The sequence below is a fragment of the Anticarsia gemmatalis genome, chromosome 5 (assembly GCF_050436995.1).
Source record: "Anticarsia gemmatalis isolate Benzon Research Colony breed Stoneville strain chromosome 5, ilAntGemm2 primary, whole genome shotgun sequence".
Taxonomy (NCBI): Eukaryota; Metazoa; Arthropoda; class Insecta; order Lepidoptera; family Erebidae; genus Anticarsia; species Anticarsia gemmatalis.
Genome location: NC_134749.1, coordinates 1,779 through 72,629, shown reverse-complemented (window position 1 = coordinate 72,629; position 70,851 = coordinate 1,779). Strand labels below are relative to the sequence as shown.

The window sequence follows — 70,851 nt, the reverse complement described above, 5'->3', positions numbered from 1 at the left end:
GTAAATATCATGAAACTACTAACATTTTCCTTAAAGATTTCCAAATTGTAGTCCTTACTGTGGCTCGTGCTATATGAAATAATCGTTAGTGGTTCATAACCTAGTTGCTTATTAGCATAACAGTAAGTTATGTGTTTGTGAATCAAATGTAATATTATAATGATAACGTAATCGTACACACTACACACAGTGATACAGCGAGCCCTCAGCAACGACACCGGCACCGGCGCCGCGCACCTCGTGCTTATAAATGCGCTAATTATTAACATACTGTGTGACACTGCCTCGCTGCCACGGTCAATGTCAAATTAAGAATTTGGCATATCATAGGTACGTACATATATGTCTACACCTATAGCTCGATTCTCCACTACTAAGGACTACCGACAACCAGCTAGCTATCGATAATTTTTACACAAAAATCTGTTTAACGCCTCTACCGGGCTTCGTAAGAACTATTTTGGCAGCACTATTTAAATGTCAAACTCTCGATATTGTACTGTACGACAGTACAGGCTATACAGAATTGCGCTACTATAGTTAATTTCTGTTAAAACATTAATAATGATAACTTTTGTCGTACAAACACACCGATCACAAAATAAGTTTTCAGTCAGATCAGATTACAAAGTGAGAAGTCTTATTATAGTCATTCACCAGTTGTATTACCGGGTTCCTACTGTTGTTACCGAACATAGCCTTATAGGAAAATGTAATATGAGTCAACATGACCTAGGAATCGAGAGTAATGACCAACAATCGCTCCACAGTGGCCTACAGCTGTGCAGCCCCGGCCACTGAGGAAATAAGTGTTACGAAATGCACATAACATGAATACTGTACTCGATACTTGACTCGCTTTTCAAGATCACTGGGGTTCACTTTTCTCTGCTTATGCCGTCGCGACGTAAGTGGCGTAATGCGAGCGTGGTGCTTTAATTAATCTGTGCATTAATATTGTATAAGATATAGTGCATTGAATTATATCAGCGATGAGAATTACTTACATTCTCAGTGAAAGTATTGTTCGCTGTTCTATATACATCATTATCTAGTGTACGATATTATAAGATTGGTGTAATATTCACATGGTTTCAGTTTCAATTGACAAGTTAAAAGTTATTTATAAGCTGTTGATAAATAAAGAAAACGAACGAGGTCATAATGCTGAATTTTTACTAAAAAAGTGACCATGAAATTACTTTACAATGTAAGAAACATTAATTGAAATACATCAACCTTCGTTTAAAGTTTAAATCACTTAAATAGCATGTCTTTCATGAAGTTATTGGTCAACTTTGTGAAAATACCGTCCGAACTTTTAACATAACAATAGTTACCAACTTGTAACCAATAGGTAGATGTCCTTATGAAGCATTTGAAAGTGCACAAATGTAATCAATATTTATAAATGGATACCAATCTCAATAATAGCCGCAGCAAAGATTACTTACCGTGTATATTTCTTTCTCATCAGTCAAACCACAGCACCTTTACAACGATTGTGCTAATTATGTAAGATAATAAAGTCGTTAATATAACATTTAGTGTATGACTGATCAATAGAGGTATAATACTGTTGTTTGTTTATGTTCAGGCCAGTTTGTTACAATGTTGCTAACTAGTTCACTTATGTAAGTGAATGCTATGACATGCCGTGGACGCGACGTCCGACGGCAAAAACTTCACAATGTGTTTTTAACAAGCCTTGTGGATATTATGTAAAATTACCCCAGGGTCTAAGTAAAAGTATGTCCTATATTTTATACATATTAAGTGCACTTAATTCCTTAATGGAAAGATAAAATGAATGCTGCGTACTTTTTTGTAATTTAATTTCGAAAATACAATTTTAAACTTATTTTGTTTTCAGTATGTTTTAGTTAATTCGGAGTTTTGAGCTTGTTTAACACGTTATTAAACGGTAATATAATTAAGAATTGTGTAGTAGAGTAGACTGGGTTAAGGAATAATTATTAAATTTGTACTCGTAAAAGTTTGAACTATAATGCCTAAATGTGTTATTTTTTTGTAAATGAGTAATGTTGAAATTGTAATTATTACGGACTGAAACATTTTATTAAGCACTCATTTGATACCAACGAAAGTACGAGTCTGTGACGTCACTTCTCCGTATTTCTCTAAGTACTAAAATTAGTTTTTTGGACATATCATAAAGAGCAGCAGTACTTCAATACAGACTAAATTCAATACATACTTACACAAAGTACCTGCGTATGACGGTTTTCCTCTTTGTGTATCTAAGTATGTATTAACAATAATAACATGAAAGAAAATGTAGAGTCATGTGCATCACCTGTATTGTCTATAAGAAATCGATTTCAGGCTTATAAGTCAAGTAGAAAGATTTCAGTACTTGTATAACTATGGTAATTTATTAATTTCTTTATTATTGTAGGAGAATAGGAAATTAAAACAGAAAGTATTAACTACCTCCAGCACAATCTAATAATATCGTTTCCTCTTTGTGACGTAGAAATCATATTATTTGACGAATTCTTGTGGATAAATGTAAAAAGACATGGTTAGATAGGCACGAAGGGGGGGAAATAATGATATTTTGGTGAGAGATTATGAGTTATACTAAATGGCAAAATATAACGTTTCTATAACGTGCTCAAGCACTTTTGTTCAAAACCCTTATTTAAACAATAGAGCTTAACCTGTAATGCAGTTAAGAACTAAGTGTATGTATTATTTCTTCAACTGGTTTATACTCTACAACCGGATCTGACACACAGAGTGACGCGGACACTCGTAATAAACAATACGTGTCTGTATGTTGTTTTCTAGTAGAGCAGGTGATGTGCGAATTACATGAGATTATTATATACGACCAGTGAAGCTACTGTGACAAATACTGGATATTATAAATATGGTATTACGCAGTTGTCATATCGCAGAACTACGAGCTCTGTCATATAATATACTGTAGTGAAAAAAGATACTGTAGTTAGACGTAGTGAGCCTAGTGTATGGTGCAGGTGCACTTGTCGTGTGCAGCGCCACCTAGCGGCCGCGCGGCGCACCGCCGCCGCACGCACACTGACGCACGCGCATCAATCCGTCCGCCCCACACTAGCGTGACACCCGTGACATCACTTAACTTTCAATGTATACGTACACTGGACAAGATCGACAGTAAACTGACCGCTCTACCTAGAGCTCCCCCGCCTCCCTCGCGCCGGGCGACAGCCTTCGCCGCGGAGGACGGCGGGCGGTGGCGCTCGGCTCAAGTTACATCGGCCGCGCGCACAATGAGCGGGCTCGAGTGCCGGCCGTGCAAGTGAGTGCCATTGTTTTTCATGCGGCGCGTTTTTTCCTCGCGTTTCGGCGGCAAACGGCGGCCAATAGCGAGCGCGCGCCGCGCTGATTGGCGCACGAGGCGGGGGCGGCGGCGGCGCGAGCGAGCGACGCCCGGCTGACACTACGATGTTTGTTTTTAGAATGTGGCTCGTTTTCAAAAATGTAATGGTGTTCCATTACACGCAACTAGTTTGTGCGACATCTCACCCACCCACTCAGCACCACCTACGTACCTGCGAGTCTCATGCACTAGGCGACACCACACACTCGCACACTCGACACGATGCACTACACCGTCACTGTCTGCTGTAATCAGTTTCACACTGATATGAAATCGGTGCGCCGCTGCTATAACTACCTTACTCGATAATATTTATGAAGTGTACCGTTCACGCACGTAGTCTAGTAATTACGGACGTAAATGCGATAATTAAATTATAAATACCTTCGTACTGGCTCTATTTATAAAAGGAATTATTTTCTCAGTACATAACCAACCAGTAATTGGTTTATTTATATGGATAACAGCAGCTGCGGGCGTGCAATAATGGAAAAAAACTGGAATTATTTCTGTAAAAACGTAAAAATAGAAATGAACCATCGTTTTACTGTCACAAACATATTCATAGCTCGTATTGTCTATGCATCAACACTCTCTGTCATACATTTTGGTTCTTCTATTACTCGTAAAGTCGTAAGTATAATTTATTTTCTTGCATCGGTGATTGAAACTGCTCATATTATAATCTATCTCTACGTAACGGACTCAAATTATGTCAGAACTATAATAGGATCATCGCTCTGGTATTTAATCCTTCTCAAAAATAATAGAGTTTTGTCTAAAGAAACGTTGAAATATCCACTTCTTTATAAGTAAAGCTATTCAATTAATATTATATTAAATGAATACTTTTTATAGCGAGAGAGAGAGAGAGAGCAACCAAGTAAAGAGCAGAAAACCTAATGAGAAAGCAGTTAATTTCAGTGTCTTTGTATAGCATTGCTCTTACACTTTATATATGATGATAAATAAATATTGTTTTGATAAAAAACTACAGATTTCCCCAAAATATTACGCTACGCACCAATACAACGGTCAGAAGCACCATATTGTAATATTATAAAAACTGACACGTTATGTAAATACACCAACAGTTTTTATTAACTTATTAAAATGTACAATAATGGTGAAATGTTCGCGCATTGACGTTCACTTAACATATTACAAGCCACTGCGACTTACTAGTAATCAACATTTAACGAGTAAGGCTGCACCTCCACCGCCAACATATGCAACGAATCATGTGTGAGACACCTCACGTTTATATAGCATGTCGCAAGAAACAGGGCCCAATCTAGTGAAGCGCTTTTTACACACTCTTTTTCTACTATTGTAGGACGAGTCTACAAGTAGCTCAAGGAAAATTCGATTGTCAAGGGAAGTAAAATATGCGGTGCTATATAAAAGCTCATTTACCATGTTATTTGTAAAGATACCTTACCCACATCAATTAATTTTGGTGTATTAAGGACATTGAACGGCTTGATTTTTCCCTCGCTCGCCATTTAGCTATCTCGGCCAGCCCGGTGGACAGACAGCCTTCGTCGAGTGTCGTAGGGTTGTTTGGCGCGAGGCGCGGGGGATGGAGTGACACAAACGAGACAATTACACGGCACAGGTGTCGAGTGGACGCGCATACGAATTGCAAACGAGCCGCGGTAATGAGCGCCATCTCATCCTCCCCCTGCCCCCCTCGACCCCGCACCCCCGCCTCGGAGACAGCTTCAGTAGTGAGGCTGAAGGAGGTCGAGGTGTACCGTCACACCGTGTAGAGCACTGTGGAGCACTGTGGAGCAGTGTAGGGTCGCCGGCGAGGCTGGAGGACGCTCGCTGCGATATTAAGTTTGTTTTGTGTCGCGAAGGGCGACGCTGATTTAAATGCAAAAGATTTGTACACTCAGGGCTATTACTTGCTCTTGCTATTTCAATTTTCTCGTCCACAGAAGACAATGGTCTGGTCAAATGGATCTGTGGCATGAATCTCCAGTCTGATTCTTTATCAACAACACATGGGCAGGTTACATCGTGTAGAGCAGGTAGAAATAAAGAACATACCTACAAGTAAAGATAGCTGTCACTAAGCAAAGTAAGCATGTTTAGGACACATGGAGACATAGTTGAGGAGTTCAGCAAACAAGCAGGATAACAATTTTCATAGAATAATTTATTTCAGGAGTGTGTCAACCCTGTATGTTAGTGGCGCGGTGTGCGGAGTGCAGCACTCAATCGCGAGGTGTTATTTTTATTTGCGCGAGTCGAGAGCCTCCCCCCCCTCGTCCTCGTTATGTTCAAACACAAGACCTCCCCCCCTCACTTCAGCAGTGTCCCGCTTCTGTTTGTTGACACAAGATGCTGTTGAAAGCCTCGTTATTGAACTTCAAATGTTGAACCCTCTCGAGTGGCTGAGTGACGCTACGGCGATGTGCCTAACGTTACATCTACGTGACAGATATTAAACTCTATACAATCTTCTAACAACCGTATTACTCAGTCATTATCAATTTTGGTGAATCCTGCACGATTCGCAGATGAGTGTGTAAGTTGGCTTGTAGTAAAGTTATGAAAGTGAGTGTCTATTACACTCACGGTGCATGGTGTCTGTAGTGTCAGTAGATGGTTGCCAGTGTTCCTGGGAACGTTCCCGCGTCGTGTCTAAGCGCCGGCGCACACTCACGACCGGCGCGGCGGCGGCCGCTTCACACGCGACTTATCTTTATTGCGTCGACGTGTTATCGCGACATGCGCGCTGTGCCGATACTCTTGTGTGGTCGACACGATGCGATACCACGCCACTGTCGCTGCCCAATGGGTGACAGACTGTACCAACGTTATCTACTGATTATTACACCTTTCACTGATAACTACAGATAACTGTTTATATTGGTCACAAACTCTATAAACACAAAATATAGAAAACGATATCGTTTTATGATTGGAGAAGATAGCAAATATATTAAGACACGAGCAAATTAAGTAGCTATCGCTCAGCGTTATTGATATGGGCACTGGAAAGTGCTTCTGTATTGAAGTAGCTGTCAAAGTAAGTACACACACTCGTTAGACGTTAGGGGATAGGCGAAACTATGTTCGGTTGCCGGTAGCTGATAGCAGATAAAATATCTCACAGTTTGATCACGGGCTGTTGCAAACTATTAGTCAGTCATTCGGCTAGGTTAAGTAATTACCCTTCAGTTGTTATAGCCAGGACGCCTGGTGTAGGTTTCGTTGCAGCAGAGTGTTAAGTACATCAAACTTGACTTTAGACGAATGCATTTTTGGCAAAAACAAACAATGAGACGACAACACTCGTCGCGTTCAATTGTCAATTAAAACAATCACGTTGAGCGTGTTTGTGATGCAAATCATTAGACGGCAGGTCTGTGCGAGCGCCCCCGACGTCGGCCGAAGTGTCCCGACGTCACCCGACGTCACTCGGCGTCACCCTGCGTCAAGTCGTGAACACTCTTACTGCCTGTCTCCTTCAAACATGTTTTTACATAATAATAGGCGCATTAATTGGACAACGTCGCGTCGCTTTCAACAAATCCGCTTTTCTGTTTCAATGACTTTCCTTTCACGTTAATTTGAATAAATAACGTCATTATTTTGAAATTTATTTGCAAATAATACTAAGTATGAAACTTGAGGCAAATACTCCCCTTTTACGAAAATAAAAACTAATCATTGACTCCCATTATTGTATGAGAACGTCTATAAACTTCTATACTTATAATACAAAACATATTTCTGCGATTCGATCAAAGATCCCAAAACAAAAGCCCCCCGCGGTGATTCAATAATTGCGCCAGAATGTAATAACAAAACGTTTATGCAAACTTTCTATAGAAATACTTCCAATAAACAATATTGTGTGAGGGGCGTCAATCAATCGGTATTGCGTAGCGGTCGCGTGTCGATCTAATGAATTGTACGTCAATACTGTGAACAAACACGGGGCTTTGTGCCGGACGCGACACCCCGCGACACCCCGCGACACCGCGCGACAGTGGGCGACACCGGGCGACGTCGAGCGACAATGCGCAACAAGCGGCGGTGGCTGCGCCGGCGAGCCGCGCTGCGGGGGCCGACCGACTGTGCGTGTAATAAGTAGAAGGGTTCACATAATGCCATTAAACCAATACTCTAATGATCCGTTATACGTCAATATTGGTAAACAAACACTATTGAGCAGATCTTTTGTCGTCATTCTTGTGCGAAACTCTGCTTTCCTTGCTTTGCGAGTCTTAAATTACTGGTCACACGCAGTGATGTTCATTAATACAGGTATTTATTCCATCTTCTTACAGATTAGGCCAGAATAAACCAGACTTATGAAATGCTACCAAAATTTAAATATTGTGTGTCCATGTATCATTCTTCGTTTTGTCTGTCATCTATACCTAACTCTTTATAAATAACTGCCCTGTGCATTGTTGGTATAATGGCGGGTGTCAGCGGTGACGCGAACAATCGTTTTAGTTTTTAATTTGTCCCGGGACAACGGTCGCCGGGCGGGAGTGCGGGACGCAAGGGTGCGGTAATCCCGGCCCGGGCAATAAGCCGGGATCAGCGGCCTAATGAAAACTGTCGCTAGCAAACAAGACCGATAGATGTCGTCGCTAAATTAAACTATTTCGCGAATACATTAGCAATAGACGGCGACCCGCCTCGCTCCCGTCCCGCGCTCGTCCCGCGCTCGTCCCGCACTCGTCCCTAACACGTCCCACGCACCATCTGATCAACGGTTCGGACATGCATCACTTTCTTAATTATACACAACTATTGCTTTTGACTCGATTTCAAACTTTCTTACTACTTACTTAATTACCTACACCAAGGAGTTGACAGTAATAAAGTTTAACACCTATTTTTAATGCCCCTTCAAATATTTTCGTAGTTGTCATCTTTCTGGCTAATATTGAACTCAACAATGTCATATGTTACATGGCCCGCGTTTTTTCGTAGCATAGGTAAAGTTCCAGCGCTATTAGTCAATATATAGTTTAAACATTCAACAATTAATATGTAATGTGTGATTGAATTTACATTCGCTACAACCGCCCCCGTGTTTAGTGCTCCAACGTGACTCTACATCTACATGACGACACATATTTACATAGCGCGCTACCGTTACTTGCAAATTAATTATGTATAGAGACAAAGCAGGAAATACGAGAAAAAAGATACCATGAATATTGTTTTAAGTAGCAAAAAATCTGCTCAATTTATTCCATTTCTTTTCTTAAGACTAACTTCACCGTTATTTTAAATGTGATCAAACTTTCAAGACAATCTTAACGGCTGCCTCAATAATGTTTTATTTATCTTCATGTGCCGTAGGACTTCAACTCAAATATCATAACTACCACTCATCTCAAGACTGTCCTCGTCAAAAGTTGCTTACCTTACAGCTCGCTTGTTACTCAGCTAGTTAGAGACTTTGTTGCAAGTATAACAATTTCTCGTGAATTTCTCATAAAAACTAGTCACAAGAGCAGAGCTACAAATCACTAGTGATTGATCGTGTCGTCCGCAGTGATTACATGATGAATGGCTTCATACCTAGAACACTAGAACACTATTTGCATACTGAATACTACACAAATCACTCTATGAATTATTCGCTTATTATCTTGTAACAAAAACGTGTACAATGTTTGACAAATATGAGACGCTCGGACTACAATCATGAGACATTAAGTGATGGGAGCGGTTTAGGAGATTAAATGCTCATAAAAAATAAAATCGGTCTATTAATGGTATCTGGGCTATTTTTACGTTAACTCATTAATTTGTTTTCACCGTTTCATAATAATTATTAATAACGGTGGCAGTCTGATGGAGCGGCGCGTGCACCCTTCGCGACTGAGAGCTGAATCAAGCTCTTGATAACAAAGGGATGATGGTCCAATCCTTCCGTCCGTCCTTATGTCCGTAATTAAAACGCCGCGGCGCGCGAACATCTCACCGAGTGCACCCCGCACGTCCTGGCTCCCGGCACACGACACTAGGCACACGGGACACTGGGCACGGCGGGCACGTCACTAACATACATACAAACAAACAAACACACGTGGCGGCACTCGGCACGTTATGATCGCGTCGCCGCCTCTCTTGTGCCGAGTTGTGCCGCACCCCAAACAACTCATTTAACACACATTAAACTTGCTAACATTCGTTAATATTATATCACCCTTTTACATCTTGGAACGGTTGTGCAAATTTTTTATTGATTGCGCTTCAATTTACAACTGAAATTTCAGGAATCTGCTACCAACCTATCAGTGTCCCAATTGTAAAACACAAGGATATGCTTAGTAGGACTATATGATTAAGTCTATGAGTGCATTGAATAAACGTTAAATCAGAACAAAAAATGCCTTCTATCCCTTCATGATCACCCTGCATTATTGAGATGGTTACTTTTGCAATGTTAGATACGTCTTAAGACAAATGATCTCTCTATAGACTGTTGTTTGATCAATCAAACTCGAAGATCCACATAATGTGCAATAACATAAGATTCACAAACATAAAATATATACCTAATATGTTTTATTTGCTTCCTGTCGTAAAGATCATAATCAAGTTTCATAATAAACGAACGGTTAGTGTGTTCGTAGAAAGTTATGTACTTAATCACGTATGCGATAAATCTGCGCAGGCACTCATGCTGCCCCCGAGCACACGAGCACCGCGGCACCGCGGCACCGCTAGCAGCAGCTCACACGTGTTAATGAACGATGCTAGGGAGAGATGTTATCGCGCTGTTTCACTGAACTCGCGCTCTATTGGGACGTGCACCTGCGCGTGTGCGCCGCGACCTCACGTCAACAGTAAATCATACCCGAACCGATCTCGAGGTAACTCTGACACTGCGAGGAACCCTTTCAGTGATTGGACACGGCCGCCGCCGCGCCGCTGGACACCGCCGACTACAATGCACCGCTCCTGACATTGTCTGCCAGAGATTTATGTGGGAGTCGCAGCTAATAGATAATGCATTTGTAAAGACGTGTTGGATATAAATCCGCGGTAATGAGTCGCACAACAGCTCGTCAGTATGTGAAGCACGCGAGCTATTCACACGACCTGGCGTGCATCCAGCTTCCTATTCTTATTAGCCTACCTACTTATGTAATTAGTAGGTAAGCAGTAGGAGCGCGTCGCCGGATGCCACGAGCTCTCAGTCGTGTCTTCACAACAGTTTTGCAAGTCAATCTGTGCATTAGAACATCACTCCGCGCCCTCGCATTGCATTAACACGGTACCGGCGAACAGGCGTGTCTGCAACCACTTACAAGTAATGTACCACAGAGTGCAGGTACATATAGATACCTGTTGACTTATCAAGTGCAGTATGTTTTGTGTTGCGCGTGCAGCTGTTGTTTGTCCCAATGTGTCAGTCGATGAATTATTGCATGATTCATAATGCGTGTAGTATGCATGTCGCACGGTGCGGTGCGGTACATCAGCGGTACGTCAGCGGTGCGACAGCGGTACATGAGCGGCGGTAGGTAACGGTGGCAGTGCGGAGTTTTCGAGAACTCATCAATATGTGATCTGCGCCATTTGCGTTGTAGATGCGCTGACGCCGCAGCCTCCGTCTCATTGTTATTCTTGTTTATCAAATCACTCGCTCCCACCTACGCAACACCGATAAACGTTCTTGTATCAATCTTTATTGTTGCTAACTAGTAACTACACTCTTCAAAAGACGACAAAAAGTACCTAAAAACAAACGATAAACCTTATATTTTTAAAAGACTCTTGTTGTAGTTGCAATGTCTGGATAGATTTAAGATCAAATAATCTTAGATAATTCATTGTGTTGCGTGTAACTAGTCTGGTTAACAGCTAGATAATCATTAACCATGTAAAAGACGCACATACATAATGAACTCTACCGCTATGCGAGCGACCACCACACCGACATACTAACATAGGTGTCAGCCATTAACAGATACCACACAGAATCCTGTGACGAAATCTCTGTGCGATGAAGAATATCGTTGATGACTCTACATGTTACATTAACGACTAATGTCCGGTTTCAGAAGTACATTTAGCTATACTTTATCTATTCAATCTGAAATTATATAGGTTGGCTTAAATGCTATTGAACAGATAAACTACGATAAATTTATTTTAGAAAATACTTCCATTTCCTAGATAATCATGATTTATATAAATAGTGTATATCATTTCAGTAAGTATGTATAATCTAATGATTATATTTATTCACACAAGACCTTTCATAATATTTTTATTTTGAGTCTGTTGTCCTCACGAAATAAACATATTTTCTCGTCCCTTGTGCCTATATTAGTTTATTTTTGTAGCGTTGTTGCTTTTTAATATTATAAACTTTATTTTCGTTTCTTCCCATGAATGCCTGTATGTATAAATGTGATTATTTAATCGAGCGAATAGAAGACATAATAGTGCGATCGTGTGATTATGCGATATTTATCAAATTTTTTTATTTTTATTTAATGGTAAAATACAAACGAAGGCATTTAGTACAGACCGGGTAGAGTAGAAATTGTCGTGTCTAATAATAACTTAGGACCGCGGTCTCAGGTCATTGAAAACTGATCAAGAACATCAACACATCATCTGATTTCGTTCGCATGAGATCTTTGATAACAATCAAGGAGCAGGATATTAATGAACTGTGTCCGACATATTATTATTGTCACAGTTTTAATCCGCACGTATCTATCGAACTACAAATCAAATACAAACGTGGTCATTGTTTAGTGTGACGGTGACACTACGAGCGTTGCTTCTAAGAAACGTGATTGTGTTGGTAGGGTGAGAAATTACTGTTATTACATAAACTAATGGGGATGTCATCGAGGACCAGCTCTTCGCCAATATTCGTGGAAGTGGCGACATTCACGCGAAGCGGAAAAAAACGCGAGCCCGCGCTACCTGCCGATACCTGCGCCTGCGCACCCCCAGCACCACACACCACCCCACACCACCCCTCACACACTACACGTGTACATCTGATAACGCACAGCCTCCTCATTGTTTTTTACATAGATACAGTTGGATCATTTTTTGTGAACATTTCACACGTGATTTAATTTAGTATTAATATGTAGCGGCTACGTGACCACTTCGACGTGAATGGTAACAGAATTAAACTGTTGTTTGACTCGAACACACAAAACATGCAATAAATCGTGTTTGAAGTTTTTGTTATACCTGTTATTAAATGGTTTAAACAATGTAGTTGATCCGAGGGTCGCGGCGGTATATCGGCGCTGTGTCGGCGCAGGCGCACGCACAAAGCACCGCGCACAATGCCTGACCCGACCTCGTCTCACGCTACCACACTCAAAAAATATACTCAACCAGCCATATTTTAGGAAATAATAATAGTTGTCACATATTATTTGGTGGCTGACAGCTACAATATGTTGGAGGAGTGTATAAAGGAGAGGTCGGTGATGTATGGGCGAGTGGGGCCGCGTCGGGCCGCGTCGTGCCTCGTGACGTGATTGATACACCGCGCACTACTGCACCAGGCTATCACACAGGTTGATTAAGTGACACTCGTAGCCGCTACTTTATTCTACGTCTCTCGTGTTTTATACATCTCTATTCATTGGTAGACTCTAGTAACACTGTCCTGTAAGAGATCTCAGACGCAATACTGACAAGCAATACATCATTGTTTAGAATATTTGAAAATGATTGTGTCGATAACGGATCAGTTACTATTCTACATTTTGTCGAAGAAGCATATTGACGATCGGTTCAAATGTTTACTCATTGAAGGACTTATCAGGTCAAAAGTTTTTCACTGACCATTGGTCACATGCAACGTTCTGTGCTCTACATTTTATACTGCACTGTGATTTGATCAGAAATCATCGTTAACTCTATCTAATAATCATATGAATTAGTTAAATGCACGAGAGCGACGCATAGTATGTATGTGTATGTATGTAGAGCGTACAGTAGTCGGTGGTGTTATGATTAAGTGCGGGGATACAGTAAATCAATGTTGTCTTACGTATTGCTCATCTCGATCTGTGATTACATTAGCGAACATACGAACATAGCAGCAACGAGCTGATGATACCTGCTTCACAATTATATTCAACTTTGAACAATTTCTGATGCATTTTGAACCTAAACTTAATAACTGACCTGGTGAAATCTGTCTTACTATAAGTCACACATGATTAAGGCAAGCGATAAGGGAAAATTGTTCCTTTTTGATACCACTAGTCCTCTCTTATAAGGTGCCGAAGATTTTTGAGCCGAAAAATAATGTGCTTGTGCATGTATCTAAACTGTCTTGGAACCTATGGCGATGAAAGTTGTATCATCTCTCACTGGTTCCATAGCATTAGTGGTGGTAGTTAGCCGCGCCACATCTGTCATGCGGTGCGGGGCGGTGCGGGGCTGGAGGAGGAGGAGGAGGGGGGCGGCAGTTAGTGCCTAACTAACTATAAATTACAAGGTCACCAATTAAGATAACGCCGCCACTTCCTGACTATGTACTGTACTTAGACCGGTACTAGCGCTACATGTATCTAACATGTACTGCACTCTGATTAGACAACTGCTTACATACCTGCTACTAATCACTTATTACTTTAAACATGGCCAGCATCAAAAAAGCAGCTAACAAAATTGCCTTTCTTTAAATAACAATCTTCTTGAAACCCATATCCATTAAACAGGTTCACTAAGACCTCTACCACATTCAGATCGCTGTTTGTGTGTCCAAGAATTACTTACACAGTCCATATCATAAATGGAGCTCGTATTAAAAGATATCGTTGTTTGGTAAGTATGGCAGCTTCTGTACAAACAATAAATGGTCAATTGTTTAGTGACTCCAGATATAAGAGCGCATCGATAGCGCGTGCTCGCGGTGCTCGGCTATGAGTGAACAATCGACAATACCCTCCGATTTAAAACAAGAACATGACTTATTGAGCCAAACGTTGCGGTGCGGAGCGGTGCGGTGCGGTGCGGTGCGGCGCAGGAGCCATAAGTTACATGCGTATGAGGCAGCGGCGAGGAGCGGCGAGTGGAAATAAAAGAGAGGCGGCGGCACGAACAATAGCGCGGTCAATACGGTAGCCGGGATTTGCATATCGCGCATCGACTCCTGCGCCGCGAGCCGCCACCGCGCCACACCGCGCCACTCCGCGCCGCAGGGCTACACCACACCACACACTGCACACACTGCACACCCATATCTCACCACTTACTCAACTGAAGAAAACGCTGAAATGTTCGATGTAGTTAATTATTTTCATAGCGACCAACAACTGGCCTCATTTTCTTATTAGAAATCTCTTTTGATTTAATCATTAACATGCTGTAGCTTTTGTTGTTTTCTGAGAATAAATTGCAACATTTATGCTAGCAATAACGACCAATCGTACTCCTAACACATAAGGGACATGACGGTAGAGAAAGAAAACATCGTCATCGATTACTGTAGTTGATACTTAATTAAACTGTATGTAGTATATAACTGCCTCTGTGGCGCGGTCGGTAGTATATGCGACTGCAGTGCGAGAGGTCTCGGGTTCGAATCCTGGGTCGGGCCAAAAAGTCTTTTCTGAGATTTTCTGTTAAGAATTTCTTAGAGATTGCCCGGAGTTAGGAAGTTAAGGTCGAAGACCTCCGTGCCTCGGAGAGCACGTAAAGCCGTCGGTCCTGCGCCTGACCTCTCACTGGTCGTGTCGGTTATCCGTCCCACCAAACTATGAGAGTGATGGAATAGAGAGTGTACCTGTGTATTGTGCACACACTTGGACACTATAAACAAAGTCCTGCACAGATGGCCAGTTTCAATGAAACTGACCGCCGTAGCCGTATATCGGCTAGGAGGACATTATTAAACTGTATGTGAAAAAAGAACGCTGAAATAAATTTAAAATTGTCTTGTTTTCAAAACATGTAAAGAATTGAGTGTGAAGTAAGTTAGTTAGTAAGTGAGCGTCAGTGAGCGGTGGAGAGCGACACCCCTGCGCGTGCGGCGGCGATGCAACAATTGTTGTTTATCGTAGCGCACACGTATTCTCACTAGCTTTTGTTCCACTACTTAAATTTGTACTGCGTTTTATTGCTTCTCATACACAACATAACTACACTTTATAATAATATAACTTTACACAGAATAATATATATATTTACTTCTATTGTTATATAATAATTGCAGTAGCGAATAGATAGGTACCTATATATAGGTAGTTGCTCTAATCTAGGTACTCACTACAGTCGTTTGATATAATCAACTAACAAAAGTCAAAGAGATCTCCCAAGTGCGATGGACTCTGTAGTTACACGTAGCTCATCGACTAATCGACATGCTACATCTAGTACCATAACAAATTAACTACACACCTTGATTTTGTGCAATAATTGTCCAAAAATAAAACTAAGTTGGTTAACTTAGTTTTATTTATTGACAATTATTGCACAAAATTGCGATTTGATGATTGCGAGCGAAAAAATACTTTATGAATATTCGAGGGCGAGTAGGACAGCTGCAATCTGAATTCACCTGAACCTTCAAGATGGTTTGACGCATTCATGATGTTGGAAGGCGATAGCGTGATGTGAGATGAACATTCAAAACGTGTTCACAAGGTGACCATCTTCAGCACTGAAATGAACAAGTGTTGAATATTTTGATGCATTCATTGCAAAGCCTACCTCATCTTTACTTTTATTGAGCTTTGAAGAATATCAATAACACATAAGTATCTGCTTGTCACAGTAGTGGTAGGTATTTAGTGGAAGGTGTTTATGAAGCCCGGTGAGTGTGGAGTGATCGGTGAGCGTCAGCGGTGGGTGAGTGTCACGTGGACACACGTGACACATTACCATGTATTTGAATTGAGTGACAGCTGACAGGCGGCCGGAGATTTTCCAGAATAATCGCATACGCATATCACTTATGACGGTCCTTCAAACACCCGCTACGTGCCCTATTTATAGGGTAGGTACCTCCAGCTCCGGCGACACCACGTGACACACACACACACACACATACACACAACTCAAACTATTTGAAAATTGAAACAGTCTGCAACAATGATAACGCACTTCGGCTTACCAACATGGCATGTATGAGGAACAGTTCTCTTAATATTAATTAGTGATATCTGTACATAGAAGGTAGGTACCTATACCGAAATTAAACCACAACTTACATTATTTTCTTTTTATAATTCTATAAAGATACCTATATTATTCTGATAATATTGTAGAGTCAAAGTACGGCACAGACATCAATCATCACGTCTTGTTCAACCAATACTCATCTGACGGATGCGACGTTAAGATACAGAATTTATAATAATTGGTTTAAAGAATGTTTTTTCTTTATTTTCTGTAAAAATAGAATCATGTGTGAAATTGATAGTCATTAATTCGAATTGTTTTATTTTACATCCAACACAATACATTAACATACATTAGAGCCAAAATGGTCAGAAAAGGTAAATACGAGACAAAAAATAAGCATACGTGAATAAATCTGAATAAAGCAACAAATATGGAGGAAAAACAAATACAAGATCAAAAATATTTATATTATAATGTTGCTGATATTATTCGATTGTCACTATCATTAGCCTTGCACAAATAAAGCAAAATTGGACATCCTTCTGCAAATTAGCTTTAAACAAATTAAATTAAGAATGCCTGAAGTTGAAAAAGGTGGATATAAATATGTGATAGCTACTCACATGTGATAACATCATACTGATTAGATAATCAGTGTTTAAAGATGTGCTTTATAATGTTCCTTTAAAAATAGTTGCATATAAAATGCTGTATTAAAATGCTGCATGTAGTTCGTAGAGTATCAGTGAGTGAGTATCAGTGAGTGTGGCAGAGTATCAGTAGTTGGGACTGTCGGGAGCCGCGGGAAGGTTTTTGTGGCGCGTGTCCCGAAGTAATTCCCAAAATGGCCCCCGCTCTAATGTATAATTCAATCGATTTCATTAGGAGGAGTTTTTCAGCGGCGGCCGGTCACCATAACAATACATACATATGTATGACGCTCTAATAAATTGGACGGAGCCGAGTTTTTAGCGACGCGACCTCCGCCTCCGCCCAGCCTCCGCTCCGCTACACGCGCTCTTGTGCTATTGTGTATCATTGTTTGCCGATATTTTGTATTTTAATCCCAACCAGTTTTGAACATGACTGTAATTTGTCATTAACACGATGTCAGTTTATTGCCTAGCTTTCATACAACTGTTTTTAGGCATTACATAAATTACATTACTCGCTAATTCTTTTAATTGTCCATTGGGTGCACTACCATTGAGTGTTCTGCTGAACAATATTCCAGAGGCTGGTAGAGTCTGGTAATACAAGCGGCATTAACAAATAGGCTCTGAAACTAAACATAAACGTAAGTTATTTATTAGTATTTATTCGGACAAAGACAACAATTACAACATTCTGCGACATTAGTTGCTACATTCTGCTTCATTTGTCATTGTAGCTCCGTCTATTACTGCACATTCTCATGACTTTTTTAATATAAAAAACTCCCATAATGCGAACATTAAGAGGTCCCCGAACGGAAAACAGCAATCCGAGTCACGCGACCGACGACGAATGATCCGGCGACTTTTTTACGACAACAAAACACTGCGGAAGTTATGTTTCAAGGACATTACGCACAGATCATTAAACGCCATTCTCCTCTCTCAGTGAAAGCGCAACTATATTTATTACTGCACGCTTTGACAACCCTGTCCGGTGGCGGCGGTGGCGACGCGACGCCCCCACGACCTCACCGACACGCGACTTGCGACCTTACGCGCGGGCAGTAAGGTCGCTCCTCGCTCCGCGCCGTCTGCGGCACTGAGATGCTCTCGCGGAGGGTTGTCGCGCGACAGTTACGTCGTGAAAAGTGATATTGTCATTATTTTATGACGTCTTCATCGAGCCCGCATTGGTCACGGCGCGCGCGCCAACGGTCGGGAAACTTGTAAATTCATAGCAGACTAGAGCTCAAAGAGGGCAGAACGCCGTTATTGTTTGTTCTGTCGTGACTCGTGCACTACTCCACCAATAAATATGGTTCACTGAACTTACATTTATATAAACATCATTTGTATCAGCTTGTTAGTATTTACGATTGCATTTTCTAACTATGTAAACTAACAGAAAATCTTAGAATTGTTCCTAAATAGATCATATCATTACTTAGTAATACTTGCATTATTATCATACGTTTAATGTTTCCAACAAACTTATAAGCAATTATTACATTCGTCCACTAGAACAAACTGATCATATTTTTGAAGCTCTATCTCAAGGAGACGTAATCTCACGATACGCGCAGTAGGTAAAGAATTTACTACAGTGCTGTGGGGCACAATAAAATATAACATACGAACATATTAACATTTGAGGCCAAATAAATCACCCTCCGTTACGTTACGCAGTCACGTAAAGATACAAATTGGTACAAACTCTACATAGTTTCTGATACCTTCTTAATACGCGTCATGCACAATGCACATTCATTCAATAATTATTTGTAATATCATACAAGTCGCTTATTTTGATCAGCCTGAAAGTCTGGTAAAAACTTACGCATAATATCCGGACTTTAGGAAAACATTGTTGACCCAGCATTTACGTACCTGTAAGAGGAGATGCGCATTGATGGGTCTACACTACACAGTAGTGGAGTTATTAATATGACCGAGTATAGCTGATCGAATTATCGTCTCAGTACTTTTTAGTGAAGAAACCGGACGTAGAGTTCATCGCAAAACAATAGAATGCAAAATGTTGTCTAAAAAAATGTGTACCCATCGCATTATACTACCAGTAGATATTATTAATGATAATGCTAAGTATTTTTGTAAATAATCCATACTTAATATTTTTATTATAAATGCGAAAGTAACTCTGTCTGTCTGTAACTCAATCACGCCTAAACTACTGAACCAATTTGCATGGGTATGGAGATATTTTGATACCTGAGAAAGGACTTAAGCTACTTTTTACCCCGGGAAAATGACGCAATCCCATGGGAAAATTCAGGTGGCGGACAAAGTCGCGGGTAAAAGCTGGCATTACTATACTTACAAATAAATTAAATACAAAAACAAATCCTAAACTAATTTAAAATATGTTAAAGTGCCATCTAGTGAATTCTATTGCAACTACATAGCATCAAGGGCTATTGAATACGTACTTCACTAACGCCATCTATTCGAAATATACTGAACTAACTGTGAATCATGCTAGTGAACGTATAAGAAGTTAACTGTTATGTAAATAACGCCATAGGTACCGCTAGTGACGCAATTTTATAACAATAATCGAGCCTGTGAGTGGGGCAGTTAGGTGACACTCTGATACCTAAATAATAATTTCCTATAACATACCTATCAGCTAACTGTAGCTCTACCTGCGACAGATATTACAGAGACTACACGTTAGTTTCTGTTCCGAATCAAAAGGCAATCCGCTTACGAGCTTTTCCCGACTTGAGCACTCTAGTCAGGCATATCGCCTGATGAAGAAACCTTGAGACTTAATGTCTTAAGTGTTGTAACAAAATGTAATGTGGGTAGTTTATGAATAAAAACTTTTACTGTAATAAATTGCATATATTGGTAACTAAACTTTACAAGCTTGACGTACTTGAAGTCAAGGTCAGTAACCTGGCAACGCGATATCAAGACACCCACTTGTCAACGATGAGCGGAAGGCCGCGTTTAGGCGTCGTCATGGCAACAGCCACTTGTTATCCTGGAAAAGGGAAAATAAAAACAGTTTAGTGGCGTCGATGTGTCGGTGGTGGCTGAGCGTGCGGCGTCATGTGGCATGTGAGGGGCGGCGCCACCGTGGGCGCCTCGCAGCCGCTAATTGTGGCCCCATCAGATAACACGTGAGCTGATCGATGTGACTGACACTCGGACAGTTCCATATTCAAATGACGTGTGTGCGGCGCCGTGCGAGCGACGAGAGCGACGAGAGCGGTGTGTGTGTGACAGACGTGACAGTGTGTGACGGTGTGTGGTGTCAGTGTGGTGTCAGTGTGGAGAAAGTGGTGAGAGCGGTGTCGCATGTGCTGCTGTCTGTTGGCGGCGCTGGAGGAGTGCTACCTGCTGGCGCTGCGGCTGGCGCTCACGCTGAGACATGAGCGTGTCGGTGCGCTCGGTGCTGGTGGAGGGCCCGCAGGCGCCGCGCCCCAAGGGACCCTACACGTATGCTAACACGCCGCGCGCGCTCTACAACAATGCTAAACTCAAGAAGGACCCATCCTGGTGAGTACACAATACGCTACCAATCTTTACATCCTAATTCTTACAATTTTCAGGATTTTGTTTGTATTTTGTCATCTAACTGTCATGTTGACGCCATACTGAGAATCTTGTTGGTTGTGTAAATAACAATGCAATCATTTAGATATACTATATGTAAACAATCTAACACAACGAGAGCGCTATGACCACCTAGTTGAGGGTAGCTGACCATACTTCTATCAATATCCACGAGGCGACTCAACAAGAGCGCTAACCTTTGTGGTGCTGTGATGAAGCATGTAGCGTGTACGTGTAGTATCCATGTACAAGTTGATAAACAAACTAGTGTGCGAGATAGTCGCTACTCGAGTACTCGGCGCGCTATCTGCACTCGTAATCACAACAATCACAGACTAGATAGCGCGCCAGTAGCTACTACTAGCTACCAAACATCGCCGTGTCGCTGTGAAGAAGACACGCGACACCATACGACATTGTACAGAAAGATATAACAATTACTGTTGGTCTTCCAAATCATATAAGTAGATCGACAAACAATTTAATTATAGAACTATGAATAGAGCATGGTAATGACGAAGTTGTCAGAGTCAGGTCGCTCTAGCTGTTGATAAGTTCTCGTCTCCAGACACATCAGACGGTAATGAGACAAAACATGCATGTACAACTATGACCAAGCTGTACGTCGATATAAGGGCTATAAATACCTACGTAACAAATAGAGTTTATTAGTTACAATATAATTACATAAGGCGCTTAAGTTTGATCGTGATAGACGCGTGTTCAAGAACAGTACTTAGTTATTTAACAAGTGACCGGCTGCCGCCTGGTCGAGCGGCTGCCCTCAGGCCTCACCTGGCTTGACCCGACCTTCGCCTTACGACACTCACTCACTCACGACTGAAGGTTAAGTCTCCACGGATTATTAATAATATACCTCACTTCTTGTAACTACCACAATAATATTCACAACACAAGAACCGAACTTCAGCTTAAACAATTCGGTAAATAAACGGTCGCAATAATCGTTCATTTAAGATTGCGCAATGTCGTGTAAACTGTGAAATATAAGCGTGTGAGAACAATCAAAATCATATTATTTATTCATTATGGTCCATTTTTATAACTTACGTATGAGTATAAATGTTGCAATATTGATTTTCCCATAGTTCAAATTTAATGCGACAGAGCCACAGTTTAATGTGATATAATATCAATATATTTACACCTGATATTATTTAAACTATCAAATTATTTTATAATATGATATTTTCAACTCCAAAATAGATCGCAAAGAGATACAATACACAAGTGAAAGGTTTGTAAAGTGCATGCAGCGGTGGAATTAAACAACAATGAAAACATGTGAGACGCCGCTAATTAACGCGGCTATTATTTTTATCATCAGCTTATTAGTTATTTAATTTAATATTCGTTAAGTTAACCACGCATGAAACCATGCACCTCAACGAATGTTCGGTTCGAACAAGTTTCTTGTAACATTCCACGCGGTGTACATCTGATCAACGTGTGAGCAATACCCATTTACACACAGCACATTCTTGCACCTTTGTGCAGGATTGTGCATACACTTACAAAGTATTTTTTCGTTACCAAAACATTATTTAGGCTGCGGCCACGTTGAGAGCGTCTCACTTACCGGCTAGACGCTAGAGCCTGGATTCTTACAACAAGTGTTTTGAGAGAGTAGCGCAACAGTTTAGGCGCTGGCTCCACGGGCGAGAGAATCGCGACGAGTCCGCCCTTGTATCGTCGGACAATCTCCACGAACGAGCGATAATTCCGCCGCGTATCGTCGCGAGTCGCCGCGGAATCTCTGCGATTCCGCGGCGACTCGTAGCCCGCGTTTTCCTTGTTTAAAAAGCTTCTCGAAACAAGAGGCAACATTGAAAACAAATGACGCTGCATTTGACAGCGCGCTCGCTGCGCGCTCGTCGCGATCGCGCGGCGGACTCGCTGCTTGTCGCGGCCGACTAGCGACGATGTATTGACGTTTCGCACGCTCGTTGACACTCGTCGTATCGCGGCGATATTATCGCCGTGTGGAGACGGTTTCATATAGAGTGTATAGAAATACGTGGCACGACGATAATATCGCCGCGATTCTCTCGCCCGTGGAGACAGCGCCTTAGAGCTTAGTGTGTCCGGTTTCGAAGATTGTACAATATTAGTTCCACTGAGTTACTAGTTATGCTCTGCGCGGAACGTCTACAGACCTACAGTTCCATGAAGAATGAGAACTTGTTGGCATAGGACTACCAATGCTTCTGTAATGCATTGTTACATATAAACGATCAAACATGTAGCCACGTTTAACGTGGTTTGAACATCATTAACGATGTATTAACGAGTGTCGATTACTCAGTTACTGGGCACTTAATGTGCTTGTCTATTAGCGCGTGTATAAGAGGCGCGAGTGTCGCGTCGCCGTCACACGCGAGCATCGCCCGAGCACCGCCGCGCCGGCCATGACCACGCACGTGAGTTCTCTTACAACTGCTATTTATATCATATTACCACCTTGAACTTATTTACTCTCCTTTTAATACACTTAGTTGATGGAAAGTATCTTAGATCTTGCTTACGTATATATTAAGTGTAATGATGTTGTATTGTAGGTAGGAGCATTACTATTGGTGTTGGCGCTAGTGTGTAGCGCGGCGCTGGCTCGGCCACACTTTGGTTTCTCGATTGGTCTCGGGGGCCTCGGGCGCGGCGGCCTCTACGGCGGCTACAACGGCTACGACGGCCTCTACGGTGGCTACGACGACGGCTACGGTATCGGCGGCTACTACGGAGACTTGTACCCACTAAGAAGACCATTTGGTTTGGGATATGGACTATTTTAAACAATCCTCACAGTCGGTATCTGACAGCCATATCGACCTTCTCCTTTAATTTATTACTATGACTCACTAGTACAGTACGTAAATGAACTTTATTAAAACCTCTAAATATTATAAAGTGTATTATTTAAAGCTATCGCTTGTGAAATGTGCATTAGCATATAAGTAGAAGTAGTTATCAGATGTAGACCGGTGTAACGTTACGACGAGTGATAGTATCGGGGGCAGGCAGGCGAGGTTTACGGGAGCTGACCACGCGACGATGCCACCACACGAAACCATCACACCATCACACCGTCACACCGTCAACCACAAGGCAACAACCACTACAAACAAATAACATTTCTCTAATTAGAGTCTCGTATGATGTACAGTGTACAGTGAGGCCGCACGTCATTACGATGAAAACATTACTTACTAGTCATTAATATATGTACATAGTTACTTTGTATTAAAGAGAGTGCCAGTACTCTTGTACGGAATATCTGTTCTGCACACTATAAATACACTGTAGGCAATTTGTTGCATTTCATTGACCAAGTAATCCATTCTGTTGGTGCTACTTATCGGCTAGGAAATCATACGAGCGACATTATATCACTGAAGGATGTAGAAATAGCTAATAGTTAAGGGCAACAAAAGTGAGCGGCGAGGCGTTGATGACGCCCGCGCCGGCTCTACTCGACTTAACACACGATAATGTACTAAACGTTAACGTGTCATAACATAGGTATACTTAGGTAATATACAGATCACATTCACTCTCTGCAGTACACATACACTTAAGCAACAACTAATGTTTACTACGACCGATGCAAAAATAGTTAAGTAAGATAGTGACTATTCGAGAAAGTTATTCAAATTGTGGGAAAAAACCCAAATCAGTTTATTATTATTGAGGTTATTATTATTATACAGTTATGATTTACCATTTTTGCTTGTAATGCGAGTTTCAGACAATAGGTAGGTGTGACGAGAGCCATGAAATCGTTAAAGAGGTATCGAGTGAAGGTGAGGTATAATAACAGTAGAGCTGTAATAGAAAACATTAAGACGGCGAGATATTCAAATCAGAGCCTTCAGTCCGCGGGAGCAACGACCTTAACCTTGAGGGTCGAGTGCTGACCGCCGCTGACCGGCGCGGGGCGGGCGCGCGGTGCGGGCGCGCGGTGCGGGGTGCAGGGCGGGGGGGGTCGTCTCCTAGCGACCAGCGCCTCAACTTCCGCACTCCGCGCCAACAACTAACACTCACGTCGGCGTCGGTTCTTTTGTAATTATTGTTTTATTGCGCACTTTCATCAAGCGTATAATTTCATCGAGTCGACTTTTCAGTACTATATTTTTGTTAATCTTAACATAAATTGGAACCTCTCTGGTATAAGTACAGAGCAACCAAAGTTCCTCCTCGGAGACTGAAAGTAGCTATGGTTAAGCTAATATATAGATAGGTAGAGCTGTGTGTTCAAGCTTCAATAGCCAATGTAGTGGTTATTTTGGTATTCATAACATTATTTATAGTTCAGAACATAATAAATACTCAATTTCATAATGTATTAGGCCATCGAGAGTCACTGAAAATACATACACTGTATAGTTAATATTCGTTATCATAGAGTAGTCAGTAAACTGTCGCAATAAGCGATCTATTAAATCGTAATGTCCATCACAATATTGAAGAGAATAAGTCAAGGCAGTCTAAGGTCGTCCGAGGCCTGGGCGCAAAAGCTTAATGAGGCCCCTAGACAAAAGCTCCTTAATCTATTAACATTCCTGGTTTTTTGGCTGAGATTATGCCAGTTACAATTTTGTTAAAAGCCTAACTTCTTAGAGTTTTTTACTCTGCACTATAGATTCTAGGAGGCCTCCCAGAATAGGAGTCCCTGGCCGGCTACTGCTTCCTCCCCCGAATTAGTCCACCACTAGCACACACTTAAAATAGATAATGAACTAACTTGAAACTCGCTCATGAAACCAATCACAATGCCGCAAAACTGTATAAGGATTTTGTGACTGCCTCTCTGGTTGGAGCAGTAGTGTACACGCCTGCTGATCACTTATAGGACTCAGGTTCTATTCCTGGCTGAGCCAAGTACGGACTATGGTAAATATTTGTGCTTCTAAAGTTGGTAACAACATTTATACGATGCTGATGATTGTTTACTGAAGTGACTCTCAAGTCTGACCACTCAACAAGCGTATATTGTATAGTGTGCGCTAGTTATAAAACTACGACAAACATATCAATTGTGCACACATGACGCCATTCTTACAAATATCTGTATTGTTCACTTATTATGCAGAATATAAGATAGATCTTTTATATTGACGATTGGCGATGTTGCAAATGTATTGATAAATTAGCGCGTTGACGAGTGCCGCCAGCACACAGCGGCGCGCCTCCTGATAACACCACCTGTTCCCCTCCAGACACTACACACACAACACACATGCACACGAGTGTGTGTGTGTGTGTGTGTGTGTGTGTACGCTGATAATACTGATAACTATCATCATAATAAATCAGCGCGTACCGCCCTACTACTTACAGTTATACCCCACTGTGAGAGGACAATTCCTCGCGTTATTACAGTGAGTGTATGTCATTATGTTCCAGCGGTGGTCTCACTCGACGTATTCACCTATGCAATAAACAAATCGTCTAATTGTGCTTGTGTTCACCTGTCACCGGTCACCCATCCACTACTAACGATACTATAGAACAACGAAGACGGTCGTCTTTCTTTGTTTCGAGTTCTTATCCAACATCTTAACCTAACCGGTAAACGGTACGTTTACATCGCAAAATACTTAAAAAAAACTGCCAACGTGACCTGGTTATCAATATTTTTATAACCTTTAAGTAAATACAATTTTTTTTTTAATTCAATGAAAGTTTTATGATAAGTAATCGTAAATTCACTTTATTTTAGCCGCGTAGCGGCTTTGATATAACTGCCCGCGTAGCAGCTGCGTGCCATAGCGCGTAGCTCGTAGCGTGCTACGGGGGTCTACGACTATTATTATGTTAACGAGTACATGACGCACGTCCGGAGTGTGGCGCTGACCATCTGCGGTGAGTGGCGAGTGCGGCGACAGTCCAGGTCGCTCACTCACTCCACTCTGCTCAGCTCGCACATTACTTAGAAACGATAACAATAGCCAAACCACCAAATACACACGCAACTCTCTAGCCACTACTAGGTACTGCTTATTACATCAATTACATATTATTATATGTATATTTAAATTTTGTTGGATTCGAAACATATCGCCGTTTATCGCCGCTTACGAGGAGTATGTCGCGGTGTGATGATGCTGCACAGTACGTCGCAAGAGAGACAAGCACTTGGAAATATTACACTAAAGTAGAATTAGGCGATGGTCAACGATACGTGTAGTATGGTGTAGTCCGACAACTTAGTTGAGAGCCTTGGCGTGCACAAATTATCTTGATTATAATTAATAACTCTGTACATGTCCAAAATAAAGAAGCTATATCAAACAAACCACGGTCAGCTGCAATAAGCCTGCCGGTCAGTGATGTTCCTAATTCTGATTTTTGTGTACGTCCGCCAGCCTCGAACCCTGCATACAAGGCCCTGTTCAATGTTGTCAGACTATAATATCATTATGATCGGATTGCAGATAACATGCGGTGTGTCCGCCGCCTCACGCACGTGTGTGCACACACCACCACGTGACACACACACACATACACACACATGCATGCACTTGCATACTTACTCGCTCACTAACACTCGTTCTTTACAATAAGTACATTAACTAGCTACGTTTTTTTATTATTATTCATTGTAAAGTCTCTTTACTACCGCCTGATTTATCAACTTTGTGCATATTTAATACACCATGACAGGTAATAAAGTAATCAGGTCAATTTGTCCTCATTATTTTGATGTAGCGTAAGTACTTTTACATAAATGGTATCGCAATAGCGGTGTGTGTGAATAGAGTGTCATACACAAACCAGTCGATTTTTAACGTTAAGCGATTATTGACTCACCGCACGAAGTCGTGTGACCTACTGAAAACCAGCGCGTCATGTCATGTCATTCTAATTAAATACGTATGTGGTTGCGAGTCGCCGCGGCCGCCGCCACCGCCGCCAAGCATTCAGTTGAAGACAAGCCAGTGTTTACCCTCGATGAATCGTCCACGTGGGCGCTTGCGCGATTGTATTATGCCGCATTAGTAGACCGACGCGCACACTGAACGTCGCAAGTGCGCGACCGCGAGTGGCGCTTACGTCCAGTGGCACCGTACAGCGACGCCGGCTGACCAGCGGCCGGCACGCGGCGCTCAGTAATCGTTAGCCGCCGAGGAGGCCGGCCGCGCTCCCGCCACCAGGCCGCGGCGCGCACGCGACTGCCAGCCTCACTCGCACACCATGTAACGGCGCCATGCCGCCCGCGCCGCCCGCCGAGGAGACCGGCGCCTTCACCGTCATCAGCCGCGAGCAGCGCGCGCCCCGCGCCGCCGACCACGAGCTCGCGCCGCCGCGCGTCAACGTGGTCAAGCCGCTGCAGCTCGGCGATGACTCCGCCGGCATGCCCGCGCCGGCCGCGCCTCCCGCACCGCTCCCGCCCGCGCCCAACACGATACTCGACCCCAAATTCTCGAGGGCGCTCGATTTTAAACTTCGGCGACTCAAGGAGAAGGAAATTCTTCAGGCGAACCTTCGGCGCCCCACGCGCTACCGGCCGCGAAACGGGCCGCTCGCAGCTTCTAACCCGAACGTCAGCTCGAGCCAACAGTCGCTGCCGGCGAAACTGATGAGTCAATCGCACCCTCGCATAGACGATATCGAACCCGGAAGCGACAAGAAGGTTTCACCCAACATGGACAAGTCGCCGGAACGCAAAACCCGATCTCGGAACGCGCCATCCTCGACGGACGGCGACAAGCCCCGCTTCGTGACCACAGTGAAAAGCGGGCAGTTCCTGCTGCCGCCGCCGGAGGTCGCCCGCGTCCTGGGCCTGGAGACCTTGTACCCGCCGCCGGAGAGGGAGAAGATGGTGTACTCGTACTCGAGCAAACCTAAAGTGGTGGCGCCTCGGAGCAGGCGCTCGGTGCCGGACAAGAAGCAGGAAGGCGTCGTGCCCAACGGCGACGTGGCGGAGTGCGCGCGGCGCCGGCACGCGGCCGAGGTGTTCGGCGGCGTGCGCGCACTCATCGCCGGCGTCGCGGGCATGACGCGCGCGCTCGAGCGACACGACGCCGACACGTACGTCACTGCGAGCTCGCTCCTGCTGTGCTATCTCACCGCCGTCGCTCGCTTATCATAGAAGAACAGTTATTGTTTGTAGTATAGGGGTCGCGATATTCAAATTAAGTCATTATTATGGTTAGCCACCACCCGCTGACGAGTCACACGTCCCGATTCCTGGTCGGTTGGTTTGATGGATAGGGTGGAATCGTGTGGTGGTGAGCGGTGGTGAGCGGGCGGCGGGCGGCGGCCGGTCCGGTGGCACACTTGCGCGAGGTCAACAACACCCGCCGCCTTCCGCTCCACTCTATCCCTTTATCTTATCTTTGATACCATTAGTCTTCGTTACGAATTTACCGTCAAAAATGTTAGATTGTAATTGGTACTGAAGACATGAGCACCTGTTTAACAACATGACAATTACAGTAAACAGAGTCAATACTCAATAAGTAGTAAGCGTTGTTATTGCGTTGGAGGAGTCGATCAGTCTTGATGATAAACGTCTTACCCCCGGTTTCTGATTACATTAAGCGGTAGTTTATCTATTCAATAGCGTCTGTGATTGATTTGAATTACCCTCTGCGCCTGTATAAGTACCTCCTTAATTATGGAGAACTTAGCTAAACCAACGCTAGGCGAAGACGTTTACGTACGTGTGTGTGAAAAATATGAGTAATGTGATTTCAGTCGAACGAACAATGTTAAGAGATGTGTTGTTTCAGCGGGAGCATGGTGACGGGCCAGTACTCCAACCTGATGCACGACAAGCGCGTGGTGCGCGGCAGCACCGTCGCCTCGCACCCGCATGCCGCCGTAAGTGCATACACACACACACACACACATGTTATGTACTGTAATCTATCTACGAGTTAATCTTACCGCTAAATAAATACTGAACAGTGACTGACGTGATAAACAAGCTCAGATTAGATGCCAGAATAGAAGCCTTCTTTTTAATTGCACTAACATGAAGTTACGTGTCAGCATTAAGCATAGCTGGTGTAGAAGTGGTAGGCAGTGGTAGGCAGTGTTAGGAGAAGCGCAGGCGAATGACGTCAGCACACTCCTCGGACGATACGGCGACGGTCGTTCGCCTCTCTGTTAATTAACTGCTGAAAGAATTCTATTTATTTAGTGCTTAACTAGCATGTTCTTATTTACGTGACACATTCGTTACCGACACGTCATGCAAGAATTTCATCATAATTCTAAACAAAACTGTGCAATTTAAATAGCACCATACAATTAATTATAACATTCTTGCATGTTCATATTTGTACACAAGTTTTTGTGCGAAACTTTTATGCAGTTTGTACAACACGAGAACATTATAATAACAATAATTACTTAAATCTTAAGTAAGTAAAGCAATATTTAAGAAGCAGGGTTAATGACGGGTTTTTGACCAAGTTTAACCGGACGTGAAACCCATGCTCGACGCTTTTACCCATTCTTGATCGATATTAAACTATTATTAACAATTCGAACGTACAAACCTTCGTATTTTTTTATTGAGTATTGCAGTGTAATATCAAAGTTGAATTGAAAATTAAAATAGGTTTGTTTAAGTACCCTACGCCATATTACAATTCTAAGCAAGTAATAAAGTATCCAACTATACTGATAATAATCCTCATTAGCGTGCACCACAATAAAATAGAACGATGAGTGCGCAGTGTTAGTTGATTACAGACTAATACAGACGGACTAGTTCGCTGTGTCACGCGGCTCATGCGTCACCAGCGGTCAGCACTCACCACAGTCACCACAGTGTATCAATATCAGTGCAAGTGATCGGTGTGATCGCATTACACATCAAGCTAAAGAACACGCTGAATTTCTATGTACACGATATTTAACAATGATCATACAAGTAAGATGAAGCATTTGAATTCCATTTCACACACACGCTCTCTGTACTTGAACTCGAGGTTTATTTAATAGTGCTAGGTACGTAAGTGCAACACAAAAATTTATTACACTAATAAAAAATGCTCTTGGAATTACTTGGATATTGGACGTAGTGATCACGATCAATATACTAACGATACAGGGGTGTCAGGCAGAGTGTTGTACCAACGATGTAGGCATCTGGTCTCAATTCAATCTCAGTTGCCACCACGTTCGTATCATGCAATTTAAATTGGGACCCACTGTTTCGGAGATACATATACTTATGTAAGAGTTCAAAGCATCATACAATTATGTACATACATCATTATATAACGTGTCGGCAGTACACAGACCACGTGCCTTAATCATTTAAATTGGGGAACAGTTTGCCTAACACCCTGTAGGTTGTTGGTACTATTGCTTATTTTGTGGTTTTACACACATTTTTATAGAATGAGACGATTAGTAACAAACAACGTAGTACAATTACTACAATTAGTGTCAATTAGTAAAAACTTAGAAGTTAATATTAGGAGTTGTTTTATTGTTATACTCCGTTGTTTTATTGTCAGTCTACTCCAGTCAACACTCAGGACCAACACTAGGATATTTACGCATTTTATGGGAACTTTAATGTTTAATATTGTAGGTAGGTAGTTTGAATAGCTATTATTCAAACATAACAAATTACACAAATGACGGGCGTCCTACGTTCTGAATTAGAGTAATGAGTGTAACGAGCGATCCTGCATAATGCATGCGGTCGATCGGCGAACTCACTTCAAACTACTTAGTCCTTATTACGAAACAAACAGTGCTTTCGTATCACCAGTAAGCACTGCATTATAACTCGCGGCCCAGGGGCATCATTCTGTCGAGCAGAAACTAAATGGCCCTTAGTGTAGCCTTAGTATAATGGGTGTATGACGCAGCGTCGTGACTCGTGGGACAATAACACGCGGTGTACGTGTGTACGTGTGTAAACCACGTGCCAAGTAAGTTTATAATTGGACACACTTAAGTAAGCTTGCTGCTTTAAGCTGTGTGAGCGGTGCGAGGAGTGGTTAAAGTAAGACGCTGGCGTGCGCAGGGTGACGGCGTGGAGAGCGCGGCGGCTCGCGCGGCGCGCACGCGGCGGAGGGCGCTGGCGCGGCGCGCGGCCGCGGCCCGCCTGCGCCCCGGCACGCCGCCGCCCGCGCCCGGCCGCCGCCACCACCCCATACAGACCGAGTACTATCTCGAGGAGGTAACTGGCTTTCATCTCTACGTTTTAACAGCATAATAATCCTTTTGCATAATAATATATGTACCTATACCTACATATAATATCGTTATCCTCGATAACGTTAAAGCACACTTCCCACGCGAGTTAAATTTTGAAGATTTTGGAATGCGATACTGCAAGTGGGTGAAACTCGTTGATTTTGAACACACTCCTATGTTTAGTTTAGACTGGTGTACGTTTGTGTGTTGCAGCTGTTCGACAAGGGCGTGGAGATGGAAGTGGGCGTGCAGACAGATCTGTTCGTGGACAGGCCCGCCACGCCGGTGTACGTGCCCGCCAAGACCGGCGCCGACGCCTTCACGCAGATATACCCCGGAGACGTAAGTCACGCGACACGTCGCTCTATAACGAGGCTCGTCCGATAGCAAACGATGAAGCGGAATCGACTTTTACGTATAACTGTCGGGTTGAGTATCACTAATGATGATATGTCTGTGTGCGTGCGGGCAGTTGTTCGACTTCGACCTGGAGGTGCAGCCCATCCTGGAGGTGCTGGTGGGCAAGACGACGGAGCAGGCGCTGGCCGAGGTGGCGCAGGAGGAGGAGCTGGCCACGCTGCGCGAGCAGCAGCGCCGCTACTGCGAGCTGCGCGACGCCGAGCTCGCCGAGCGCCAGCGCCTCGCCGCGCACGACCTGCGCCTGCACCACGAGAAGGTACGCGCCGCTCTGCCGGCCGGAGTCGCGTCGGTGTAGTGTCGGTGTTGTATCGGTGTCACGAGATCGACATCGCGGCTACATGGAGTGATATCGCTGTGTGCAGGAGCGGCGCGTGGCGGAGGCGCGCGTGGCGCAGGTGGCGGCCACGGAGGCCCGCGAGCGCGCCGCCGCCGCCGTGCTGGTGCAGGGCTACGTGGCCGAGCTGCTGCCCTCCGTGCTGGCCGGCCTGCGCGACCAGGGCTACCTCATGGAGCGCATCGAGAGGGGTCAGTCTCGTCGCCGGGCTCCCGCTCGCCTCGCTCTCCGCGTCCTACCACCGCATTGAGTGTGTCGCGTTTGTCTGCAGGTATCGACGAGGAGTTCATGCCGTGGCTGGTGAACGAGGTGTCCCAGGAGATCGAGTCGATCATCACCAGCCGTGACGTCATCATAGGTACTCACACTACTCAGTATTTCTTCTACATGCAGCGTACGTAGTAAAACATGTACATATATGTATACACACACAATAACTACGTCCAAAGTTACCGTTGAGAAGCTATATAGTCTGTGGAATCAGGTCACAGAATATGTCAAATTACTGGTTTTATATGCGTTGTGAATGACAATAGTATGGTAGTTTGTGAGTATAAAGCGCCGCTGCAGTGGTGCAGTAAGGTTCTAAGTAGTTGGAGTGCAACTGAGCCGTGATATATTGTGTCTCCACACTCGACAGAGATAGTGCGCGACGTGGTGGAGGCGCGCGCCGAGCTGTACCGCGCCGCCGGCGAGCGCGAGGCGGACCGCGTCGAGACCGAGGACTCCATCACCCTGCCCTCCGCCGCCGGCGAGGAGGAGGACCGTGAGTCAACCGCACCACCTTGCTTACTACTTACCACGACATCACTTTATACATATATTTTTTATTTTAGTTGCCGACTCTTATTTCTAAACGTAAAAGATGTAGTACTTAACGTATCATTGCTATCTGTGCGCTAGTGGCGGCTTTAGCTGTTTCAGTAGTGTTACATGGCAGTTAGCCGCGGGGTGGCGGCGAGTGCAAGCTCAGTGCAGGTGCAACCTGTCGCCGGCACCGGGCGCGGCGCTCGCCCGATTCGCGCCACCTCGCACGTGCGCGCCTCATCACATCGCTATGTCATGTCACCGCTATTAGCGCAGCGCGCGCCGCTAGCGACCGCAAACACAGGGTCACAGAGCTCAAAATGCTGTGCACCATTAAAGGCACTGGGAACAAATAAATCGCGACCTTGTCGCCCGAGCAATAAGGATCACAGTAGAGCGGCAGCGTCCAATGAACACTGTAGGGGATGTAAATAATAGGTTTGGATTCGCGGTCGCGAACGATTAAGATTGATACGGTGTGATGATATTATAATAACGTTTTGATGTGGGGCGCGTTTGTATGGGTTAGTTAAGAGCATTAGTTATTATAGTTGGTTACATTACGAATAACAATTTAGGCGCGGTGTGAGTGTCGCACGTGCACGGCTCGGCGCTGAGCTCGGCCGCGCACGTCCGCGCGCATCAACACTCGTGTCGTGTGCACTCCACGTCACATCATCACACAATTGACACAATACACACATGGCACCAATTGACATCTCCTCAGTCGACACGTGCCCGTTATCCTCATAATATTTAAAAACATTGCTCAAACGCTTCAAATCTTTTGCAAACTGTTAGTTAATTACCTGCATTGGACTGAGTGGTCCGGTGCAGCCGTGGCGCGGCTGGTGCGTGACAGACGCATTGATATTCTATGGGTGGCGTTAGTATTAGTGCATATAGATATCGGGGCGTCTTGTGCGTTGGTAGTGTCGGTACAATGCGCGCGAGTGTCACCGATTTAGCACAGAGTGGTGACATATTGCGCGCGCCACGTGCGACCACCCCCCGCCACACCGCGCTCTCATGTTTACATGTATTTGCACGCAATAATCACAATCGATAGAGGATTCCGAACCAATAATACTAAATCTGAAGAAGCCAGCGTCGTAAATTTCGATTTGGTGTATCTGGATGATACAAAAATTCGTTCAAAACATCCTACCGAGCCATTTGTAGCGCTCACGCACGTGCACAGATGCTGGGTGCGATAACACCGATCACTCTCAGATGTTAATTGAATCAGGCGCGATAACGCACTACACCACCGCGGCACCGCAACGGACTCATTTTATCAAACAGTCGATCGCCAGCGACATCGACGAAGATCTATTTGATCAAACTATCGGATTACCTTTCACCATTTAGCTCGGGGGGAATTTTGCAAGAGTCAATATTATTGCAGAGTGCAGTGAGTGCACGGCGCACACGACGCGTCCGGCAGCTTTTAGATAGCAATTAGTATAGTGCACCGTCGCTAATTGTCCGCCACCCTCCGCGCTACCGCTCGCTGGAAACACGACTCTATGAGCCCGTACTTAGCGCACACGCTGACGGCGCTGACACCGCGCACTCCGCGCACACTCGACGCCAGCGATGTTTATGCAGCTGCACCGGTCCGACGACCCCCGGTTTAAGATTTTGGACAATAAAATAATAATGTAAAGAGATTAAACGTTACAATTTAGAGTTCTCAATACAAGGGCTACACTTTGTGAGGGCACGTCTCCAGCTCTACCCTACGAATGTAGTATATTGATGAAGTATACATTTATTGCATTTTTACTGTACATCTTCGAATTATATACTTTTTTTTATATACTCTTGATAATATTAACTTATCGCAAGCGTTAGCACTCACTTTTACGTCTTCCGGGTAGAGTCTACGATAGAGAATGAAAAAAAAAAACAAATTACGTAATAATATGATAAAATCTGGCTGCTTCAAAATTTTTAGTTAACCTATTTCAGGTATCAACTGAATCTGTGCGATAATTTGGCAAAAAGAAACCCTGAGCGGTAGGTTTGATGAACTAAAACAGTAAGCAAGTACAAGTCAATAGTATAAGTACCTAGTACCTAGGCACTACTAGGCAGTAGGCAGGTAGTGTCAGAGGAAGCGTTTCAGCGACCCATCACGTTTAACTGAAAAAAAAACTATATTATAGTCTTTTTACGTTGGGTAATAATAATATATACCATAGTCCATAAAATATGACACCTAAAGTTCCAACGTTACGAATTGTACCTATACCATGTATGGATATCTGAATATGTGACTAGAATCCTTAGTATATACTCGTATATTATATAATACTAAATACTCGACGAACCTACATAGGTAGTAATATTATGTTATTTCAAGCGCACTTTGTCAGGGTGTATGTGCCCGCAGTCAGCGTGATTTACGTTTGATATCATTTGAATGGGGCGGTTTAAGCACGACACAATAGACGCGCCCGCGCCACTCGCCGTCTAATCTCTACATCGTTTGAACAAACACTCGGCAAGTGCACACTGTTCATTAAACGTAGCGCACTTGCGTCAGATTATGCGTTTATTAACTGATTAACTTGCCCACACGCACTCACTGCTTTTAGATTATTCACATTATTCATATTCAATAAACTAGTAAGTAAAATTTAAATAAATTCAAGCCTTTCCTTTTTGTTTGGCCAAATCTGCCAGGCTCTACGGTAGGCAGCTTGCGACCTAGTACCTAAGTACTTAATCATATTAATGTAATGTAATGCTAACACATAGCTCCGTTTTCAGCTGACGAATAGGAACTTGTAAACGCATCGCACACGACCCAACATCAAGCTTGTGACGCAGGTGAGCGGCGTGAGGTAAAGCGGCGACACGCAGTCTCCCGCGCGGCGCACAGACCGCAACTGTGATGTGACTGTGACGCAACTGTGACGTTTATGAACAATTTAACGTTTACATAATAATATGCGCGCAATATTGCTGACGTGTATTAAACATTTTCGGCAAAACGTGTGTTAAAAAAAATTCGTGCGAAAAATATTCCGACATGCTCTACATAAAACATTATTTTAACAAGTGTGATTATTATGAGTTATGACTGAAATATATAACGACTAGGTACTGACACGGACACATTATACGCGAGACACAAAAGCGGTGAAATCTTAGCCAATGTGTTCGGAACTTGGGGACCTTTTGTACTTGTTTTTAAGTGCAGGAGCGAGTGCTCCCCATACTGATATACCTGTTCTTACGATAAGCAAGGCACATAACAATCAGTTCTTTGTGTCTGTCAAGAGTGCTCTATAAATTGGCACTACCTACTTGTTGAATTAAAGAGTCATAACAATTAGTCAAATGTACGCAAAGGTACTATAATTTAAATTAGATTAGTACATACCCTTATCCTAGCCGAATAGATAAATTATGTAATAAGTACCTACCTAATATTATAGTAAATTATTGATAGTTTTGTCGCTCTGTGACGAACTGTCGACTGTCTACTGTCATCTGACACTATCTACTAGTAACATGTAAGACGTTGTTTGTTTTGTACATTCATATTTTAGGCTAATAGACTATTTTGTTTTGTTTAATATCTGTAAAATATTTATTGGAGGTATTTAGGTACTTATGTCAACGTTTTAGAATAAAATATAGTTAATATGACAGTATTTTATTTGCACTACGTACCTACATATTATAGCATCACGCCTGTTACACCTGGAGGTGTAGGCAGTGGTGTATGAAATATGCCCAATTCCCGCCATTAACACAATTCTACGTAGTAGGGGGCGAGCCTACTGCCACTTACCAGGCAAGTTCCGAAACTGATTCTACAAAAACATAAACAGGTATTTTAAATTATAAATTTAAATCATCAAGTACGATTTCTATGCCATGAAGTTCCTCACTGCTAAGTACTACGTGTTCACTCTAACCGCCCGTAGGTTCTGGTACTTTTTGTGCTGGTATTTTGGGATCATTTTTTTCTTATTACCTAACGGCAGTGCTCAGATGCCTATACCTATATCAAATAAATAGGAAAGTATGTTAACATTAGTACGTACGTTACGTTAAAGAAAAGTGTATCTGAATACAAGTGCGATAACAATAGATAATCACCAAACAATTGAGGAGGGCGTTACGGAAATTTGCGGTTTAGTTGGGCGCGGAGGACAGCCCTCCGCCCTCCGGGTTAGGGTGGCGCTCGTATATAACGACAACAACCCCGGGCGCGGCGACAGTCACACCACCGACCTGCGCTCGCGCACCGCACCGACTGTCTCCTGCCTTGTGTCACGAGTCCCGCGAGATTACGATGGACGTATCGGCGGCGCCTTCCAGCAGCGCGAGGTCGCGCGTGCTGTGCCGCCGCGGAGTGGCGCGCGCCGCGCTCACCGCCGCCTTCACCGCCCACGACCTGCTGCTCGCGCTCACACTACACGATGCCGAATATGTAAGTAATATTAAACACGAAGCGAACATGTTTATTCTATTACCATTTCCTAACACAGTCTAATTAGTTAACAAGTTCCGCTTACTGAATTTACAATTTTTTGCCAGAAACTTTAAAAAAAAATATCCGGGCTTAGAAGATCCCGTGTCGACCTATATTATTATACATATTATAGAAGAAATACTACTCAATGCCTAAACCCTTCTAGTTGAAGCGGGTAGACTCGATAGGGTGTCACCGCTGTCCATTATAAGTATAAAGGACCGTTCACAAATCCCAGCGGATACGGCTTCCGATCGAAAAATATACAGCGAGCTTTTCGCAGGTTTACGTGGAGCCGGACAGTGCGGGTCGCATGACGACGGTGGCGACGGGCGGAGCCGCGCGTCTCGCCACGGCCGCGCGCCTCGCGCCCCACGCGCCCGCCGCCACCGTCGAGCTGGCGCTCGCTCCCGCCGCGCCCGCCAGCCACGGCGCCGCGCCCGCCACCCCGCGCACCGCCCTGGTGCTGCGCGCCGCGGCCGCGCTGGCGCCGCACGACGAGGCGCTGCTGTGGTTCGCGGACGACGCGCTGGCGGCGCTCGACATGCCGCACCTCACGCCGCGCAACGTCCGCGCGCGCCGCGACTACGTCTGTCATCTCTGCGATGCCGACTTCGCCGACCCGAACCCGCTAAAGCTGCACCTGTTCCTGCGCTGCGAGCCCGTCGCGCCGCAGCGTTTCTGGAGGGAGGCGGCGCGTCGACTGGCCGCCGCGCCTGCCGCGGCGCCGCCCCCCGCGCCCGCGCTGCGCCCCGCCGAGCTGGAGGCGCTGGCGACCGAGTGGGGGCGGTCGCGGGACGGGCACCGCTGCCTGTACTGCGGCAAGCTGTACTCGCGGCGCTACGGGCTCAAGATCCACCTGCGCACGCACACAGGCTACAGGCCGCTGCGCTGTCGTTACTGCCTGCGCGCCTTCGGTGACCCCAGCAACCTCAACAAGCACGTGCGACTGCACGCAGCGCGCGGGCCCCTCTCACCGCACGGGCCCGCGCCGCTCGGGCCCCACTCGTGCTCGCTGTGCGGACGGTCGCTGGCACGGCGCCGCGACCTGGAGCGCCACCTGCGGGCGCACGCCGCGTCGTCGCCCTGTCCCCCCTCCCTCCCCGCCCCGGGCTCGGAATGAAACGCATCGTAGGGTTTAACTTATTTTATTAGTCGACGATCGATCACTGTCCGGCGACCTTGGCCGCGATCCTCTTGTCGCGCTCCTCGGCGATGGTGAGCCGCACTCCCTTGCCGCGCGGCAGCGAGATGTACGCCTTCGTGCCCTTGCCGATGATGAACACGTTGTTTAACCTGAAACGGGCGACAGGACGGTTTATAAACGAATCGAGCGTTCTACGGTCGGCGTCCGCATTATTCCTAAAATGATGGGCGACTACCGGGGTCGAGAGTCAAACTCACCTAGTGGCGAAAGTGTGCCCCGTGGAGTCCTTGATGTGCACGATGTCGAAAGAACCGGGATGCCTCTCGCGGGACACGATGGTGCCCACACGACCCAAATTTCTACCTCCCGTGATCATGCAGAGGTTTCCTGTATAAAATAGCTCAAATTATATTTATATGACACATAAGAACAACTGGTCAACAAAAGTAAACAGGAAACACTATATTGTGAGTATAAATGAAATAATAGCAAAAACTTTTGAAGTATAAAATTAAATATTATACAAACTTTGTTATCAAACAGTTTTATTCTTTCTTAATTGTGTAAGATACTCCTATACCCTTGTTAGATGAACCATGACAGTGCACAAACCTGATTCGAACTTGATGAAGTCCATAATCTTGGAGGAAGCAATGTCCAGCTGAATGGAGTCATTGACCTTAATGAGTGGGTCAGGGTAGCGGATTGTGCGTCCATCGTGTGTCACAAGGAATGGCACATTCTTAGGGCCTGTCGCTACACGCTTGACCTTGCACAGCTTGTACTGCAAATATAGACATGAACAAAACATCATTAATCTATTTTGTCTCATCTCCAGAACAAATTATGTTATAACAAGGAATACATGTACAGTACAGACACCACTCATTACCAAGAAAGCTGTTAGTGGAACATATAAAATATTTGTGTGCACTCAAAAGCCTGCGGGATGCCTCTTTCACTGCACATCTTCTGTCTACTGCAGCTACTAGGATGCAGTTATAGAACTTGACTCCATCTTATAGAACATTGTATACTTGATACCCATATTAATAACAACATTCATTTAAAAATACCATCCTATTTTCTGATGTACATGATTATCTTAGGACTGATAATACCAAAGCAAAATTGAAACTCACTGACAGAACTCATAGTGCTGTTTCAAAAAAAGGAAACATTAAATAAGTCTCACCTTGGCCTCCTCAGGAGTGATGCGGTGCACGGTGAAGCGACCCTTCACATCATAGATCAGTCTGAACAGTTCATTGGTCTTCTCAATTGAGACAACATCTACAACAATACACCAACACACATCACAATCACTCTCAATATTAAACATGTACCAAGTATTGCAACACATATCACTCCATTCTAGATGGTACTTGTAGTTAATGTAAATAGCACAAGAGATATCATGTGATAGAAACACAAATATCCAGTGTAACAACTGATACACTTTTACATAGCACACCTGTAGAGACAAAAGTTACTGTGACAGAGCAGCACTGCCGTATATATGAAATTTGTATGTGTATAGGTATGTGAGAGAAGAGAGTGTAACTCACCCATGAATCCAGCAGGGTAAGTGGGGTCGGTCCTCACTTTGCCGTCAACCTTGATGAGACGCTGTTTCACAATCTTGAGCACTTCATTGCCGGTGAGCGCGTACTTGAGCCGGTTACGCAGGAAGATCACCAGCGGCAAGCACTCGCGCAGCTTGTGGGGGCCGGTGGACGGCCGCGGCGCGTACACGCCTCCGAGCTTGTCCAACATCCATGCTTTGGGAGCGTTTAAACGCTTCAGATGCTTTTTAGGTCCGCGCGCCTGAATACCACAAGATAACGTTACACATCTTCAAGTAAAACATAACCTCAATTTTTTCTAGCTACCCGGATCAAACTAATCAAAACAAAAACGTGTGACTTCTCAAAAGTCACTAGAACAATAAATTTCCGCAAGCGAAGAACTAATAATTGAATATAAGGGGCTATTGTAGTTTGTGTTGGATAAATACATCGGCAATCAGATACAAACAAAATAAGTCCTAAAACTGGAAAATATTACAAGGAATCGTATATTCTTAGATAGTTCTTTTATAGCACCACCATCAATAAGTTAAACAATTTGGTATTTATACGATTTATATGGATTATTGTTAGATTTAGCTCGCGAACTCACCATGTTGGACACAAATTTTAACAAGAAAGAAACGTCAAACTTTAATACTGTCAAACACGAAAAAAGTAGAGTTGCCGTAAACGTATTTTGACACAAGGGCTTTTAGAACGAAAATAACGTTTCTTTTAACCGGGCTACTGTGTATTACATAAAAATAAAGATAGAAGCACTATAATAACACAAGACAAATCTCCGAGTAAATACATATAATACATAGCAGGCGCCAGATTTCGGGCAACGGAGAAGACCTGCTTATCAATTCTTCAATAAAATTGTTAAAATTAACGACTAAAAATGTGTATGATATTGTTCTAAACACCTTTGATTGATGCTCTAACTCTAGACTAGACGCTTAGGAAAAAACAAATCTATGAGAGAGAGTAATGTTTGATAATCACTGATAGGTTAAAAATATTTTTGATCTTCAACCCAAACGATACAATTACATTTGGTAATTATTTTTTTTGGTTTGAAAACAACTATGAAAAAAGGCAATTTTGTTGCATTTAGTAGTAATTCTGTTGATTAAGAACCCTTACGCTGTCAAATAATCCGCATGATGAACATGCATAAGCGCAGTTCACTAACATATTACCCAAAAGTGATAGGATCACCGTCCTGGGAGATAAAATCACGGGATAAAATAGTACCAACGTTGAGCTGATTGGTTATTTATGTTTTTTTTTTAATAAAATATAAATTACAGAAATCCATCTGGAATTAAATGAAAAGATATAACAAATATCATTTGACTCACACACGGTTATTTAATTCCAAACTAAACAGAGCTTGTACTATGGTAACCAAAGTCACCCTTCCTCATATCCGGCTTGCCTTAGTTTGCTGGGCGGATGCTGAGCGTAAGTGGCTAGTGACTGGGCCAGTGATGCCGGACCCTCAGGGAGCAAGTGATCGGAGTTTAACGACCAGCGAGGCCTCTCCGTCCTTCAGCCGCTCACGTTCCTGTTGCCCCCTTGTTACTATTTATGCAACTTGCTTAGGGTGGCTCAGTTTGTGAGTTGGCAAGTCTCCGCCTGCCATTTTTACATGTTTTCAACATTGTTTTCGGCAGGCGCCATAGTCCCCATAGATCCCCTGGTTTCCAGTCCATAAGCACCCCATCCCAATAGCCCAAGTAGTTTTTCCCGTTACTTTTGGCATAGTTCCACACAGTGGCGTACCTACCTTGGGTGGCACCCGGTGCGGAAGTTGGTGGTGTCACCCCATGGAAAGTAAAACGCAATAAATTTTATATGATAAAGACATGGATCATTTATTATTTATAATATTGAAGAAATAATTAAACACAATAATAACTAAGTCAGAAAAGGAATTGTTATACAATTAAAATTTCTTCTTTCTGGCTTTGACAGCTGCAAACTCGGCAATAACTTCATCGAAATTTATATTTTGTATTGCCTCGTGTTCGATTGCTAATATGCACAAAACAGCATTTAAGTTTCTAAAACAGATTTTTTTCTTTTTATTATCTATCACTATAGAATACCTAATACACATTTAACAATTCACGCCAACCAAACACAACACACTTCACGAAACAAATGAGAAATGTTGCGACTGAGACGTCAAAGATCGCGAGTATGGGACGGGGAATCCCTCACGACAGCGTCAAGATCTTTTGCGGGAATCCCCGAAATATACATAGAGCTGAGATACGAGTAGTGCTAGTGGAAGAATCCCCGAAAAAGAAATTATTGTGCTAGCGATTTTTTATGTTTGCATGCTTATTCAAACTTAGAAATGGCCTACGAGAGAGACCGGGGGGTGTCACCCCAAAACAGGTGACACCCGGTGCGGCCCGCCCCCACCGCCCCCCCTTTGCTACGCCACTGGTTCCACACAGTCTGGTGATTGTCCTTGGGTGCATTTTATAGTGTAAACAGGGATCATCACCGGATTGTGACACCACACATTATTGAAAGATTAAAACCGTCTAGAAAGGGCCTCTACGTGTTGGCTTCGGCCCCCAGATATGAAAGAGACGATTATAATTAATTTTAAAATTATTGCTTCCATGCAAATAACTGATAAACATACTTAATTTGATTAACTATCAGACTCATCACACAAAGATTTTTCCCGGATGGGACTCGAACCCGCCTCAATGATTGTTTGATTATCTGTTAATGATTATTTTGACAATATATAATATAAAATAGATACTAGACTGTTTAGAAATAATTATAAAATTACCTACAAACTAGACGCAATGGTCAGTTAGCCATTTGATTGTCTTTGGTTCTTATTCATAATAATTTGACATTGACAACCGTTGACTTTGACACTTTAGAGATTCTTCTTTTATTTTCGGACATATTTTTGAGGTTATGTCGTCGTGCTACATTATTTTGTAGAATTAAAGATATATACATAACTACACAAGGCCTCTTTGAATGGAATCTTCTTCGACTTCTTCAGAAGATAGCTTCACTTGGACTGACACATCAAGTGATAGCATCGGTAGTCCAATGTAAGTAGATATCGCGTTCTCTCTTATTTACACGACAATGTGCTGTTTATGTTATTGAAGTAGCATACAGACATTTTATATTATCAAGTAAAATTCATTCAAGTTATAAAATATCAGAATTGATGTGTAAATCGTAAAATTCTAGGAAAGTGCAACTAAACTAAATGAGTGTTTAATCATGTTAATATTTCGCTAAAATATGGTGTTGAACAAATGTTAGAATCGTAATCAGACTGTATTTAACATGTTAGATGTTTAAATCCACATGTACGCTTATTTCCCTTTGACTAAAACCAGTCTAATTTTAATGGTTTAATTTTTTAGGGCTGTGGGCAGTCAAGAGTTAAGCCACAGTACAGATTCTGATAGTAAACATGAGAAGAAAAGGAAGGTAAAGAAACTATCGAGCAATCATTATAATGGTGATGAAGATATATCTAATTCTGAGGTAAATGTTAAAATTGAAAAAGAACATAGTGAAAATAGTATTGATAAGATGAAACTTGTCAAAACTGAACCTGAAAGTGATACAGACAAACCTAAGAAAAAGAAGAAACCTAAGCACATGGAGATGAATGGTCACGACAATCAAGCACAGGACTCTGCCTCACAAGAAGAGAGCTATCTTGACCTCAAAGTGAAGCAGGAAGAAGTTACTGGCAGCAAAACTAAAAAGAAAAAGAAACAGTCTGTTGAGAACAGTTCAGAAACATTAGAATTAACTGAGCACCAAAATAGTAGTACAAATCATAAACATTTAGGTATCAATAGTGATAGTGAAACAGGTGTCACTAAATCTAAAAAGAAGAAAAAGAAAGCAAAAAGAAGAGGTAACAGTGAGAGCTTGAATGATGTAGAAGAGGATGACAAGATGGACGTCGAGGAGACACTTGTACAAGATAATAACTCAAGTAGAATAGGAGATACTTCCATTACAGAAAATAGTACATTTCAAGATGATAGTGGCTCTGGAGAAATTTCAGCTATACAATGTGAAGACGACCACAATCTGCATACTTTTATTGAAAAGGAAAAGAAAAATGAAAGTCTTTACAAAAGTACTATTCTCAGCCAGTTCAAAGCAGAAAGAAATCACAATGACTCACAATTAATGACACAAGCTACTGAAAAGAGAACTCCAAGAATATCAGACAGAATAAGATTTGAAGATGATGAAGATTTTCAATATGAAACTGACCACGTTGTTGAACACAAGGAAGACAAAATATCTTCTAAACTTAAGAAATTTATCAAAACTTGTAACAATGTGAGAGTCATCTCACAGACTTTTGAGCGTAGCTCCATACTTACAGATGATGATGAAGTATGGGTTATTAAATGCCCAAAACAAATTGATATCCAAGACTTGTGCGACATGGACCTTAATATACAGGGCAAGTGTAAAATAAAAGTTGGTGGACAGACATATGACGGCAGCTTGGAAGACAAGCAACTCGACACCACAGCAGCCTTGACTATCAAACACAACAAGTATCAAATAGATAATTTACCTCTTTGTGGTATTATTAATTTTCGTAAAAGAATTCCTAAGGCACACTTTCATGATGATAACATCATGGTGAACAATCAGACTAATTTCATACCATTGCCTGAAACAAAGTGTCGTCATCCATTGTTTGGGTCCAATTATAAAAAATCTCTCAAAATTCCTGCAGCTGTTGCAGAAAGGCTGTATCCACAGAATAATGAAATAGTAGAAAAGCGTAAGAAGAAACATAAAAAGAATAGAGACATTGATGAGGATCCTTCAACAAAGAGAGAACATAACATGAAAACAGAGCCCGAGCAGACTAACAATGTTCATGAAAAGAAGAAAAAGAAACGTAAACATGTTGATGATGAAGGTCCACCACCCAAAAAAATTAAGAAAATTAAACATGACCCAGAATCTGCTGAAGCCTGGGACTCTGAAAAAGCAATAGAACAAAATCTTTTTAATTTTTAAGTAATAAATGTATATTTATTTACACAATAATGGCCTTGTATTTTATACCTGACTAGCGGCGCGCAGTACAAGTGAAGAGCAGTGATAGCCGAGTGGTATAAGGTGACACCTCCCAAGCGGTCGCAGGTTCGAACCCAACACACCAATGACTTTTCGGAGTTATGTGTGTATTAGAAATAATATTATTATTAAATAAAAATAAAATATTGCTCCAACGGTGAAGGAAAACATCGTGAGGAAACCTTGCATGCCTAAAACTTGTTTAATACATTTATTTAATTGAGGGCACGCCTAAAATTTGTTTAATACATTTATTGAGGGCATGCAAAGTCCCCAACCCGCACTTGGCCAGCGTGGTGGACTTAAGGCCTAACCCCTCCCTCATTACGGGAGGAGACCCTTGCCCAGCAGTGGGACAGTAATGGGTTATTATTAATTTATTTAGCGGCGCGCCCCGGTTTCGCTTACTTTATACAGTTATTTTACAAAGAAGCCTTAGCACATGAAACTCCCTCTTGAATTGCCCTATCTATTAGAAAAAAACCGCATCAAAATCCGTTGGGTAGTTTTAAAGATCTAAGCATACAAACATGGGGACAGACGAGGGAAGCGACTTAGCTTTATAGTATAGTCACACTTGTCAGTACTATGTAGTGATAATGATATAATTAGTGTAGTAATGATAAAACTAGTTGATGATAAAATTAGTGTGGTAAAGGGGGTAATGTGCCTGTCTACTTGTTACTTTACGATGTAACTTGCGAAATAATGAATATCGAACAAATTATTTACTGACGGCGGGTAGCTATGCTATATGAATATACCTACTTCACGACATATTATTTGGTTTTAACTTTTTCTCTTCACAAGTAAATTTTTCATTCCTATAATTCCTTATTAATGCGACCAGACGTCCAATATGTTATAAATATTGTACCTATTAGATATTATTCTCCCATGTACCTACACTGTTTATACTGTTTTATTTTTATTAAATAATTACTGTAATTATATTCCGAATAAACATAATATTTGATTATGATAGGTTATTAGGTAAATCATCATTTATATTTGTAAAAAATAGGTCTTATTACATCCTAAAAATGTTCATATTTACCTTACCTAGCTCATTTTAGAAACTTACTACAAAGCCAGAAATGCTTCATTCGTTTTGGTTGTTCAACCGAAGTTACGTGTAACAAGGGTTTAATTTGTGTGAAGGTCGTTTGGAGGAGAAACTTGTCAAAACATCAAAACAATCTGTGATAAGATTTGAAATGAGCTAACCTTTTAATTATTCAGAAACATTATTTATTAACAGCTTCGAAAACTTATTCAAGTTTAAATTAATATTAAAATCTAATTCAATGCAAGTGTTTGGTCTATGATAAACTTCAACTAAGGATAAATAGGATTTTAGGTAAGGGAACTTACTTTAATTACATTTCGGTTGTTTATTAAATAAAATGGTAAAAGTGATTGAAGTATGGCACATATTACAATGATAAATACTATACAGTATACCTGTAATATATTCGTTTTAAATGTAAACTTACAACTATTCTTTTTAAAAGCTATACCTAATCTGAATATAAAAATAACTGGATTTTACCGATTTTTTTTCTGGTAGGTACTTTCTGATAAAATCTGTAATTAACTGATAGTATAGTACCTGTGAGTGCACCTATTATAATAGTAACATGCAAGTGAAAATCTCTAAGAATGTGCACAACATATTCTTATTTTGTGTCATTAATTAAATAACAAGTACATTTTATTACAGGTTGTTATAGTTCAGGGCACTTAAGTATATATACTATTAAAAACACTTATTTTTAACTAAAGTTAGCTGCCAATCATCACATTATAAAAGTTATTTTAAGCACTAAAATGACATTCAAGACCTACTTTAATTTTAAATTATTGCTATAATTTCGCCCTTGGATGTCATTCAACAAATATTCAGGAAGATTTTAATGAAAATTGGCACACTGGTAGTGTGTAACCTAGATTAACACATATCTTTTACATTGAGAACATCGAGGTGAGAAACTTGTTGTTCACACTTGTTTTTTGAGAGTGTAAAAAGAAACAAGTTAAGTACTAAACTATTCTATGATTAAATTGCCCTGCAGCTATGCCACCTGTGCAGTAATTATGATAAATTAAATTACGTTTTCTAAAGTTAAAGCAGGAATAATATAAAAATCTTGTGCAAAAGGTAAGCTATTCTTGGTGTCAAAATTACTACTTAAAGTTGGGCTGCTTTGGAGGAATACAAAAGTTAGTAGTGTAATAATTCATTGAGCAGCGGATACAAACCCAATTCTAAAACCATTTATCTATTGAAATAATGTCTACTGGGCAGATGTCTAGATTTGGAATTGGGATAAACTTAATTAAAACAGGAATAATGCCCCTCTACTTCCCTACTGACTGGAACAAATATGAGAAAACTGCCTAACAGAGTAGATAGCAAAGCTCTTTGCGCATATATTCAAATTTGTACCATTTAAGTGCTTGCAGTTTACCAGGCATGATTGCCTAGCTTGGCCGTGTCGCCTGGCCCGACCTCGCCGCACGATCGCCATCTAAATACAGAATGATTATTAAAAGTAGTTCACAGATGGCACACTAGACTGACACTAAAGAGTTGCATTTTACTTGTCGGGTGTTTAAGAACATAATATATAAGCACACTTCATAGCAGCGACTAAAATTTGGCAGCCAGTAGTAAAGTGTTGTCGTTCAGTAAGAGGTATAGTCGCGGACTCGTGTCACGTGTGACCTGGCTTTAAGTTGTTATCGCAAATGCTGGAATCGGAATAGGTCATTGTTTCCAATAGGCGACGATCTCTGTGCGTCTTAAACGTACTGCGATTGTCACAGTGTTACGATTTTATTACTCTATTAGATTGAATTTCAACTGAACCGTTGCTGCTTTAATAGAAAATGAGATAAGCGCGTTATGCTAGTTGGTAAAGGTTTTCGCTGGTCGTCTATTTACTAACTAGTTGTTAGTGCTAGACATGTGAATACGCACCCATCATGCTTTGTTGTTTGTTACGATTAACTGGTCGCCACCAAGAGGTACGTACCTATTGAAGTAACAATCACTCCGTGCGCAGCACGTGCTGTAGGTAATGTAGGTATTGTACTCCTCTACTTATGCATATAGATACCTAACTATTCTCGGCATCCAAAATGATAAACGTAACTTACTTAAAATTTTATGATACACTGAACACCAGATATTGGATATAAAAAGTAGTGCTAGTCAAAGTCAAAGTCAAATATGCTTTATTTCATAAACTTAAACAAGTACCTACCTACCTATTTGAAATCGTCATATTTTTTATCTACCACCGTTTCGGCAAAGCTGTTGCTCGTGAGAAGAATCGGCAAGAAACTCATGGCTTTTTTTTAATGTCAATATTTTCATATACAACAATGTCATATTATTTGATATTTTTAATAAGTAGGTACCTACTTGCTACTTAAGTAAGTAAATATGCACTGAAAATCAAGCATTTAGGTAGTTACCCGAGCGCAAGTATTTACATTGTTTGGAGAGCGGCCTCCTGGAAGACAAAGGAGTGAAACCCAACACGGCGTGCAACGCTTGCGGTGGCGTCCCGGCGCGGCGTCACGCTCGCCGCGCCTCGCGTTTATATAAGCGACAGCGCACCAGCGCTTGCGCTCAAACCGAATGTGCTGTTTCATGGGTACTCGTAAACGGTGACTACTCGATATGCCTAAAATGGTGACTCGCGAGAAGAGCGATTACGGCAGGAAAGTGCAAGAGAAGGCCGTCATCGAAAAGGTCATTGCTCCTACTAAACCGTCCCCATTCTCTAGATGGAGCCCCGCGCGCACCATGGAGATCGCCTCGAGGTTCATCGAATTTTTTGTGAAAAAATTCGTCGTTTGCGTTTACTTAGGCTTGGTATAAAACTTTAATCATAACGTAGAACGCGGAGTTTCGCGGCGGCGCGGCGTGCACTAGATGGAGAGACTGACGCGCGTGTGTTCCGCAGAGGCAGATGGCGATCGAGCGCTGCGCGGCGGCGGCAGCGGCGCCGGGCGCGGCCGACGCGGCGGCGAGGCCCACGCGCCCCGCGCCGCCCACGCGCGTGCTCACGCTGCAGCACGCCGAGCACAACGACTCTACGCTCTACAGGTACCCGCACCCTACCCGCACCCTACCAGTACCACGCGCTTCTATCATAAATGAGCTGGAATTGTCAATTATGCGCTATGTTTTTTTTTTCAGATTCGAAAAAGGCTGCTATTTACATTTTTGCCCGGGACCTTCATTACTCGGTCGAAAAGTATTTCTTTATACCAACTATGTGATGTCCGATAGTCGTGAGTATATCTTATCTAAGATGAAGCGAGTGTGTAATTCGGTAAGTGCACGTTACATCCGTGTCGTGCTCTCGATGCAGAGGAGGACAAGAGCGGCGGCGGGGAGGTGGGCGAGTTCATCCGCAACCAGTACTACGGGCTGGAGTGGCAGCGCGGCGCCGAGGACGACGAGCCGGGCGCCGCGCTGGGCGCCGGCGTGCTGCTCGCCGACACCGACGTCTACTGCCAGCTGCGCCTCACGCGCGCCGGTTCTTTCCACTATTACTTCGTCTACGACAATGCGTAAGTGGGCCCGGTGGATTTATTCTAAGTAATGCCGGACCGATATCGTTTACGTATATTTTGACACTCGCAGGGAGTCGCCCATCGGGCCGCAAGGTTCGGGCTGGTTCCACGTAGCGCCGACGCTGCGCGCGGGACCGGGCGGGCGCGACACGATCCCCCTGGACGGGCTCATGTGTCAGACCGTGCTGTCCAAGTGCCTGGGCCCGCTGCCACGCTGGGAGTCCGTGCTGCGCGTGGCGCGCGAGTCCGGTTACAACATGCTGCACTTCACGCCCGTGCAGGAGCTGGGCGCCTCCAACTCGGGCTACAGCATCGCCAACCAGCTGCGGCTCAACCCCGCCTTCAGCGCCGACGCCGGCCGCGAGGCCACCTTCGCCGACGTCGAGAACGTCGTCTCCAAAATGCGCACCGAGTGGAAGATGCTGTCCATCTGCGACATCGTGCTGAACCACACGGCCAACGAGACGGTCTGGCTCAACGAGCACCCCGAGGCCACGTACAACTGCTGCAACTGCCCGCACCTGCGGCCGGCGGCGCTGCTGGACGCGCTGCTGGCGCGGCTCACGGCCGACGTGGCGCGCGGCGACCACGAGGCGCGCGGCGTGCCGCGGCGCGTCACGCAGCACGAGCACCTGGAGGCGCTGCGCCACCTGCTGCTGACGCAGCTGCTGCCCGAGGCGCGCCTGCACGAGATGTACATGTGCCACGCCGCCGACCTCGTGCAGGAGTTCTACTACATGGCGCGCAACAAGTGAGTGTCGCCCGCCGCCCGCCACCCGTCTCCCGCCGTCCGCCCGCTAACGTGCCGTGTGCCGCAGGGTTCCCGCGCCCGCCGCCAAGTGCGCCGAGGACGAGCGCGAGCTGAAACTGCTGCCGGACCCGCAGTACCGGCGCCTGCGAGCCACCGTCGACATGGACCTGGCGCTCCAGCTCTACAACGTGTACAGGTACTTGTTCGTTCGCGCGCTCGCCTGTCGGCAGACGGCGAGCGACTCTCGAACGACGAACGCTCTCGACTGTCCACAGGGCGGAGTGCTACGACGAGGAGTCTCGCTTGAAGAAGTGTTGCGAGGAGATGAAACGCAAGCTGGAACAGCTCAACGAGGCGGCGGCCGACGTGCTGCGCGAGCACCTCCGCGCCGCCGTCGACAACGTGGTGGCCGGCATGAGGTACTTCCGGTTGCAGTCGGACGGGCCCAAGATAGAGGAAGTGAGCGCGAAGCATCCGCTCGTGCCGAGGTGAGAGCGCTCGTATCGTACGCGACACTCGCGGCGTCGGTCGGTGCGGGCTCCACTGACGACCGGGTATCGTGCCACTCGACAGGTACTTCACGTGGGCGTGTCCGGTGGAGAGCAGCTCGCTGAGCGAGATCGAGGCGGTGCTGTACTCGGACGCGGGGCGCCTCTGCATGGCGCACAACGGCTGGGTCATGGACGCCGACCCGCTGCAGGACTTCGCGGCGCGGGCGGCGGGCGCCCGGGTGTACCTGCGCCGCGAGCTCATCGCCTGGGGTGACAGCGTCAAGCTGCGGTACGGAGATAAGCCCGAGGACAGCCCGTTCCTGTGGGCGCACATGCGAGAGTACGTGGAGCTGACGGCCGAGGTGTTCGACGGCGTGCGCCTCGACAACTGCCACTCGACGCCGCTGCACGTGGCCGAGTACATGCTGGACAGCGCGCGCAACGTGAAGCCCGACCTGTACGTGGTGGCGGAGCTGTTCACCAACTCGGACCACGTGGACAACATCTTCGTGAACCGGCTCGGCGTGACGTCGCTGATCCGCGAGGCGCTGAGCGCGTGGGACTCGCACGAGCAGGGCCGGCTGGTGCACCGCTTCGGCGGGCGCGCCGTGGGCTCGTTCCCGCGCCCGCCGCGCCGCGCCGCCGCGCCGCGCGTGGCGCACGCCATGCTGCTGGACCTCACGCACGACAACCCCTCGCCGCTCGACAAGCGCTGCGTGTTCGACGTGCTGCCCAGCGCCGCGCTCGTGGCCATGGCGTGCTGCGCCACCGGCAGCACCCGCGGGTACGTACCCCTCTGTCTCTATACTGTACTTATATACGTGCGACGCTCCCAAACTTTAGCGAATCGTGAAAAACATGTTCTCTAGCGTATATCGATTTGAAACTCATAGTGAAATTTTAGATAAGTAGTATTAATGAAAAACCCCTCCTCCAAAACCTGTGTGAATGCTAGTAGCGTATCTTCAAGCGATGGAAATGACATTCTTGGACGGATAGACGGAGTCACTTGTTTCAAACGCCAAGCGCGCGGTCAGTATACTTAACCGGTAGTGTGAGCAGTCCCGTATTTGATCGGTTGCAGCTGACAGAAATTATAAGTTCTGCTTAGCGTTTAGTACAAATTCCCAAAAGAAGCTATCTGAGAAAAAAGATTGTATTTAAAATTTCCTTATATCTGATTAAATTAAACTTTTTACGGCGATTTGAGGTCAGGAAGGGGGTGGGGTGAGCTTTTTTGGGTAAAAAACGGTTTAAAGCATTTTCCAGACAAACTGAGGCATAGAAAAAAAGTTTAAAATTATGTTGGTAAGTAATAGCAAGATCTACAACTTTGTATTCACAATTGTTTGGTCTTTTATTAGAATCTTTTACAGATATACTTTTATTTTCACAAGTTTCGTGGAAATTACAATGAACAATTTATTACGCGCTGTATTTTTTGAAAAATTAAATTAAACTTTCCTGCTTATTTACACGTTTGTGAAAAAGTAACATATTTTTTATTTGTTGAAACCTCGTCTTTCTACTCGTGTAAAAATAATTATACATTCCCCACCCCCTTCTCGACCTCAAATCGCCCGTAAATTAATTTTCGTATAATTTTTGTGTTATTTTATTCCAAAATATTTCTTCTTGTTACTATTTTCTTGTACTGTTGACCACTTTTAACCCCCGACTCAAAAAGAGGGCTGTCTATATCTGTGTGTGTGGATGCAGTGATTTCAATTTACTTTTTTTTATTAAGGGTTACTTATGTGCGGGAGTTCTTAGACATGTTTGATGAAAATCGTTTTAGCCGTTAAAAAGTTGTAGGGGGTGAAAGTGAAGGGAGGAGAGGAAATTTCAAAAACTGTGATACTTGTGCCAGAGATAAATTTAATTTTTTAGATCAGTCGGGTGGTCACCCCTCCGCTAGTAAAGGATTATCCATTATTTACGCCACACCCTGTATATAAAGTATGAAAAAAAAATCTTTTTGGGGTTTTTAAATTTTTTTATTTATATACTTATTTAATTTTTAATTTATAGGTATTAAAGGCTTTGGCACCGGTGTATTATTGCTCGTTTAATATTTCAATGAGATACGCTAATTTATTGTGGATTATAATAAAATTGGGATAAAAAATATAATTTGTAACTTTTGTGTTTATACTCGTAAATGATGTTATTTTAAAAATAAATTATAACCTAAATTATAACGGTATATCACGTCACGAAATCTCACAAAAGACGAGTGCTAGGAATACAAATTTTGAAGCGTGAAACTTTTTATTTACACCTTTGACTAGGATTACATGGGTCAGTGTTTGGAAAATCACCTCCTAAAGGGTTTGCACGGAGATAGTGAAAGAAACATAGGTTACTATTTTTAGAAATTACTGTTTGAATTTCCCAAATGACACGCGAGCGGTGCCGCGCGGGTCCGCTAGTAGCGTGACTTAGTCCCCCCTGTGCTATATGAGTGGTGTGATGATGGCGGCCCCGCGGCAGGCTGGACGAGCTGGTGCCGCACCACGTGCACGTGGTGGACGAGGCGCGCCTGTACGCGGCGTGGGGCGAGCCCGAGGCGGGCGCCGAGCCCGAGCCGCGCGTGTGCGCCGCCAGCGGCATCGTGGCCGCCAAGCGCGCGCTCAACGAGCTGCACATGGAGCTCGCCGCCGCCGGATATTCTGAGGTTCGCTTCGCTCGTCTGCTTACCCGCGCGATATTTATTTTTCATATCCTATTCGAAGCGTATCGTTCTTCTAATGAGACTGCAATATTTAAATACTTTGACATGCGTATGTTGCGGTGACGCAGGTGTACGTAGACCAGATGGACGCCGACGTGGTCGCCGTCACTCGCCACGAGCCTCGCTCGCGACAGGTGAGAATTATTTTCGCAGTTTCGGTAGTTCGTCGTAATTCGAGTGTTCGGTTTTCGAGAGTATTATTCGATGACAATATCGGTCGACGCGGGGAGACGTAGAGACGAGACGCAGTACCGAATGTGGAACTTTTCAGTCGGTGATACTGGTGGCGTTCACGGCGTTCAGCGCGCCCGAACCCGGCGCCGGCCCGCGCCACGTCAAGCCGCTGCGCTTCGAGGGACAGCTCGACGAGATCCTGCTCGAGGCCGAGCTGCGCCACGTCGACTACAAGTACGTAGCGCCCGCCCCGACCGAGCGAGAGGTGCGGTCGAAGCGCAGCTAAAGCGCGACTCGTTGCAGGAGCGAAGGCTGGGCGCTGCGCGGGCCCGGCGCCTTCGTGCGCCACCCGCGCTACATCACGGGGCTGGCGGAGTACGAGTGCAGCGTGCGGCAGCGCGTGCCGCTGGCGCAGTCGCGCGTGTTCGCCGGCGAGCGCCAGGACGGCGCCGCCACCGTGCTGGACTTCCGCGCGCTGGCGCCCGGCACCGTGGTGGCCATCCGGGTGAGTGGCGCGGGGCGGGGCGGGGAGGCCCGGTGGCGGCGGTGACTGACGAGCGCGTGTGCAGGTGTCGCCGGGCGCGGCGCAGGCGGCGGCGCTGGCCACGCTGACGCGGCAGCTGGACGCGCTGCACGCGGCGCCGCACGCCGACCCGCTGGGGCTGGCGCCGGCGCTCGCCGACCTGGAGCTCGCCGACTTCAACGCGCTGCTGTACCGCTGTGACGCCGAGGAGCGCGAGGCGGGCGGCGGCGGAGTCTACGACGTGCCCGGCCACGGCCCGCTCGTCTACGCCGGCCTGCAGGTGACCGCGCCGACTTCGATTCTATAACGCTCGACCCTTCCTCTGATAGAACTCGGATCTAAACATTTTTTTTCATTTAAAATGTCGAGTGATTTTAAGGCGAGTGATTTTTTTGCAAGATTTTGTTTTTCGATGACATCACTATGTTCTCCTTCGCCGTAAGATAGTACCTAATTATAAGCGATCGATAGATAGATAATTGATAAGACGCCTCGGGCTCGAAGCGTCGACCGCTCGCGTTGGAGGTTCGGTCGACGAATAACGAGAACGAAGGCGGTCCGATAGCGGTCGAGGACGAAACGATAGACTACGACTCGCGCGGTTCGAGTCCGCTAGAGCCGACGCGTTCTCCTCCTCGGCCGCTCTCGGACCTCGGATCCGTCCGTCGCGAACGACAGAGCGGACGTCCACGGTAACGCCGCGCGCGTCTCAGGGGGTGGTGTCGCTGCTGGACGAGGTGACGCCGAGCGACGACCTCGGCCACCCGCTGTGCGACAACCTGCGCGCCGGCGACTGGCTCGTGGACTACGTGTGGCGCCGCCTGGAGCGCGAGCCGCGCCTCGGCGCCGTGGCGGCGCGCTTCCGCGAGGCGCTGCGGCCGCTGGCGGCGCTGCCGCGCTTCCTCGTGCCGCCCTACTTCGCGGCGCTGGTGCGCGCGCTGCACGCGGCCGCGCGGCGGGCGGCGCTGGCCCGCCTGGGCGCCCCGCGCGACTCGTTCCGGCGCGCGCTGGCGCTGTGCTCGGTGCAGCTGCTGGGCGCGGTGCCGTCGGCCGCGCTGCCGCCGTGCTCGCCCGCGCTGCCGCCGCCGCGGCCGGCGCGCGCGCTCACGATGTCGGCGGGGCTGCCGCACTTCGCGGTGGGCTACATGCGCTGCTGGGGCCGCGACACCTTCATCGCGCTGCGCGGCCTGCTGCTGCTCACGGGCCGCTACCAGGACGCGCGCTTCCACATCCTGGGCTTCGCGGCGTGCCTGCGCCACGGCCTCGTCCCGAACCTGCTGGACGGCGGGCGCAACGCGCGCTTCAACTGCCGCGACGCCGTGTGGTGGTGGCTGCAGAGCGTGAAGCAGTACTGTAACGAGGCGCCGCAGGGCCCGGCGCTGCTCGCCGAGCCGGTGGCGCGCCTGTTCCCGAAGGACGACGCGGAGCCCGCGCCGCCCGGCGCCGCCGACCAGCCGCTGCACGACGTGGTGCAGGAGGCGCTCGACGTTCACTTCCAGGTGCTCGCTCGCTCTACACGTGCAGGTACGTACGCGTGCACGCACACGTGCACTGACGCTCGCCTGTCGTTTCGCAGGGGCTGGTGTTCCGCGAGCGCAACGCCGGCCGCGCCATCGACGCCCACATGTCGGACAAGGGCTTCAACGTGCAGATCGGCGTGGACCCCGAGACTGGCTTCCCGTTCGGCGGCAACGACGCCAACTGCGGCACGTGGATGGACAAGATGGGCTCGTCGGAGACGGCCGGCAACCGCGGCAAGCCCGCCACCCCGCGGGACGGCAGCGCCGTGGAGCTGGTGGGGCTGGCGTACAGCGTCGTGTCGTGGCTGGCGGCCCAGCACCGCGCCGGGCGCTACCCCTACCCCGGCGTGGTGCGGCGCCACCGCGACGGCAGCCTGACGTCCTGGACCTTCGCCCAGTGGGCCGAGCGCATCCGCCAGAACTTCGAGCGCTACTTCTGGATCCCGCCGGCGCCCTCCGCCGCCGACCTGCGGCCCGACCTCGTGCACCGCCGCGCCATCTACAAGGACAGCCACGGCGCCTCGCGGCCCTGGGCCGACTACCAGCTGCGCTGCAACTTCCCGATCGCCATGACGGTCGCGCCCGAGCTGTTCGACCCGCGCCACGCGTGGCTCGCGCTCGACAGCGTGGAGCGCCTGCTGCTCGGCCCGCTCGGCGTGAAGACGCTCGACCCCGCCGACTGGGCCTACCGCGGCGACTACGACAACTCGAACAACTCGGACGACCCGAGCGTCGCGCACGGCTTCAACTACCACCAGGGGCCCGAGTGGCTCTGGCCGCTCGGCTTCTACCTGCGGGCTCGCCTCGCCTTCGCCCACGAGTGCGGCAAGCACGCCCGCACCGTCGCGTCCGTGTACGCGGCGCTCGCCCCGCTGCTGGCCGAGATCCACGCCTCGCCCTGGCGCGGCCTGCCCGAGCTGAGCAACGCGGGCGGCGCCTACTGCGCCGACTCGTGCCGCTCGCAGGCGTGGAGCGCCGGCGTCGCGCTCGAGGTGCTCGCCGACCTCGACGCCGCGCGCCGCGCCCGCCCGCTCGCCGCCGACTGACGAGCGCGGCCGCGCCGCCTGCGCCACGCGCCGCCCGCCGCCGAGCCGCGCCGCCTCTACGCCGCGCCCTACGAGCCCGCGCTGCGCCCGCGCCGCCCGCTGGCCGCGCTGCGCCGCCTGCTGCGCCGCGCGCGCCCGCCCGAGCGCCTGTCGCGCACCATCTACAACCTGCTGCAGGCGCCGCGCGGCCGAGCGCTCGCCACCGTCGTCTACAGCGACCGCTACTTCCGCTACGGCCTGCCGCTGCGCGCGCGCCCCGAGCCCGCGCGCCGCCCGCTGGCCCCGGCCCGCGCACCCCGCGCCGCGCCGCGCCACGTCATGCCGCTGCGCCGCGCCGCGCCCGCGCTCGCGCCGCGCGCCGGCGTGCTGCTGCTGGCGGGCCCGCCCGCGCACGCGCCCGCGCCGCGGGGACGGGAGCCGCCCCGCCCGCGCCCGCCGGAGCCTCGCCTGCTGCGTGTCGCCGCCGACATGCGCTTCGAGGAGACGTGGCCGCGGGAGACGCCCGCGCGACGTCGCGCGCTCGGCTACCGGCAGGGCGCGGCCGGCGTGGAGCCGCGCCTGGCGCCGGCCGGGGCGCGGGCCCGGCGCTGGCCGCCGCCGCCGCCGGCGTCGCCCGGCGAGGCGGCGCCGCGGCCGCAGTTCGCGCTGCCGGACGAGGGGCCGGACGCCGAGGCGGGCGCGGAGTGGGCGGAGGCGGGCGCGAGCGCGGCCACGTACGAGGCGCTCGCGAAGAGCTCGACGCGCGTGAGCGCCGCCAACCTGGCGTCGGCGGCGGGCGACAAGACCTACGACAAGGCGCTGGCGCGCAAAGTGCTGAACACGGAGCCGAGCCGCTACGCGAGCTACAACAACGGGCGGCGCGCGTCGGGCGGGGCGGGGCCGCGGCGCGGGTCCCGCGGGTCGCGCGGGTCCCGCGGGTCCCGGGGCCGCGCCGGGCGCCTGCGCCGCGCCACGGTCCGGGCCATGCTGGCTCTGAGCGGACTGTTCTACGCGCTGTCGTTCCTCGCCTTCTACTTCCTGAGTCTGCCGTAGGGCGCGGTCTATATTCGAGTGCCATACCTTAGTGTTAAAAGCGTTTAGTTAGTTTCGTTTCGGCGGCTATAAGTCGGACCCCGGTCGATTGTGGGCTCCGGCCGTTTGTTATAAGGTTTTCTAAAGCGTCAATATGGTTGTTATAATAATGTGTCTAAAATGTTATAACGACGCTCGAAAGGCAAGAATGAGTTTTCTAGCGTCGATAAGTATATATTGTATCATAGTTGTTATTATATGAATGTAAGAATTTATTTAACGGTAAGTCTTCCTCGAAACATAATGATGAAGAACGACCACAATAAATAGAGCACTTTATTTTATATATTATGGTTATGTAGTAAATATTATGAGAACGTATTAAAAGACTTTTATTTCGTGACGTTATAATAATAAAACCGTGATAGATATATTTCGTATTTATTGCTCATTATTCAAAACAGGTAGACGCAAAATTTAACTGATACTACCTTGTTACCTGTTTACGATTATCAATGCATGTTCGCAATTTTCTAGAAATTTAAGCATTTACCTATATATACTACTCGAAACAAAATAAGGGCCACTTAAAATTTTTGTGTATTTGGGTTATTTTTTTACTTAAATGCATACTTAAGTGATTAATGCTTATGAGACATTAATCTTATGTGTAGACACATGTTATTGGAGTGCACCACTTGAAAAATAACTGCTTGAGGGGGTAGATTTTGTAAATTTTTTTTTTTTTTTTTAAACCACCTTATTTTGCCCTTATTTAATCTAATCATCAAACTCGGTCTTAGCTTGGATTTCGTGGTAACATTTGAAATTTTGTAAAACTTCCGTGTTAATTGGAACCTTTGCTAACAATATGCCACAAATTCGACGACACATGGACTTGTCAACCGCAACTAGGGCTGTAATATTATTATTCAAGAAGGACATTCGGCTATCCCCGAGGAGCGATCCAGAATGTCTGGAATCGATTTCAAGAGACAGGAACAGTATCCAGAAGACGAGGATCAGGCAGAAATAGGGCTACCACTGCACAAGAAGACCGTTATGTCCGTTTGACTGCGCGGAGGGAGCTTTTTATCACCACTCGCTCCTTACAAAATCGCTTGCGCCAAGCCACAGGTACCCGTGTTATGGACCAAATGATTATAATCCGGTTGCATGAAGACCAGCAGTTCTCCAGGACACGTATAGTCGGTATAGTGCGCATTCCACTTACTAGTGCTCACCGTGCAATCAGCGTAGCTTTTGCAAGGAACATCTTAACTGGAACATGAGTGATTGAGGTTTAGTGCTGTTTACTAATGAGAGTAGGGTCAATTATTTTAGTGATGATCGTCGGATTGGAGTATGGAGACGAGAAGGTGAGCGATTTTCGGACCCTTTCATCCATGAAAGTAAGAGATTCGGGGGCGCAATGTCATGATGTGGGGAGGTATCAGCATATCCGGCAGAGCTGAGCCTGTAATTCTCAATCAAAGCACTGTAACTGCTCAGTGATACATTGAGAAGGTGGTCAGACCCCATGTGGTCCCATTGGCACAGACAATTGGTGCAAGGTTTCAGTGAATGTAGGTACACAAACCTTTTAAAATTATAGCAAGTTTTCCGTAATCGTATTTTTCGACCTAAGCGACCATTTTGCTTAAAACGCTATTTAATTTTGTTATATATATGTTACTGTAAAAGCCCGAACTGTGGCAAATCCTAAGATTTTCCGGTAAAACCTAAGATTTACCAACTCTCAATGGTAAAAGTCCGAACGTTCTTTTATTTCGAACTTTTACCACCATTTAATTGGCAAATCTTAGGATTTACATAATGACACGGTAAAAGTTGACAAAGTCATAATATTATAATGTGTTTGAGCCGTAATATAATGATATTACTAGGGATATAATTATATGCCATAACACAGTTATAATGAGAGTTTGAAGATGTCGCCGGAGCCCCGCTTCGCGGGGCTCCTCCTTCTGGGTGGTTTACAAAAAAAATAACCACGAAGGCTGAGGTGGGAGCTTTGCTTCGCTCGCTCCCACCTCAGCCTTCTAACCTAACCTACCCATGTCGGTTTGCCGTAAACTCCTTCTTTATAACTATTAAATTATTTTATACTAGCTACATTTACCTGCCCTTGAGGTATATCCTAAGATTTACCAAGCGAATAGGGGTAAAAGTTCGAAATACAAGAATTGTTCGGACTTTTACCATTGAGAGTTGGTAAATCTTAGGTTTTACCGGAAAATCTTAGGATATACCACAGTCCGGGCTTTTACAGTAACATATATGTATTTTTTTTTTCTGTTGATTTTGGATTTCATTTAATGTTAATTACATTAAAAATGAGTAATCTAATTAGCTTTGTAACTTTAAAACACCTACATTTCATAAAAAAAATGAAAACACAAAAAAAATTAAGTGGCCCTTATTTTATTTTGAGTAGTATAGTATAAATGAATAATAATATATATTCTTTGCGTCAGAGAAAGCGAAACGCTCCTCAATTACTACAATGTTCGTTTCGGAATTTTTTTTTTTTTTTTTCGCTTCCACAAAATGTTATTACGTAATGGTGTGGAAACGTAATTTTCATCAACGATGAATGAAATGAACGAATAAAATTAATAAAATCAACGAAATTAATTAAATGAAATTAATTAAATTAATGATATGAGTGAATGAAATGAATGAATGAATGAAACGATTGAATGAATAGAATGAAATCAACGAAATGAATAAAATGAAATTAATGATATGAGTGAATGAAATGAATGAATGAATGAAATGAATGAATGAATGAATGAAATGAAATAAAATGAATGACTGATGAAATTAGGTAATGGAATTAATGAAATAAGTGAAGGAACGAATCGAGCAAACATATTTAGAAAATACACAACAACTTCCTGAAATCTTATAACATCTCCCTGAAATGATATAATGACTCCCTGATATTACATAATCACTTCTCGAAACCTCATAACATCTCCCTGAAATCATATTATACCTCTCTAAAATTACATAACATCTCCCTGAAATCTCATTTACTCTCCCTGAAATCTTATTTAGTCTCCCTGAAATAATATCATGACTCCCCGACATAACAAAATAGTTTCCTGAAATTTACTTATTCTCCCTAAATTATATTATGACTAACTGAAATTACATAATAACTTCCTGAAATGTTGTAAGATCTCCCTAAAATTTTATTAACTCCACCTGAAATCTTAAAACATCTACCTGAAAGTATATAATGACTCCCTGAAATTACATACCTAACAACTTCCTGAAATCTTATATACTCTTCCTGAAAACTTATAACATCTCACTGAAATCTTAAAACATCTCCCTGAAATCTTATAACATCTCCCTGAAATGATATTATGCCTCCCTAAAATTACATAATAACTTCCTGAAATGTAATAACCTCTCCCTGAAACCTTATAAAATCTCCCTGAAGTCATATTATGCCTCCCTTAAATAACATAATAACTTCCTGAAATGTAATAACCTCTCCCTGAAACCTTATAAAATCTCCCTGAAGTCATATTATGCCTCCCTTAAATAACATAATAACTTCCTGAAATGTAATAACCTCTCCCTGAAACCTTATAAAATCTCCCTGAAGTCATATTATGCCTCCCTTAAATAACATAATAACTTCCTGAAATGTAATAACATCTCCCTGAAACCTTATAAAATCTCCCTGAAGTCATATTATGCCTCCCTTAAATAACATAATAACTTCCTGAAATGTAATAACCTCTCCCTGAAACCTTATAAAATCTCCCTGAAGTCATATTATGCCTCCCTTAAATAACATAATAACTTCCTGAAATGTAATAACATCTCCCTGAAACCTTATAAAATCTCCCTGAAGTCATATTATGCCTCCCTTAAATAACATAATAACTTCCTGAAATGTAATAACATCTCCCTGAAACCTTATAAAATCTCCCTGAAGTCATATTATGCCTCCCTTAAATAACATAATAACTTCCTGAAATGTAATAACCTCTCCCTGAAACCTTATAAAATCTCCCTGAAGTCATATTATGCCTCCCTTAAATAACATAATAACTTCCTGAAATGTAATAACCTCTCCCTGAAACCTTATAAAATCTCCCTGAAGTCATATTATGCCTCCCTTAAATAACTTCCTGAAATGTAATAACATCTCCCTGAAACCTTATAAAATCTCCGTGAAGTCATATTATGCCTCCCTTAAATAACTTCCTGAAATGTAATAACATCTCCCTGAAACCTTATAAAATCTCCCTGAAGTCATATTATGCCTCCCTTAAATAACATAATAACTTCCTGAAATGTAATAACATCTCCCTGAAACCTTATAAAATCTCCCTGAAGTCATATTATGCCTCCCTTAAATAACATAATAACTTCCTGAAATGTAATAACATCTCCCTGAAACCTTATAAAATCTCCCTGAAGTCATATTATGCCTCCCTTAAATAACTTCCTGAAATGTAATAACATCTCCCTGAAACCTTATAAAATCTCCCTGAAGTCATATTATGCCTCCCTTAAATAACTTCCTGAAATGTAATAACATCTCCCTGAAACCTTATAAAATCTCCCTGAAAATTATATCACAACTTCCTGTAATCTTATTTACTCCCCGTGATATCTTATGACATCTCCCTGAAATCTTATAACATCTCCCTGAAAATTATAACATAACTTCCTGTAATCTTATTTACTCCCCGTGATATCTTATAACATTTCCCTGAAATCTTATAACATCTCCCTGAAAATTATATAATAACTTCCTGAAATCTTATTTACTCCCCGTGATATCTTATGTCATCTCCCTGAAATCTTATTACATCTCGCTGAAATAATGATGATGATGATGATGTTGTAAGAAAAAAAAAAAAAAAAAAAAAAAAAAAAAAAAAAAAAAATTGTTATTAATAATTGATCACATCACACTTCCTTCCATTATTGATGAATCTGATTTACAGGAAGGAAGTGTGATTCCGACGGCAAGTAGGTGTGACAAGCGACCCGTCTAAAGGATGGTTAGGTTAGGTTAGGTTAGGTTAGGTTAGGTTAGGTTAGGTTAGGTTAGGTTAGGTTAGGTTAGGTTAGGTTAGGTTAGGTTAGGTTAGGTTAGGTTAGGTTAGGTTAGGTTAGGTTGTACTTGCTTCGGCAGTACATATACTAAAATTGGAACGATACAGAGAAGATTAGCATGGCCCCTGCGCAAGGATGACACGCAAAATCGTGAAGCGTTCCACATTTTCCCCCTCGTGGGTCTGCACCTTGTCGTGGTGAGGGGGCTCAGTAGCATTAGCGAAGCCAAGACAGACCCGAAGGGACCGTTTCGTTCTGAGGCCTTCAGGCTCAGAACCAGGTCCCTTCACACCGTGTGGTGGTGCGCGAGCGCCACTGCACGAGAGAGGAAGGAAAACCTCTATAAAAAACCATGGGGGGGCGGACTTTCATGTCCTGCCCGGGGTGGGGGTGTCCGCTGAGTACCGTTCTCGGCGGACCCAAACCGCAAGCCTGGCTCAATTTTTGGGTCAGGATCGGGGGCTGCTTGTCGGAGGTCGGGGAGACAGCGGTCGCGAGGAAGAAAACCTCTATAAAAAATCACTGTGCGTGTCCCTCTGCTTGCAGAGGGCACAGGTGACGGAGGAGGGACGGGTGATCCGTCGGTGGGAGGGCGGGCTCTCCCGGATTCGGTATCGTCTCCGGGAGGGCAGACTTCGGTCACCGCCCTCAAACTCGTTATCCCAGTGGAGGTGTCGTGGTCACGTCTCGCGGCCACTGCTGGGACCGAGGGCCTTGCCTTAATTGGCCGGGCCAAGAGGACTTAACCTCACTAAAAAAAGTTAGTTTGTAAGATCCGGTGAAACCTGCCCGACCTCACCGTGTAATAGGGTTACCCAGGTACAGGGGGCTCTGCCTGGGTGGACGGTTTATTTCCCCCATACTCGTGGGACTCTTTATGGAACCTTTTTATAAACAAAACCAAATCGACGTAAACAGTGGGAGGGGCGAGAAGCCCAATAGTGAAGAGATCGGGGGCAAAAAGCCCGGCAGTGTAGACTGCGCAGTGGTGGAGGGTCGTCGCACGCCCAGTGTTGCGCGACCGTCGTTGACTGTCGGAGGAGGGGGTTCCAGGCCCCTTACTCCCGTTGTGGTGCTGGAGCGGCTCCCAATCGGAGAGCCGGATGAGTTTTTGTCTTCGGGCGATGGTGCACGCCGTAAAAGACACCGAACGCCCTCGGTTCTCGGGTCTGAAATTTCGGGCTCGGAAACCGAGACCGAGGACCGCACTGCTCCACGTGAGCCGGTGGCTAGGCGCGGAAGGACCACTTCGGGTGCTCCTTCTACCAGGAGTCGGTCGAGTTCGTCCCGTAAAACAATGGGACCCCCGGCGCCCATCTTTGACCCGGACGAGGGGCTTGAGCGCCCAACACTAGACGCGCCGCATCTGCTCGATGCCGAGCAACTAAGGGCGCAGGCCGGCGTGAGTGCAGCGGCCATATTTGAGGTTGTGCGCACTTCGAAGAACCTAAAGGGGGGCTATATGAGAACCCTCAATATGGCGGCGACGGGTCTACTTGACATTGTTGAGGCCCTGGCGGACAGAACGGTGTCGGACGAGGTGCGCCGCATTCAGGTGGAGTTCGCTCGCCTCCGCCGGGAGAATGAGGCGCTGAAAGTCGAGCGCAAATCCCTGCTGCTGGAGCTGGAACAGGCGAGCACTACAACTGCCACGAGGGCAACTTGCCCACCGCCTGCCCCAGCAGTCTCGAGTGCCATGCCTCAGATGGGAGAGCTGCTAGAGGAGTTCAGGCGCTCAATTATAGCCTCAGTGGGGACCATGATTAATGCCCGCTTCGAGGGCATCGAGGAGCGCCTCCTCCCGGAGACGAGAATTCGCCCACCTCTAAGGGCGGACAGGGCCTCGGCGGTGCCAGTTGGCACCCCGGCGCCAGTGCCGGCGCCGGTCTGTGCTCCGGCACCTGTTGCAGCGGAGTCTACTCCCGCTGCGAAAAAGTCGGGGAAAAAGACGGGGAAAAACAAGGGGAATAAAAAGGGGGTGAGTCATCCCCCGGTCCCCGAACTGCCGGCGGTTCCTCCGACTCCGGAGGCGATGGACACCACTCCTGTAGCGGGTCCCTCGAACCAAGCGACCACCTGGACGGAGGTGGTAAAGAAGGGAAAGGGGAAGGGGAAAAAGTCCCCCCCCTCCACGGCGGCACAAAAACCGGCCTCCCAGGCGGCTAAGAAGACGCAGCGGGCCAAGCCTAAGCTGACTGCCCCGAAGACGGCCGCGGTGCTGGTCACTCTCAACACGGAGGCTGCCGCAAAAGGAGTTACCTATGCCCAGGTTATGGAGCGGGCGGAAGAGGCGGTGAACCCGGCGGACCTGGGCATAGAGTCCGTCCACTTCCGCCGATCCGCCACAGGGGCCCGGATCATAGAGATCCCAGGCGCCCAAAGCCAGGAAAAGGCCAATGCCCTGGCCGATAAGTTGAAGGCCGCCCTCGACGGGGTTGCCGAGGTAGCGGTCCCCGTCAAATGCGCCGATCTGCGGGTGCTGGGGCTTGGGGATACGGCCACCGTTGAAAAGGTGGCCATCGCTGTGTCTCGTGCCGGGGAGTGTCTGGTGGACCAGGTCAAGGTCCACCCAATCATCGCGGGCCCCGATGGAATGGGCTCGTGCATAGTCGAGTGTCCGGTGGCGGCCACCAAGACTATATCGAAGGCGGGCAAATTAATGATCGGATGGACCTCCGCAACGGTCCGATTACTAGAGCAGCGGCCTCTCCGCTGCTACAGGTGTTTAGGTGTTGGCCATACAAGGCCGACATGTCCCTCTCCCGTCGACCGCAGCAAAATATGCTTCCGGTGCGGCGAGGAGGGCCATAAAACTGCGGCCTGCAAATCCGCAACCATGCGGTGCAGCGTTTGTGCTGCGGCCGGAAAGCCGGCCGGACATTTAATGGGGGGGAGGCTTTGTGCTCCCCCCACGGTAAAAGGAAGGTCGGGCGTGGGGGCGTGGAGAGCTCCCACCGCCCCGACTCGACCAGTGAGGGCAGAAAGGGAGGCTAGCATGTCCGAATAATAATGGATTATAGTCGACATGCTAGCTTCCTACAGGCGAACCTCAACCACTGTGCGAGGGCACAGGATCTCCTCCTTCAATCCCTCGCGCAGTGGCAGGTACATGTGGCGGTGGCTTGCGAGCCATATTTCGTCCCCCCCCATTCTAACTGGGCCGGGGACCTCGACGGTTCGGTGGCGGTGGTGGTCCGGATGGATGCTGGCCCGCCTCTTATTGTCGTTGAAAGGGGGCCAGGGTATGTTGTGGTCAGCTGGCGGGAGTACACCATTGTTGGGGTGTACTTCTCCCCCAACCGCTCCCTGGCAGAGCTCGAGACGTTCCTGGACTCTGTCAGGGCGGCAGTATCTCGCAGGTCGCCGGGGTCTATCTTAGTCCTCGGTGACTTCAACGCGAAGTCCCGGGCGTGGGGCTGCCCCGTCACGGACGGGAGGGGGGAGGCGGTCCAGGTATGGGGACTCCTCTCCGGGCTGTCCCTGCTTAACTCGGGGACAGTCCACACCTGCGTGCGGCACAACGGGGGGTCTATTGTGGACCTCTCCTTTGCCACTCCTGCAGTCGCGCGCAGGGTGGTCGGATGGAGGGTGGAGGAGTATGTTGAGACCCTATCTGACCACTTGTACATCAGATTTGTGGTCTCCCCTCCCTCGGGAAGTGCAGCGAGTGGGCAGCGGCCCGTCAGCACCTTCCCCAGGTGGAACTTGGGCCGGCTCGACAAGGAGCTGGCGGAGGAGGCGGCCATCGTCCACCGATGGCTCGCCCCCAGGACGGAGGAGGGAGCCGACACGGAGGTGTTGGCCGGCCGGATGCACACCATCCTCACCGAGGTATGTGATTCGGCCATGCCGAGGGCGCGACGTCGACCACCACGCAAGTCCGTTTACTGGTGGACCCCGGAGATAGCCGAGCTGAGACAATTGGCCAACGGAGCCCGAAGAGCGCACGCCCGATGTCGGACACGCAACCGACGAGCTCCGGACCGGGAGGGAGCCGAAACCGAACTGGCGGAATTGCGGGAGCAGTACCGAGCTGCCAAGCGCGCCCTACAACTGGCCATAAGCCAAGCCAAATCGGCCGCCTTTGAGGAGATCCTGGCGGACCTAGACAGAGACCCGTGGGGGCGTCCCTACCGAGCGGCTCGGAAGAAGTTACGCAACCTTGGCGCCCCGTTAACGGAGACCCTACAGCCGGATCTTCTCGGCAGGGTGGTGGGCGAACTGTTCCCCAATTCGCCAGGACACACGCCCCCGGTGATGGCTCCTCCTACTCCGGAGCCCGCAGAGGAAGAGGCTCCCCCCTCAATTTCAGAGGGAGAGATGGAGCTGGCCCTGGACCGCCTTCGTGGCAGAAAAACGGCTCCGGGACCTGACGGCGTTCCGGGACGAGTGCTGACAGTCGCGCTCAAACATCTGGGAGAACAGCTTCGGGGACTCTTCAACGCATGTTTCAGCAGGGGAGAGTTCCCGAAACAATGGAAGGTCGGACGTCTGTGCCTACTCCCGAAAGGGGGAGATCGACCACCTGATTCCCCCTCGGCGTACAGGCCAATTGTTTTGCTGGACGAGACGGGCAAGTTGCTGGAGAAGATCATCGCATCTCGTCTCGTCCAGCACTTGGAGACGGTTGGGCCCCAGCTTTCGGAGGCCCAGTATGGTTTTAGGGCAGGACGGTCAACATTAGACGCCTTAACAGCCCTGAAGGAGTCCAGCAAAGGAGCGGTCGCGGCTGGAGATGTCGTCCTGGGGGTATCGTTGGATGTGGCAAACGCCTTCAACAGCATTCCGTTTGAGACCATCATGGAGGCACTCCGGTACCATGGGGTGCCCTCCTACCTCCGGAAGCTGTTGGGGGCATACCTCCGGGACAGGGAGATAGTTTGGGAGGGTCGAGACGGACGGAAGTATGCGCGCCGAATGACGTGCGGTGTTCCACAGGGGTCGGTTCTGGGTCCGACCCTGTGGAACATCGGATATGATTGGCTCCTTCGGGGGCCGGTACCTCCCGGAGCGGAGGTGATAGGATACGCGGACGACACCTTCGTCGCTGCCCGGGGCGGGTCCTATGAGGAGGCGGCGCGGCTGGCCACAATCGCCGTGTCTTTGGTGGTGGACCGGCTCGCACTTTTGGGCTTGAGGGTCTCCTTATCTAAGACAGAGGCCCTCCTATTTCACGGACCGCGGAGGGGACCTCCCCCGGACGCGCGTATTGTCGTCCAGGGAGTGGAGGTGCCGGTGAGGGCCCAACTCAAGTATCTGGGCCTCACCCTGGATGGACGGTGGAACTTCGGGGCCCACTTTACACAAATCGCCCCGAAGCTAATCGCCGCAGCGGCCGCTTTAGGTCGGCTGCTGCCTAATTTGGGGGGCCCAGGCTCGGCCTGCCGGCGCCTTTATACCGGCATCGTCCGAAGCATGGCGCTGTACGGTGCCCCCGTGTGGGCGGATGCACTCACCGCTAAAAACTTAGTGTTGTTGAGGAGACCCCAGAGGGTGATAGCGGTGAGAGCGATCAGGGGGTACCGTACGATATCGTGGACGGCGGCCACCCTTTTGGCGGGCGACCCCCCCTGGGAACTTCAGGCAGGGGTCTTGGCGCGGGTGTATGCCTGCAAAGTTGAGGCGAGAGATCGAGGCGAACGGCCAGATTTTGACGACGTGAGGAGGATAAGATCAGAGGCGCAAACGGACCTGGTCAGAGGATGGGACGAACAATTGCGGTCCCCAGTCGCCGGCCGGGACACGGTGGAGGCGATTCAGCCAGACCTGTCCCGTTGGTTGAGTAGGAAGTGGGGGGTTCTGTCCTTCCGGCTGGTGCAGGTACTTACCGGACACGGTTGTTTCGGCAAGTACCTGCACCAGATTGCGGGCCGGGAACCATCACCGGTTTGCCACGAATGTGGTGCGCAGCAAGATACAGCGCACCACACACTGGTTGAGTGCGCGGCCTGGGGGCCGCAGAGGCACGCCATGTCGGCGTTCGTGGAGGGGGACCTCTCGCTAACTAACGTGATCAGCTCGATGCTGAATAGCGAGGGGTCCTGGAGGGCGGTGGCCACCTTCTGCGAGTCAGTCATTTCGCAGAAGGAGGCCGCGGAGCGGGATCGTGAGGCGTCTTCCTCCGACCCGCGCCGCCAGCGGAGGCGGGGTGTAAGAAGAAGGAGGTACGCGCACCTCCTCCCCCCGCCGTAGTAGAGTAGGAGTAGTTGTGGGGCCACCTGGTCCGGGAGAGGGCAGTCTGCCACCTCCGGGCTCGGTGGCCGGTGCGGATTATACCGGAGGCCGGGACATACTGCGCATCTGCGCGCAGTCTGTCCCGGCCTCCGAAGGCCCTCTTCGGCCGGCGAACTCGGGGGAGTTTTCTGGCCATTGCACGAGGGGGCATGTGGAGGGACGGCACCAGTGTGTTGCGGTGTCGTCCCACACTGTGGACGGGTCCGTTGATGGACAGCCGCGTCGGGGCTGCGGTTGCGTGCTTTAAGCGATCCCGCAGCCTCGACATTATGCGGAGGAGGAAGCAACACCTCGGTGGTTTAGTGGGTAGGCCTAGCCCTTCTGGTTCGGAGAGCCCCACATACCCCAGCGCTCCCCCGGGCGCTGGGGATGCAATTTAATGCATTAACCGAGTTAAAAAAAAAAAAAAAAAAAGGTTAGGTTAGGTTAGGTTAGGTTAGGTTAGGTTAGGTTAGGTTAGGTTAGGTTAGGTTAGGTTAGGTTAGGTTAGGTTAGGTTAGGTTAGGTTAGGTTAGGTTAGGTTAGGTTAGGTTAGGTTAGGTTAGGTTAGGTTAGGTTAGGTTAGGTTAGGTTAGGTTAGGTTAGGTTAGGTTAGGTTAGGTTAGGTTAGGTTAGGTTAGGTTAGGTTAGGTTAGGTTAGGTTAGGTTAGGTTAGGTTAGGTTAGGTTAGGTTAGGTTAGGTTAGGTTAGGTTAGGTTAGGTTAGGTTAGGTTAGGTTAGGTTAGGTTAGGTTAGGTTAGGTTAGGTTAGGTTAGGTTAGGTTAGGTTAGGTTAGGTTAGGTTAGGTTAGGTTAGGTTAGGTTAGGTTAGGTTAGGTTAGGTTAGGTTAGGTTAG

The 70,851-nt window shown here is 46.4% G+C and overlaps 6 protein-coding genes and 1 non-coding gene across 8 annotated transcripts; 6 read left to right on the top strand and 1 right to left on the bottom strand.

Moving 5' to 3' along the window:
- The first annotated feature begins 22,137 nt into the window (after positions 1-22,137).
- LOC142973237 (uncharacterized) lies at positions 22,138-23,664 on the top strand. Its single transcript, XM_076114876.1, has 3 exons — positions 22,138-22,158; positions 23,097-23,180; positions 23,319-23,664. Exons 1-3 carry the CDS (start codon positions 22,138-22,140, stop codon positions 23,547-23,549), a joined length of 336 nt encoding a protein of 111 aa, XP_075970991.1. The 3' UTR covers positions 23,550-23,664.
- A 3,843-nt stretch (positions 23,665-27,507) lies between these two features.
- Positions 27,508-37,147, top strand: Rsph3 (Radial spoke head protein 3). The gene is made up of 9 exons (XM_076113989.1): positions 27,508-28,788; positions 29,493-29,583; positions 31,754-31,909; positions 32,140-32,268; positions 32,399-32,602; positions 32,709-32,871; positions 32,952-33,038; positions 33,321-33,446; positions 36,266-37,147. The coding sequence occupies exons 1-9, from the start codon at positions 27,965-27,967 to the stop codon at positions 36,274-36,276; spliced, it is 1,791 nt and encodes a 596-aa protein (XP_075970104.1). The 5' UTR covers positions 27,508-27,964; the 3' UTR covers positions 36,277-37,147.
- Positions 37,148-37,802: 655 nt separating this feature from the next.
- Positions 37,803-39,109, top strand: Prdm13 (PR/SET domain 13). The gene is made up of 2 exons (XM_076114875.1): positions 37,803-37,940; positions 38,266-39,109. The coding sequence occupies exons 1-2, from the start codon at positions 37,803-37,805 to the stop codon at positions 39,103-39,105; spliced, it is 978 nt and encodes a 325-aa protein (XP_075970990.1). The 3' UTR covers positions 39,106-39,109.
- A 5-nt stretch (positions 39,110-39,114) lies between these two features.
- RpS4 (ribosomal protein S4) lies at positions 39,115-41,448 on the bottom strand. Its single transcript, XM_076113988.1, has 6 exons — positions 41,311-41,448; positions 40,698-40,956; positions 40,325-40,422; positions 39,742-39,913; positions 39,387-39,516; positions 39,115-39,278 (listed from the first exon to the last, which is right to left on the bottom strand). Exons 1-6 carry the CDS (start codon positions 41,311-41,313, stop codon positions 39,149-39,151), a joined length of 792 nt encoding a protein of 263 aa, XP_075970103.1. The 5' UTR covers positions 41,314-41,448; the 3' UTR covers positions 39,115-39,148.
- A 2,156-nt stretch (positions 41,449-43,604) lies between these two features.
- Positions 43,605-45,814, top strand: LOC142972731 (uncharacterized). Its single transcript, XM_076113987.1, has 2 exons — positions 43,605-43,801; positions 44,126-45,814. Exons 1-2 carry the CDS (start codon positions 43,725-43,727, stop codon positions 45,765-45,767), a joined length of 1,719 nt encoding a protein of 572 aa, XP_075970102.1. The 5' UTR covers positions 43,605-43,724; the 3' UTR covers positions 45,768-45,814.
- A 1,201-nt stretch (positions 45,815-47,015) lies between these two features.
- LOC142972730 (glycogen debranching enzyme) lies at positions 47,016-57,744 on the top strand. Of its 2 annotated transcripts, none has more exons than XM_076113986.1 (15): positions 47,016-47,187; positions 49,805-49,947; positions 50,041-50,135; positions 50,216-50,417; positions 50,491-51,171; positions 51,239-51,367; positions 51,447-51,659; positions 51,745-52,446; positions 54,156-54,339; positions 54,465-54,530; positions 54,668-54,804; positions 54,874-55,075; positions 55,140-55,373; positions 55,807-56,592; positions 56,670-57,743. In XM_076113986.1, exons 2-15 carry the CDS (start codon positions 49,811-49,813, stop codon positions 57,657-57,659), a joined length of 4,758 nt encoding a protein of 1,585 aa, XP_075970101.1. In that variant the 5' UTR covers positions 47,016-47,187; positions 49,805-49,810; the 3' UTR covers positions 57,660-57,743. The 2 variants fall into 2 exon arrangements, with proteins under 2 accessions (XP_075970101.1, XP_075970100.1); XM_076113985.1 differs by lacking the exon at positions 47,016-47,187 and adding an exon at positions 49,448-49,590 and having other exon boundaries at positions 56,670-57,744.
- A 6,101-nt stretch (positions 57,745-63,845) lies between these two features.
- LOC142973416 (U6 spliceosomal RNA) lies at positions 63,846-63,952 on the top strand. The gene has a single exon (XR_012959502.1). It is a non-coding gene; the product is annotated as a U6 spliceosomal RNA (small nuclear RNA).
- The last annotated feature ends 6,899 nt before the right edge of the window (positions 63,953-70,851 follow it).

Excerpts from the sequence above, each read along its gene's own strand:
- LOC142973237 (XM_076114876.1), top strand. The coding sequence starts at position 22,138 with ATGCACCTCAACGAATGTTCG. Across the intron at positions 22,159-23,096 it reads TGCACCTCAACGAATGTTCG|CGCGTGTATAAGAGGCGCGA; the intron begins GTTCGAACAAGT and ends CTTGTCTATTAG. Across the intron at positions 23,181-23,318 it reads CGCCGGCCATGACCACGCAC|GTAGGAGCATTACTATTGGT; the intron begins GTGAGTTCTCTT and ends GTTGTATTGTAG.
- Rsph3 (XM_076113989.1), top strand. The coding sequence starts at position 27,965 with ATGCCGCCCGCGCCGCCCGCCGAGGAGACCGGCGCCTTCACCGTCATC. Across the intron at positions 32,603-32,708 it reads TGCGCCTGCACCACGAGAAG|GAGCGGCGCGTGGCGGAGGC; the intron begins GTACGCGCCGCT and ends CGCTGTGTGCAG. Across the intron at positions 32,872-32,951 it reads CATGGAGCGCATCGAGAGGG|GTATCGACGAGGAGTTCATG; the intron begins GTCAGTCTCGTC and ends GTTTGTCTGCAG.
- Prdm13 (XM_076114875.1), top strand. The coding sequence starts at position 37,803 with ATGGACGTATCGGCGGCGCCTTCCAGCAGCGCGAGGTCGCGCGTGCTG. Across the intron at positions 37,941-38,265 it reads CACTACACGATGCCGAATAT|GTTTACGTGGAGCCGGACAG; the intron begins GTAAGTAATATT and ends AGCTTTTCGCAG.
- RpS4 (XM_076113988.1), bottom strand. Across the intron at positions 40,423-40,697 it reads TTACCCTGCTGGATTCATGG|ATGTTGTCTCAATTGAGAAG; the intron begins GTGAGTTACACT and ends GTATTGTTGTAG. Across the intron at positions 39,914-40,324 it reads TCACTCCTGAGGAGGCCAAG|TACAAGCTGTGCAAGGTCAA; the intron begins GTGAGACTTATT and ends CTATATTTGCAG.
- LOC142972731 (XM_076113987.1), top strand. The coding sequence starts at position 43,725 with ATGGAATCTTCTTCGACTTCTTCAGAAGATAGCTTCACTTGGACTGAC. Across the intron at positions 43,802-44,125 it reads GATAGCATCGGTAGTCCAAT|GGCTGTGGGCAGTCAAGAGT; the intron begins GTAAGTAGATAT and ends TTAATTTTTTAG.
- LOC142972730 (XM_076113985.1), top strand. The coding sequence starts at position 49,519 with ATGCCTAAAATGGTGACTCGCGAGAAGAGCGATTACGGCAGGAAAGTG. Across the intron at positions 49,948-50,040 it reads AACGACTCTACGCTCTACAG|ATTCGAAAAAGGCTGCTATT; the intron begins GTACCCGCACCC and ends TTTTTTTTTCAG. Across the intron at positions 54,340-54,464 it reads CCGCCGCCGGATATTCTGAG|GTGTACGTAGACCAGATGGA; the intron begins GTTCGCTTCGCT and ends GCGGTGACGCAG.